This window comes from Euphorbia lathyris, chromosome 4, assembly GCF_963576675.1.
Source record: "Euphorbia lathyris chromosome 4, ddEupLath1.1, whole genome shotgun sequence".
In the NCBI taxonomy this organism is placed as follows: Eukaryota; Viridiplantae; Streptophyta; class Magnoliopsida; order Malpighiales; family Euphorbiaceae; genus Euphorbia; species Euphorbia lathyris.
In genome coordinates, this window is record NC_088913.1 from 10,025,682 (window position 1) to 10,097,770 (window position 72,089).

The window sequence follows — 72,089 nt, forward strand, 5'->3', positions numbered from 1 at the left end:
ATTCCTTTGAGAGTACCCCTAGTTGTGATCTATCTGAGTTAAGGAATACGGTGAGGGAGTGTAGGAACCGTCGTCCCCGTTTAGTTAAAATTCAGAACTCTTCCACCGCTGCAGCTCGAATTGCTCCGGCTATAGACCCTAGGACCTTTTCCAGTATGTAGGCTTCCCTTTCGACTCCGATTAGAAAGAACAAGCCTCGCACAGAGACCACTTCGTCTCGCATGAACGCCGCGGATCTTGCTGATTTGGCAGATCGATATCCATGGATTAAGAATTATGAGACTGAGTTGGTGGCTGCTCATCAGCGACCCGCCTGTCCCCTTAGGGGATTCCTTTCTGTGTACATGAGTCATGTGGAGAGAGGATTCCGCCTTCCTCTTCCCCGATGATGAGAGAAATTTTGGACTACTTTGGGATCACCGTTTGCCAGCTACATCCAAACGGTTAGTTGGACATAGCTTTAGATTTCTTTTTAGCTTCAAATTTGGGGGTAACCTGCACTCCTCGAGTCTTTCGATCTCTTCACAAGCCCTCAAAGCGCCAAATAGAATCTTTCATTACTTTCGTCAAATTCCAGGGTTATTCGCCCTTTAGCGATAAGATGTCAAACGTCCATTTTTGGGACGAAAAGTTTTTCTTTGTCAAAGTGGCGGAGGGCGAATCTCTGGGATTCCCGTTGAACTGGAACTATAAGCCCCAACACATGGCTGGAGATCTGCGCATACTGACTGATGCGGACGAGAAAGTGGTGGGTCTTATGAAGAGTGTTAAAACAGACTTCTGGACATACGTCGATGCTCTGGAATTCATGATGAATGACATTCCTTTAGTCCGTCGAGTGGGGACTGAGATTACTTACACGAAGTTTACTCAATTTGATGAAGGTACTTTTATTCTTTCCTTGAACCTTGATTATTTTGTTGTTCCCTTGTCAAGGGTTTGTCTAAGGCCAGTCGCGCTCTTGTAGAGAAGCGTAAAAAATAGAAGGAGTTAGAGGCCCAGAAAGATGCGCAGGTGGCGGATCCCAGTAAGAGCTCTAAGAAACACCCTTTAGTGGGAGCTGCGGATCCCCCCGTTAAGAAGAGGAGAATAGCCCCTGCTGGGGGAGAGAAATTACTAGTAGATGCCATGAAAGCTGGGAGGCCTAGGATGGATCAGGAGCAGGTATGTTTACTTTACCGTTTTCTTTTCCTTCTATTATAAATTCTGACTTGGGCTTTCTACTTCTTGCATAGGTGGTTAAGCCCGATTTGGGAGGATATTGGCTCACCAAGTATGGTGATAGAGGGTCCCTAGGGAACGAATCGGTTATCAATGACCTTGATGAAGCCCTCGGTCAGCTCCGTGAAGTAAAGGAGAGTCAAAACAAGTACTCGGGATTTGCCCATGCTAAGATGGGGAAAAAGGATCTCCTTCTGGTAAGCTTTATTTTCCTTATATTTCGTTTTTGGATGAAAGAGTGATCTCCTTTGATGAGATTTTGTTTTTAAATTGTCCTTTACTTTGCCATGCGTACACGCATAAGCGTGCTATGGAGGTGGATCTTCTTCAAGGGGTGGCGGATAAAACAACCATAAAAATATTGGAGAGAGAAGCTACCGTTGCCAGTGCAAACGATGCTGCCGCCATTGCCCTTAAGGACACAGAGATCCGCCGTCTAAAGGAGAAGATGGCGGAAGATGCTGAGAACCATAAGGCTGCCTTATTGAACTCGGAGATCATGGCAGGTAACCGGGCCTATTACTATGGCAAGCGGATCATGGCCTATGTTAGGGTCACCTACCCTGAAATTAACTTCGAGGATCCGGAATACGTGGTTCCTGAGGTTTAGGATTGCATTAGGTATGACAAGATACCGAACGTTAAAGATTACATCCGTGATCAAATTCGGAGGGAGCTGAATGGGTCGGGCGAAGAGGATAAGCCTGTTGTCGATCCTAAATTGGATGATCTCAACGAAGTATCCAAGGGGGCGATTGACATGACCAATGATCTGGTGATTGATTGTACATCTCCTCAGGCGAGAGTTGTTGTTACGGAGAATGAGGTTCCTCCGAAGGGCGCATCTTTAGAGAAAGATGCTAGGGAGGATGCCCATGTAGATGTTTAGTTTATTTGTGAATGTAACTAAGTACAATCGTTACTTTTTGATTAATCCCTTTTTGTTAACCATTAACTTATGCTTTATATCTTTCAGCAAATAAATCTCTAGGTTTTAGGATTTATTTTGCACGAGGTAGGTGGCCAGCCGTACCCCGAAGTGTAAGCCTTTTTGAAGGCTATGAAGCTTTTATTACTTTTGAGGATGTTAAGCTACCTTTAGGAGATCGATTTGCTTCCTATCTTTGAGGTGAATCGATCCGCCGCCAGGTCTTAAAACTCTTCTTTGGGAAGAGTATTTGAGAGTGTAAAGATCCCACGTCTGAGAAATGTTTTAACTCTGTCTCTAACGGTGATCAATTATTTCCTATCTTTAAGGTAAATTGATCCGCCACTGAGATTATCATTCTCCTATCTTTGAGGAGAAGGTAGTTATGCCATGATGACATAATTTCTACTATGGGAATGCGTTTGTTGCCTCCCCTTTTTTGAATCTGGAATATTTATATTACTGCAAGAAAATGCTTAAGAAAAAACTTGTAAGATGAAAATTCCTCTTTATTAAATGGCGATTCATCTTATTACAGCGAATTGGTCTTATGTGTGAGTCTCGTTAAAACCTTTAATAAGAAAAACCACATGGGACAAAACCTTACTAAAGGAAAAAGAGTACTCAAGACCTTGGTTACATTTTATTCTCTGGCGAAATATTTGTGGAGGTTCTGAATATGCCACGTACGTGGTAATGTGTTCCCCTCCATGTCTTGGATCTTAAAAGTGGCGGGTCCAATTTTGGTGATTATCTTGTATGGCCCCATCCAGGTGATTCCTAACTTCCCTTTGCCCTCCATGGATTGAATTTTATCCTCCTTCCGGAGTACTAGATCTCCTGGGTTTAGATCCACGAGCTTGGCGTGTCTGTCATGATAGTGATAACTAGCCGGATTTGATTTGATGATCCTCGTCGTAGTTACCTGCAAAACAAAACCGGAGACAGGATCTCCGGGAAAACTCTCCGACGATCAAGTCAGTTTTTTTGTGGAATTTAGTAGATCGATAATTGTATTGAGGAAAAAATGTGAACTTACCCCTCCCTTGGCTTTCTTATTTCTTTTATAAGTCTTTCTAGGTAACCGCCGAGGGCGGTTACTCTTTCTGTGCCACGTCCTCCACGTAGTCACAAACGTGGTCCCGTTTCTCTGAGTGGGTGGTTTAGTGCCTTGTTGGGATTTCGGGGCGGTTAGCCCTTTCCCTTATTAGGAGCCCATTTAATATTGAACCGTGGGCTTACGTTTGGGATGGGCCTGTGCTTATGATTCAGCTCAGTTGGTTTTCACGAATCATCACATGCCTCCCCTCTTGTTTAGCAAGAGCCCTTTAGGGTCTTTTCATATGTCTTAGACAACTCTCCATCTTCATCTGGGTATTCAAAATTCGAAAGTAGTTCGTTCGTTTTCTGTCATTTTCTCTCCGGCATCAAACTTTTTGCGTTTCTTCTTCTCTGCATTCTTTCTCACATGTAAGTTTCCCTTTCTGTAACTCGTAACTCGTTCAACCATTTTTTCTTTTATTTCTGTTTGTTTCCTTCACCGATATGTCGAACCCTGAACTTGATTTCGCACCCTTCGACGAAAATTACGATCGCGAGGTGTCTCACGAGGTTGATGAGATGGTTGATGAAGCTTCAACTAGCTCTCCTAGGTCTGATTCTCATCCTGCCGATTTTCTCCATCTGGCGAATACGACTGATGAGGGGCTAGGTTTCGACCCCAAGAAGTTGATTCCACCACCTGTCCCCACTCCCCGTTTATTACCGAAGAAGGATAGGTCAGGAAGCCTAGTTTGCCGCGAGACAATTGACGACTTGCGGGAGCAGTATCCTTGGCTTCAAGGCCTGGAAACAAGCATTCCCGGGGAAAATAGAGGACCCGGCGACTTCCCAAAGGGGTATTTTACCATTTTTGTCGCTCAAATTATCTGCGGTTTCACGTATCCACTGGCAGATGAGATTGCTTCCATCCTTGGAGGTTATGGAATCGCACCCGGGCAATTGCACCCCAATGGATGGGCCGACTTGACTCTGGACAAGTTTTTGGCGGATTGTCTGGAGGTTCCCCTCTCGCTCAAGATTTTCTCCAAGCTTCATCATTTCAAAAGTTCGGGGGAGTACTTTACTTTCATCCGATAGAGCGGTTACTACGGCTTTGATGAGAAGTCGAACAAAATCCGCGAGTGGGACAGGTCTTATTTCTTCATCAAGTTCCATGAAGGGAATCCGAACTTTCTTCGTTGCTGGGGCCGACCTAATGTAAAGAGTTTGAACTTTGGTTATCCAAGCAAGGAAGAATCCGCTATTGTAAAATTCTTGAAGAGTACTCCTCCTTTTGTATGGACATATGATCAGGCATTCCATATGCTAAGGAGCCGAGTAGCGATTGCCTACCGCGAGGAAGATCGCGTTGTTTATATCCCTTATCGCGTTTTCGTACAAGGTACTATTAGCTTATTTCCTAGTTGATGATTTCTCTTAACCCTTTGCAGGGGTGACCCTTTATCCCAACTCGCTGCAGATCGGGAAGCGAAAGCCTTGGCGAGGAGGAAGATGCAATTGGCGGGAACAACTTCTGTTGCAGGGGCGAATTCTCCTGTGGGGGCGACTCCTTCTGTTGAGGCGGCTTCCCCCACAATTGCTTCCGCTTCACAAGGCCCTGCTTCTGCTTCTGAGGACCTTCCCTTAAATAGGAAGCGGAAGAGTAATGCGGATACGGAGTCTTCTCGCCCCAGGAAGAAAAATACCTCCGTATCCTTGACTGTTGGTGGTACACCCATATCCACCCCATCCAAAGAAAAGGGCAGTACTCCATTTCACGAGGTATCATGATTTACTCACCCTTTTTGTGTTGTTTATTTTCCTTTATCAGTTATTTGCTGTTCTCCTGATCCCTCTCCTTATGTATTCGCAGCCAATTCCTGACATTAGCGGGTGGTGGACTAGGACCTTTGGTAAAGCCGTGAGCTTTTCCTGTAAGGACATTGTTTCTTCCATATGCAATGTCCTTGGGCGACTCCCCTCTGCTTCTCGCGTGCGCGAACAAGTACCGCTTCCAACTGCCATGGAGGGGATTGAGAAGCGTGCTATAGAGTTATATTGCTTTCTACTCATGTTCCATCCCTCAAATGCATGTCTCCTTTCGCTCTTTTTATTCACGTATCGTCCTATATGCAGATTATCAATTTCGCGGAGGGTGCCCTCTGCAGGGATGCTGAACGTGCTAGAGAGCTGGAAAGCCTTGGCACTGAATTGGTGACTCAGAAGTCGCTTTTTGATGATGTCCAAGGCAAAGTAAAGGTCCTTGAAGGTGCTTGTCAGAAGGCCATCAGCGAGAAGGAGGAAGCTCTCAAATCCCTCCAGGCTAAGTCCGATGAGCTTCAGAAGGTCATTGATGATCTGAATTCGTCCAAGGAAGCTTTGGAGATGCAAAAGAGGAGGGCCGAGGAGATCACAGCTGAAGATGGTGCTCGCATCTATTGGTATGGAGAGCGGATTCATGTGGCTTATGAGCATGGACATCTAGATCATGTACTTAATCGCCCCAAGGTTCCCATTCCGGAAAAGGATTTAGCTGAGAAATGGGACAAGCTGGAGGCCGAGGATGCCGATATGGATGAGGTACTTCTCCTAGATTGGCAGAGTTTTCATGACTCTCCAATTAGCTGTGAGATCCCAAATCAGAACGTAGAAGGAGGAGCACCACAAGATGTTTCTCACGTTAAACAAGAGGTACCTCGCTCTGATGCGGTTACTGATTTGATTGTTGGGGATTCGCTTGAAGCAGATCACCCCACAGGAGAAGATGAAGGAGCCTCTGAAGGCGAAGGGGGCAATAGAGGCGAAGGAGAAGAAACTGTAGTATAATTTTATTTATATCCGAACTGTTGTATGTAACAAACTGTCAGTATATATATCAACCGAGCGACTTTGCCGCCGCTTTTCATATATGTGCCATTGTTGTTTTATTCTTCGTCGCTTTATTGCCGGTTATTTTCGTATGCGACCCTTGCCTCTTGCCGACTTCATACTTGTAATTTTTCGTAGTTAGTTTTGTTTTCATTAGGGTGGCCAGACCCTTTTTGCAATTTTTTGAGTACTCATTTATTCGCTTAATTTTATGCACCATAAGGTTTTGCGAATGATGCGTAATCATGCATCTGCCTTTCTTTTGTAGGCAACACATTTATGTGTTTAAGGTTAACCATAAGGTTTTACGAATGATGCGTAATCATGCATCCGCCTTTCTTTTGTAGGCAACATACTTATGCGTTTGTATTAGCAGTTTGAAAAGGACCTGCATTCAGCCGTAGCATAATGAATAATTGTAACCAATGAACATCTTTATTGATAAAGAGAAAAAAAAAAAAAAGACTTCTTGTTACATGGGCACATAAACTGTGTGGGATCAAAGCCTCATTAAAACCTTTTATCAGAAAACCCAGTGGGAAAAAACTCATAAAAGGAAAAAGAGTACTCGTCATTTCCCTGAACTACTCGGCCTATTTATATAGGCGTAGATTCTCTAGATTCCAGGTGCGCGGGAGCTTTTTGCCGCTCATTTCTTCAATTTCAAAAGTTGATGGTCCCAACTTCTTGGATACCCTATAAGGTCCGATCCAGTTGACGCCTAATTTTCCTTTGCCTTCTCTGGACTGTATTTTATCTGCTTTTTTCAAGACCAAGTCGCTCTCATTGATTATCACCTTTCGCACCCTTCTGTCATGATACTTCTTGATTCTATTGCGATATACTGCCATTCGCATGTAAGCTTTTTCTCTTCGTTCTTCAACAAAATCTAATGCATCTCTAATGTTGATAGGATTTTGGGTGTCGCAGTAATAAATTACCCGATCCGTAGGCGAATGGATTTCAACAGGTAGGACGGCTTCGGCTCCATAAACCAGCGAGAAATATGTTTCGCCTGTTGCTGCCTTTACAGAAGTTCTGTATGCCCATAACATATGAGGTATCTCATCCGCCCAACCTGTTTTCTTATCACCTAGTCGCTTCTTGATTCCCTGAATCATGGCCCTGTTGGTAACCTCTGTCATACCATTCGATTGGGGATGATTTACGGAGGAAAAATGATTCCTGATCCCCATGCTTTCGCAATATGCTTTGAATTTGACACAGTTGAACTGGGTACCGTTGTCGGTTATAACCGTTTGTGGGATTCCAAACTGCATGATAATGTTCTCTCGTAAGAACTCGATCATTCGCTCAGGTGTTTGACCGGTTACTGCCTCTGCTTCTACCCATTTGCTGAAGTGGTCAACCGCGACTATCAAGTACTTTCTCTTCCTTGTTGTTTCTGGGAATGGCCCCACTATATCAATCCCCCATGTTGCGAATGGCCACGCCGTCATTATAGTTACTTGTTCGGCTCTTGGGACATGCTTTTCATTAGCATGGATTTGACAGCTGTGACATTCCGCTACCATTCTCTGGGAATCTTCCACCACCTTCGGCCAATAATATCCCATCAACTTGACTTTTCTTGCCAATGCCGCGGATGCTTCATGCATGCCACAAATTCCTTCATGGAGTTCTCTCAGCACGTAATCTCCTTCATTGCGGCTAATACATTTTAACCATGGACATGTATATGACTTCCTGTATAAAGTCCCATCCCGAATTGAGTATCTCGCTGACTACCCGATTAGCTTTCTGGCTAAACTTTTATCAACCGGCAAATCTCCATGTTCCAGATATTGGCGGATGGGCATCCGCCAATCTTCATCATCTTCTAGCTCTTCGATGACCATAATCTGATCGGCTTCGAATGCTGGTGACGACCTTACTTCCAAATTACATGCTTTTTTACTCCATGGGTCTCTACTCGCCGCTGCTTTTGCCAACTCATCCACCTTTGTGTTCTGGCCTCTTGGAACATGCACCATCTCCCAGACGATTCCTTTATGTGTTAACTCCTGCGTCAATCTACCGACAACCTGATGGTATTTGACCAGATCTTCCTGTTTCACCAGATAATTTTTTGTGATCTGATTTATCATGAGTTTAGAGTCGCTGTAGATTACCACTCTTTCTGGCATAAGCTTATTAAGCAACCTCAATCCGCATATCATTGCTTCATATTCCGCGGCATTGTTGGTAGTTTTGAATGTTAACTTTTCCGTATAGTACATGCGAATAACATCCGGTCCCTTGATGACGACTCCCAGTCCAGCTCCATCTGTGGATAATGCCCCATCTGTGAACATACTCCATTCTTCTTTTTGTGCTTTTGGACATTCGTCTTCATCCCACGTGAACTCATTCACGAAATCGGCAAGTACTTGACTTTTCAGAGCTGGTCTTCCTTCGTAACGAATATCGAACTCCCCCAAGCGAATTGACCATTCCATTAATCGCCCGGATGCGTCAGGTTTCTGCAGTACCTTTCGCATTGGAATACCAGTTCTCACAATGATAGTATGCGCCTGGAAGTATGGCTTCAACCTAGCCGCCGTGGTTATCACCGCGAGGGCCATTTTATCCAACCTCGAATATCGAAGTTCTGCATCCTTTAAGACTTTACTCACGTAGTACACCGGATATTGTTGCCCTTCTTCTTCCCGTACCATTACAGTGCATATCGCCGTGCTGGTGACGGATACATAAAGAAATAAATCTTCTCCATCCTCTGGCCTGCTCATTAAGGGCGGATAACATAGTAATCGCTTTATCCCCTCGAATGCTTCTTGACAATCTGGTGTCCATTCAAAGGACTTAGATTTTTTGATGGCATTGTAGAAAGGTAGACATCTCCTAGCTGAGCATGATATGAATCGCCCTAATACCACCAACCCCCCATTAAGTCTCTGTACTTCTCTTATGCTCCTTGGCGTCTTCATCTCCATCACTGCTTTAACCTTCTCAGGATTCGCCTCAACTCCTTTGCCACTAACAATGAAACCCAGGAACTTCCCTGCTCTCGCTCCAAATGTGCATTTCTCCGGGTTCAATTTGAGGCCATATTTGATCAGCACCTCCAGGATTTCTTTAATATCCTGCGGATGGTCTTGCATCTTCTTGCTTTTAATGATCATGTCGTCTACATAGATCGAGAAGTTCTCGCCTGATTTGTCTGAAAATATCTTGTTCATCATCCGTTGATATGTTGCTCCCGCATTTTTCAGTCCAAAGGGCATCACCTTGAAGCAATAAGTTGCCTGATGAGTTATGAATGACGTCTTGATCTCGTCCGCCTTCTCCATTGGTATCTGGTGGTAACTGGATTTCACATCGGTGAATGATAAAGCTTCAAATCCCGTAGTCCCATCTACCAATATGTCAATGTTAGGCAGCGGATACATATCCTTCGGACAAGCTTTATTCAAATCTTTGAAGTCTACGCACATTCTGTACGTCCCATTCGGCTTTTTGACTAGCACCACATTGGCTAGCCATTCCGGATAAGTGACCTCTCGAATTGCATCTGATTTGAGCAAATCCGCCACTGCTTTTTCAATCGCCTTCTGCCGCTCTGGAGCATGTCCTCTCTTTTTCTGTCGCACTGTGGTTGCACTTTTGTCCACATTCAAACGATGTGTTGCTATTTCTGGACTTATCCCCTTCAGTACTTCATCTGGAGCGGTGAATGCCGACTCGCATTGGATCAACACCTCGGCAATGGCTTTCTTCGTTTCCTCTGGAAGTCCTGCCGCTATCCTTACTTTCTTGTCATTTGAAATGGTGAATAGTTCTGTTTCTCCTAACGCTTCAGCCGGCAACTTCTCATCAACTTTATCTTCTTCATCTGGCTTTGTTTTAAGTGACAATGTATAAGCTTGTTGAGATATAAGTTGATCACCCTCAATAATGACTCGCCCTTGGTGTGTTGGCAAATGCAATGTCAAATGCTTCATTGAAATGAGCGACTCCGTTTCCGACAGGAACGGACGCCCCAGAATTATATTATAGGCCAATGGGAGATCAACAATTGCGAATTCCAGATCACCTCTCCATTTTAGATTCTTATCGCCCATTTCTGTCTCCAACACCACCTGTCCACTTGTTTGAGATGATTGACCTCCAAAACCAGTTACATCCATGAACGTATGTTCTACTCGCTCGTCGTTAATTCCCAACTGGTTGAATGCAGTTCGAGTAATAACATTGCAAGAACTGCCTGTATCAATAAGGACCCGCTTGACGTCCCATCCTTCAATGGCCACCGTAATCACCAACGCATCCGCATGCGGCTCCGTGATTCGCGCAAATGAATAATTGAGGGCATCCCCCCTACTCGTGTTGCTTGTTCGCTGTTTGCGGCGAGCCCTTTTTGTTGGCGGCTCATAGATCCCGCCTGCTATTACGTTAATCACTCCTTTTTTCTGCTTCTTTTCTGGCCTTGCTTCTATCTCACAAGGGAGTGTTGCTTTTTCATCAATTGTTTCTTTTCTAACGAATTGACTCAGTTTTCCTCTCTCAATCAGCTTTTCAATCTCCCTCTTCAATTCGTAGCAATCATTCGTGTCATGGCCGTTCAATCTGTGGAACCTGCAGTATTTGTTAGGATATCTCCCCAAACTAGTTCGACCTTTCGCCTCAGGAAACTGCACATCCTTCTTCAGGGGGTTTTTTTCAATCCAAAGTAACACCTCATGGCGAGTCGTGTTCAATGGTGTTTGATATCCCCCCCCCCTTGAAAGGAGTGATCGCCTTTCCGAACAAAATTACCCCTGGATTGGGTTTGATTTTGATGACGCCGATTGTCCGAAGTGGATCTAGCCGCATCTCTTTCTCACCGGGTCTGAGCTCTATGTTCCCTGTTAACATCATCCACTTCCATGAATTCCTTTGCTATCTTCATGAGTTCGGCCACTGTGCGTGGCTTGTTGCGTATGATTTCCTCCCGCATGCTCCAATCTGTGGTTCCATCCGCCATTATGTTGCGAATGCTCACGATATCTGGGTTCTGCAACCGCACCAGAATATCATTGAATGCTACAACAAATTCCCTTAGGGAATTATAATTTCTCTGTTTGATCTCTTTCAGCTGCCTATCCGTCACATCTGCCACTTTACAGCCCACGAACTTTGCACAGAAATCACGACTGTACTGAGTCCAGTTGTGAATGGATTCGGTTGGTAGAGATCGGAACCAATCGGATGCCGCTCCACCCAAAGTGGTCGAGAACAATCGACAAATTATGCTTTCGCTTGCTCCTGCAACATCCATTAACTCTCTATAGTTCCTGACATGCGCCTCAGGGTCTGAATTTGGATCCCCATAGTATTTAGGTATCGCCGGTGCTTTTATTCTGTGATCTGGAATAAATTCCCGCAACGATGGGGCAAAAGGCGAATCACTCTGCACCACTGCTCTCGCCCTAGGGGTGTACCCCATTCGCTCCATCATGTTTCGCAGTTGATCTTCCAATTCAGTATTGGGTTCCCGCCGAACTTCTTCCATCCGTTGCTGGTGAATTCTGGGTGATATCCACCTACCATACTGTGTCGACACTTGTTCTCGCTGTGGGTCCAACCGCTGTCCAGTTATAGGATCAAAATTCCAAGTGTGCTCTCGCCCAGACACATTCGCTCCAGATGTCATCAACTCTGAATGCATTCCTGACATCGGTTGGGATGTTTGCCAGGTCGGATGGACCGTCATATTAGGATCTTGGTGCGAGTAGTTGCCCGGATGGCTATGTGGTGTCATGCGACTACTCTGACCCACCCGATTCGTCTCTCGAGATGACTGCGGAAGCGTAGATACGGCAGGAATAGTCGATGGTTGTGTCGAAGTGACAACGGGTTCTTGTGGGGCAGCCGCTACAGCGGTATTGTGATCTGCGATTGCAGTTAATAAACTAATCATTCGATCTCCAGCCGCTTGGCTCATATTCGTAGCCAAGACCTGTCCTGCCATTTGCACAAACTCACTATTCGACATCTCCATCTCAGTTTGCACTTGGACCTCCAATAATGGACTCAACTGTCCTGAAGGATTCGTCGAGCTGGGTATCACAGGTTGTGTACTCGCAGGCTACGAACTCACAGTCCGTGGACCTCTTGAGTTCATACTAGTTGATCTGGTTGTAACTCCGGTTGTTCGTGATGGCTCTGACATGTTCTTAGTGTACCTTTAACCAGATGTTGGTAAAAAAGGTCCACGTTCACCGCACCAATTGATAACTTGCCGGATTTGATTTGATGATCCTCGTCGTAGTTACCTGCAAAACAAAACCGGAGACAGGATCTCCGGGAAAACTCTCCGACGATCAAGTCAGTTTTTGTGTGGAATTTAGTAGATCGATAATTGTATTGAGGAAAAAATGTGAACTTACCCCTCCCTTGGCTTTCTTATTTCTTTTATAAGTCTTTCTAGGTAACCGCCGAGGGCGGTTACTCTTTCTGTGCCACGTCCTCCACGTAGTCACAAACGTGGTCCCGTTTCTCTGAGTGGGTGGTTTAGTGCCTTGTTGGGATTTCGGGGCGGTTAGCCCTTTCCCTTATTAGGAGCCCATTTAATCTTGAACCGTGGGCTTACGTTTGGGATGGGCCTGTGCTTATGATTCAGCTCAGTTGGTTTTCACGAATCATCAGATAGGCTGTGGTCCTCTGTTTGTAGGCTGCCATCCGTGTCTACGCCTTCTCCCTTTTTGCTTCCAGTTGGTCAAGACTTTCCCTCAACCTTTGGTCATTCTTATCTTCGCAGTAAAATAAAATTCTGTCGCTAGGGACCTGAATCTCTATGAGGATCACAGCTTCTACACCATAGGAAAGGGCGAATGCAGATTCACCTGTTGCCGTTTGAGGAGTGGTTCTGTATGCCCATAGGACAGGACATTCATTAGCTGATCCGCCCACTTTTTTTTATGCTCCCTCATTCTCTTTTTAATACCTTTAACGATCGTTCGATTTGTAACTTCAGTCATTCTGTTGGATTGGGGGTAGTAAACAGAGGCGAACCTGTTCTGAATGCTCTGAACTCTCCATAATTGAACTGTGTCCCATTGTCAGTGATAATCGTATGTGGGACTCCAAATCTTCCAACGATATTGTCTCTGACAAACTCGACCATCCGCTCTGCACTTATGGAGGAAACAGCTTTGGCCTCTACCCACTTTGTAAAGTGGTCCACAACTACTACCACGTATTTCCTTTGTCTCTTAGTAGGGGGAAAAGGACCAACAATGTGGATTCCCCAAATGGCGAAAGGTCGTCCTTCGATAATGGGATTTTGTAGATGTTTAGCCATGTGGGATTCATTTGCGTGAACCTGGCAATTATGACAGGACTCTACTAGCTTCTGCTGTGGGCCAATAAAATGCCGCTAATCTGGACTTTTTCAAAATGGAGGCGGATGCTTCATGGGCTCCGCAAGAACCTTCATGCAATTCCTTGAGGATATGTTGTCCTTCTTCTGTTGCGACACACTTCAACCAGGGCTGTCCGAAGGACTTTCTGTACATGCAATCATTTACTATGGAGAAGTATGTTGCCTTTCTCAGCGTCTGTTGTCTAATAAGTTTGATTGACCCCCTGAACTTTCAAAGTGTCCCGATATCCTCCCAATTTGCATAAACTATTCAGTTAGCCCCTTGAGCTTGCATAAAATGTAATAAATTGATGACTAGGTTGTAAAAAAGTGAGCTAAATGTGGAAGATATATTGCACGAGTCTTAAAAAAAGTAAAATAATCAAAATCGGGGTATACGATTCTGATATTATAGAAGACAATTTATATAGTTGAGCAAGCAATAAATTCATTTTTAATCTATTTTTGAATTATTTAATAACATTCTAAGATGCATGGAACACACCTGTTGGTCCCTTGTAAGGTTGCAAATATAGTTCCAAGGGGGGGTTAGGAACTATTTTACCCTTTTTAAAAGATTAGGGCAGATTTCTTTTTCTTAAGAAAAGATTATATGACAGCGGTGCTGATCAATCGACAAGACTCTGGCTTAGTCAACTAGTGACTAGGTCAGTTTCGTTGCTTAGGTCAGGAAATAGCACTTAGAGTCTATTCCTGAACTAATTCGTTGGCAGCGGACAACTCAGCTTGACCACTTTTACTTGATCAGTTTTAGTTTGTTTTAAGCAAGCAATATAAATAAGGAGTTAAGGTTTAGAAATACTTCACTCAGCAGATTTATCCAGGTTCGGCTTCTTCTAAGCCTACGTCCTGTCCCCGGAACACTTCCGAGACTTGTAGAGAATTTTGCTTTGCTTCTTGCTTGCAGAACTTGTAGAGATTTGGACAGCGTAATGGCTTGATCAAGTTCTGTGTTTTGTGAAGCTTGTGATGGCACTATTTATAGAGACGTCTGGTCATTCGGTCATTTCGAATTTCGAAATAACCGTTGGAGGGAAATGGCTATGTGTCGTTGTCATCCTGACTTGCACAGTGCTCTCGGCCAATCACAATTGTGTATCTTCTGTCCTCGGTCAGCACAGCAGATGGTCTCTCCTTTTATGGTAAAGTCAACTGGACAGCATACTGTGTCGTCTGAACTTTGCCAAAAGAGGAAACACTTTGTCTCGAAGTTTTCCTTTGCCAGTCTGTTGTCTTGTACGCTTTGTCGAGACTACTTAGCAGCTTCATTGTGAAGTTGTTCCCGAAGGTCTTCTAGATCCTTCCGTTTGCTGAGTTGCGTTTTTGTCCAAAACGACAACGTCTTGACATACGCGGGCCGAGTGTACTGAGTTGTTTGACTTGGGCCTTGGCTTCCGTATTGGGCTTGGGCCTTCCAATCCTTATGACTTATAACATTTATACTCAACATTGAACAAACACATTAGTAGAATAAATCAAAGCATTTAAACTTAGTGTGTTTAGAATATGTATTCTAATTTATACTTAAACAATTTTGTCAAATCAAAATTATGTGGAAAGGTGTTTCAATAAACTCCCCCATTTTGATGTTGGCAAAACTATTCAGCAAGGAACTCAGTATGAGCTCCCCCATGATAGTTGACCTTATATCATTTAGCAAACTCCCCCGTAAGGGTTGCACTACTGACTTAGTTTTAATTGCAACATTTAAGAATTTAAATGAGTGAGTCTAAGGTCAGTTTTTAGGTGAAGGTCAGCTATATTACATATTCTATTTACTCAGTGTTAAGCGGAAGTTTTAGATATACAGAGCGCGCTGAGCAAATTATTGTTCAATGAGTTCTTTATCAGAATGTTTCATAAAATCATAGTATGATGTCAAACATGTTATCAGCATATCATTTAGTCAATAAATATTATAAGTGTTAAGCATAGCTGATATAAACGAAGATACATAATAACTCAGTACTTAATAGCATATATCATAACTCAGTATTTGAATAAGAAAAAGAAGTATGATATATTGATATAAGTCAGCAGTTACACAGCAAAAGAAATAAGATAGCACATATAGCACATATTACAAAAGTTAAGACCTAGCCTAACTATTTCTTTTTCTTGCCCTGTGACTGACTTCTCTCGTACTGACGTTGCTCATGCTGAGCTCTAGCAGCTTGCGCTTTCTCCCCCATTTTGTCAACTTCAGGGAGCTTAAACGCATCGGTTAAGATAGCGCGAGTCAGTTCTTGTGAAAGAACTTTGAGTTTGTCAGCACTTTCATTGACCCCATCAAAAATGGCAACGCCATCAGCTGATACTTCGACTGGTATATGAAGATCAGCAGCACTGAGCATATTTACACTGAAGGCTTGTGCTTTGGCTTGCCAAATGAGAGCTTTAGTGAGACCAGCAAAGACTTGGTGGAAGGTTTTCAAGACTGCTGAGTCATAATGATGACGCTGGATATTGTTATGACGGATGTGATTGAAGGATTGCTGTGCAAGAGATAGCAACTCATTTTGCTTCATCGCGTCAGTATCCATCTCTTGCTTGTTGAGATTAAGGAGCCGGATGGCCTCACCAATTTGCTCGACTGAGCATTGACTATAGGATACCATTTGCTCATTTGTCTTAAGTTGCTCAGTATGAAGCTGAGCAAAGAGCATCTTGAGTTCTGAGGAAGTGGCGTAGTCAGTGTTCACAGCAGACAACTTCTGAACTTGCTGATGGAGTGAGTTCAGATGTTGAATTGTTGACAGCTGTATCTCTGCCAACTTGGCAATTGAATCCTACTTAGCTTGCTGGGCTTGTAATGACAGGACGACATTCAGCAGATCCTTGAGTCCCTTGACTTTGTTGAGAAGTAGAGTGACTTGAGAGAGCTGAGTTGCATCAGGAATTGAAGATCCAGCAGCAGGCGAAGCGGAATGTTGAAGATCGTGGATGAGTGCTTGCACTGAGTCAAGGAGCTTTTTACCGGACTCTGTGGTATCCCGATGTACATCAGTATGACCAGAAGAAAGTGGGGTGAAAGGAGTACCCTGGTCAGTGACTGGATGACTTGGCTCAATCTGCACTTGAGTTGGAGGTAAGTTTGATTGATCAGCAGAGAGGTTGTTGATGATGGAAGTCATAACCCGAACACTGTCTGTGCTGACGGCAGAGGGATGAGGAGTCAGCATTATGCTTGAGGAAACAGCATGGGCAGTGCTTGGTTCAACCTGACTTGTAGAAGTGGTTGAAGTGTTATGCTCGGCATGTTCCTGTTGAGAAGAAACAGAGGCTTGTTTTTCCAACGGCGTTGTAGTAGAGGAAGTTGAGGGCCGTTTGAAAAATTTTAATTGGACGGTAGAAGGATCCTTTGTTGTCTTGGAGAGGACAAGTTCAGGAATGGATGGTGGTTGCACAGGAGGGTCACTGACTATTACCTCACTGGCCTTAACCAGTTTTTGCCTTCTATGTGGTGGAGTGGTATGATGAGCATGTTCTTTTGAGTGAGTAGGAGAAGGTTCCTTTTGCTCAGTCTGAATCTGGTCAGCTTGCTCTTCAACTTGTTCAACTCCTGCAGCCAACTCAGTGTCAGTCTGCACAGCTCCACCTGCTACCCCAGGGCCAGCGTCCTCAGCTTCAATTTCACTGGCATATTCTTCAGACTCCTCAGCGTCATTCTGACCGCTGGTTTCATCATCTTCTTCTTCTTCCTCAGTATTATCTCCATCAAGTTCTTCCTCAACTTGGGAGATGAAGTGGTCATCTAACTGGACCTCAGTTCCCTCAGCATCAGTACCTTGCATTGAGTGAAGTGAGAATCATCCGGTACAATAAAATCCGTCGGCATGACGTCGAGAGGGGCCAGTGTTGAAGACTTCTGCTTCTTCTGAGGGAGCTCAGCAGCTTCCTCAGTGTTAGGCTCATCTTGCCTGCTTCTCTTCTCAGCTGACTTTCCAGCTGACCTCTGCCTCTTTGCTGGAGACACAACATTAGGTGTCTCAGCAGATTTTCTCTTGCGAGAAGCTGGGGCCTTAGTTCTTCGCCCTTTCTTAGGCTCAGCTATAGTCTCCTCAGTCTGATCAGCTTGGCCAGCAGCAGCAGCAGCTTTTCCTTTCTTCAAAGCTGCCCATATTTTAGTGCCCTCAGCGAGGCAGCTGTGATTTCGGTTCCTCTGAAAGATTCCTCACCTTCGAGGTCAATCTTGTGGTCGATGGGGATCCTGGTAATGATTGATCCCAACCTCATTGTACCCGTGCTGCGTAGGAACCCAGCAACTAGGAAGATCGGCATGTTGATAGGGGTGTACGTCAGCATGTGCCATATGAAACACTGTTCAAAGTTCGTTGCTGAGGTCGTGCAGTTTATCTTAGGGTAAATGAAGTAGCTCAGCAGGTAGTGAGCCATCTTTTGGTGCTGTCCCATTGAAGATGCTAAGATCTCGCCTGAGTGACCCTCAGGTTTGCAGAAAGTATGGATATAGTCGGTCTTGTCCTGATCTCCAGACTTCCTCAGCCTTACTCCCTCAGTTTTAAGTTGGAGGAGATTTCCTATGTACAGAGGGTTGATGAAGATCGTCTTTCCTCTTACTTTAGTGCTTAGATAGTCAGGGGAGTCACTGGCAACCATGAGATTATGGTAAAACTCCCTTACCAGGTCAGGATACGTCTCATCTCTGACAGAGAACAACCCAATCCATTCGTTCTTTGCAATCCATTCGGCAAACGGTTGTTCATGTTGGACGAAGTGCTCAGAAACCCATCTGGAGGGCTCAACTTTCCATTCGAGGACACTTTCGAAGACTTTGGAGTAGGTCCGTATCTTCACAGCTTTCTCTTTTCCAGAGTTTTGATCAGTTTTACCCTTGCTAGAGGTGGAAGGGTTTCGTGAAGGTTCATCGGAGCTGGACTTATTTTGGCCGGCACCGGAGACGTTGAAGGATAGCTTAGTCATTCTTCTAAGATGGAAAGAATAGTGGTATTTGAGAGAGAGAAATTTGGGTAATTTCGTAGCCTTAAGAATTTGTTAAGCGTGAGGAGTAAAAGATGGGGAAATGCCCATAATTTATAGACGAGTTGAACGGTGTGGATCTTAACCAAATCCATGTGTCAGTTTTGCCTTGGGATCATGTACCGACAAGGATCCTGGCATTTATGACACATTACGGCGAATACGTCATCCTAGGTTATACGCGTGCTTGGAATTTATGCTAACGGATTAATCACTTAGTATTTAGAATGTCAAGCGTTTGATATTCTGAGTGGTCAGTGCATTATTTAAGGATGATTTTAAGTTCAAGTTCTAAACTAATTTACTCAGTGTGCAAGTTTACTCAGTATTGTATATTCAGTCAGTTTCAATGAGATACTCAGCAAACAATAAATCATTCAGCATGTAATTCACTCAGCATTCAATATTCATTTAGCTCAGGAATTTACTGAAGAGGATTAAACATACAAATTGCTTCTCTCAGTATGCTGAACTGCTCACGAGCCAGTGGCTTCGTGAAGATATTCGCCAGCTGTTCCTCCGTTGGGACAAAGGTCAGCTTGATCTCATCTTTGAGTACATGGTCTCTAATGAAGTGATGTCTGATGCTGACATGCTTCATTCGGCTGTGTTGAATTGGGTTCTTGGAAAGATCAATTGCACTTTTGTTGTCACATTTGACTTCAATTGTCTTCGTTTGAACACCATAATCTTCAAGTTGTTGCTTGATCCATAGGACTTGAGCAACACAGTGACCAGCAGTAATGTACTCAGCTTCAGTGGTAGACAATGCTACTGACGCCTGCTTTTTGCTGAACCAGGATACAAGGCAGCTTCCTAAGAAGTGGCATCCTCCAGAGGTGCTTTTACGTTCCAGCTTATCTCGTCCATAGTCAGCGTCAGTGTATCCGATGAGTGTAAAATCATGAGTATTTGGATACCACAAACCTGCGTTCACTGAGCTTTGCAAATATCTAAGGATTCTTTTTAGAGCAATGTAATGAGATTCCTTAGGGTTAGATTGATATCTAGCACAGTAGCATACTGAAAACTGAATGTCCGGTCTACTGGCTGTTAAGTAAAGTAGAGAGCCTATCATACCTTGATATAACTTGCTGTCTACTGACTTACCATTCTTATCAGCGCAGAGGACAGTGTTAGTGCCCATAGGAGTGGATATTGGCTTGCAATTTTCCAAGTCATATTTCTTTAAGATCTCCTTGGCATATTTGGCTTGACTGATGAAGATGCCATTCTTTCCTTATTTGATTTGAAGACCGAGGAAGAAGTTGAGTTCTCCCATCATAGACATTTCAAACTCAGTCTGCATTTGTTTGCTAAACTCCTTGCACATTGATTCGTTAGTTGCACCAAATATTATATCATCAACATAAATTTGGGCCAGCAGGGTATCTTTACCCTTTTTCTTAATGAATAAGGTTGTATCAGCTTTACCCCTGACATAATTTCTAGTCAGCCTCTCATACCAAGCAAGTGGTGCTTGCTTGAGGCCGTACAGAGCCTTTTTGAGTTTGTAAACATGGTTTGGGAACTTAGGGTCCTCAAAACCTGGAGGTTGATTTACATAAACCTCCTCGTTTATAACTCCATTAAGAAAAGCACTTTACATCCATTTGGAATAATTTAAAGTTCATGTAAGATGCATATGCACACAATATTCTAATTGCCTCTAGCCTTGCCACTGGGGCAAAGGTCTCACCGTAGTCTATACCTTCTTGCTGACTGTAGCCCTGAGCTACAAGCCTTGCTTTGTTCCTGACTACGTTTCCTTGTTCGTCCATCTTGTTCCTGAAGACCCATCTTGTTCCGATGGTCTTTTGACTCTTTGGATGAGGCACTAACTCCCATACATCATTTCTTCGAAATTGATCGATCTCCTCTTGCATTGCGTTCATCCATAATTCATCGTACTCAGCTTCAGCGAAATTCTTCGGTTCTTGTACTGAGACGAAAGCAACATTGCTGAGGTACTTCCTGAGTTGATTCCTCGTCATCAGGGTATTCCCAGAAGAATCAAGGATTGCACTTTCGGAGTGCCCTCTTGGAATCCTTATTTCTTTGGGTAGATTCATGTCTTGTGCTGTTCCTGTTTCAACAATCTCTGCAAAAGTAGATGGGTCAGTAAAAGTAATCTTAGGTTCACTCTTACTCTTGGTCAGCCTTTTCGTGAATGACTCAGTAGCTGGTTCTGAGTCAGCGATGGTTACTGAGTTTGGTTCATCTTCAGTCAGCGGCTGGTATCTACCTGCAGGGTCAATTTCATCGAACTCTACATGTATTGACTCTTCTAAAACTTGAGTTCGCTTATTAAAAACTCTGTATGCTTTGCTGTTTGTTGAGTAGCCCAAAAAGATAGCTTCATCAGCTTTTGAATCAAACTTTGCTAAGCTATCTTTGGTATTTAAAATGAAGCATCTACAGCCAAAGGCACGAAAGTATCCAATATTGGGCTTTCGTCCTTTCCAAAGTTCATAGGAGGTTTTCTTGAGTATAGGTCTAACTAGAGCCCTATTAAGAATGTAGCATGCTGTGTTAACAGCCTCTCCCCAAAAATACTTTGGAAGCCTATGCTCATCCAGCATTGTCCTTGCTATTTCAACAAGAGTTCTGTTCTTTCTTTCAACAACCCCATTTTGCTGAGGCGTTCTAGGAGCAGAGAAATTATGGTCAATGCCGCTGGCTTCACAGAATTCAACAAACTTTTGGTTTTTGAATTCTCCACTGTTATCACTACGGATATGAGCTAATTTTAGGTCTTTCTCATTTTCAATTTTTCTAACCAAGTTTGAAAATGTCTCAAAGGTCTCATCCTTACTGGTCAGTAGGATAACCCATGTGTACCGAGAGAAATCATCTACAATAACCAAGGAAAACCTTCTTCCACCCAGACTCAGCGGCTGGACTGGACCAAAGAGATCCAAGTGTAGCATTTCTAACGGACGCTTAGTTGAGACAATGTTTTTACTGTGAAAAGATTGCTTGGTTTGTTTTCCAGCTTGGCAAGCATGGCATAATTGATCTTTTTGAAATTTAAGTTCAGGCAGTCCCTCAACCAATTGCTTTCTTGCTAATTTGGCCAGGAGGTCCATGCTTACATGACCAAGTCTCCTGTGCCATAGCCAGGAATTTTCTTCCTTTGTTACTAAGCACACAGTTTTTGAAAACTTTTTCTTTAAGTCTAGCATAAAGACATTATCTATCCGAGGGGCAGTTAAAATTAACTCATTAGTTTTACCCTCGTATATTTTACATCCAGTAGCATCAAATATAACTTTTCTCCCATTGTCACATAGCTGAGCTACGCTGAGTAAGTTATATTTGAGTCCGCTGACGAGGGAGACAGATTCAATAGTAGGGTTACCTCCGATGGTTCCTGAGCCTACTATCTTACCCTTCTTGTTGTCTCCAAAACTTACACTCCCTCCTCGTTTACGTTCAAACATGATGAACTGAGTTTCATCACCCGTCATATGCCTTGAGCATGCGCTGTCAATATACCACATCTTTGACTTCTCAGCACATCTCAGGCTTACCTGCATTGTAACTAGTTACTTTTAGGTACCCAATTCTTTTTGGGTCCTGACTTGTTAGGTGCAACAGGTATAGCATCATATTTTATTTTATGGCGGCATACATGGACAGTATGGCCATTCTTTCCACAGAAGTCACAACTGACCTTCTGTTTAGGATTTTTTACTGACTTGTCAGCACCCCAGTGCTGAGCGTGCCAGCACACTTTAGTAGTGTGTCCTAACTTCCCACAAAAGTCACATTGGACTTCTCGCTGGGGATTTCGTCTCTGCTGAGTACCTTGGTACTGTGTACCTTGATACTGAGTTCTCAGCGGAAAATTGTTTTTGTTTGGAACCTTTAATTGGTTCTGAATGGTTGTGACATCCTTCCTCAGTTTCTTTGAAACTGACTGGACTTCAGAGACAGACTCATGAGTGATTTTCATATTTTCATGCAAAACTGAGTTGTCTTGAAGAAGGTATCTGAGGTCACTCAGTTTGACCTCTTCTACTTCATCACAGCGCCGGCTGAGTGAATTAATCTTCCTGTTACACTTTTTAACAAGTGTATAGAGATCACTCAGGGCATTACCCATTTCATTTCTGAGTTGAGAGAGTGAGATTACCTCATTAGATTGCTCTTCATTATCTGACTCATCAGATTGGTCAGCATGCTCAGAAATGCATGGCTCAGCAAGTTCGTCAGCCATAAAGCATATCTTCGCTGACTCGGTGGCCTCAGTTTCTGTTGATGAAGATTCATCACTGTCACTCCAAGTAGCCACCATTGCCTTTTTCCCACTTTTCTTGTCTTTCCTCAGCGTGGGGCATTTTGACTTAATATGGCCATCTTGGTGGCACTCAGAGCATGTAATGGGCTTTGAGCTGTCCTTTCTGTATTTGCTGTCGCTTGAGTTAGCCTTATACTTATCAAACTTTTTGTAAGGCTTTTTAGAATATTTGTCGTTCTTCCTGAACAGCCTCTTCATCTTTCTTGTGAACATAGCCATCTCCTCATCATCAGTTGAACTCCCGTCAGTGGAGTCAGCCTTCATGACAAGTGACTTCTGCTTCATGTCATCAGATTTTTCCTTCACCTCAAAGTTTTTCATGGATATCTCATGGGTCAGCAATGAACCGATGAGTTCGTCATATTTGTAGGTGGTTAAATCATGAGCTTCCTCAACTGCTGTCTTCTTTGCTTGCCAGTCTTTTGGAAGACTCCTGAGTATCTGTTTGACTTGTTCTTCCTCAGTGAAGATTTTCCCAAGTCCCTTGAGCTCATTAATGATGTTGGTGAACCTTGCGTTCATGTCTGAAATGCCCTCATCATTGTTCATCTCGAACAGCTCGTACAGTCTCATCTACTGATTCACCTTGGATTCTTTTACTTTGTTTGTTCCCTCGTAGGTGACTTCCAGCTTTTTCCAGATCTCTTGTGCCGACTCACAACCTGAGATTTTGTTATATTCTGCAGCATCGAGCGCACAGTGAAGCATATTGATAGCCGAAGCATGGTTTTGAAGCTTCTTAAGATCATCCTCTGTCCATTCAACCTCGGTGAGACCTACTCTTGGAACTTTTTCCAAGAATCTCGTTTCGGTCCACCCGACTTCTCTGAACGCACACCGAACGGAACCACGAGCTAATCCACGAAGCCTTACCTACACCTATGACTAGCCTTAAGACTCTCTACAACCACAAAGTAGTGGGATGATGTGGCATGGAAGTTGAGGGAATAAGTTAGGAGGTAGTTGGTGGTGGTTAGTGGAAGTTAGGAGGTAGTTGAGGGTGGTTAGTGGAAGTTAATTATGCGTCAAATTTTGTTGAAAAGCTGAGAGAAAATTAAGGAGAAGTGGGTTGATTAATTACACAAATTGCCCTTTTAAAATTCTATAAATAGACCCTCCATTCTTCATAATAATACACTCAGTCAACACAACAAAACTCATCCCTAAATGTCCTTTCCAATGCTATCTTTGTAAGTTCTTAGTTCTTAAATTCTTTGCTTTTGTTCTTCAAGTTTTAGTTTTAATTCCTTTTTATAGCTTGCTTTAGCTTTCATTCAAGTTCTAATAGCCTCTTTTCATGTTTTATCATTTCAATTTAGCATTCCTAAGCCTTTAGTTTGCTCAATTCCTTAGCTAGAATCATTTTGCAAATTAATTTTTCCAGATTCATCCAATTATCTTCAAAGCCCGATTTCGTCTATTTAAAGGCATTTATTGCCAAATATGTTCCTGACTTCCTGAAGTTCAATCTAGCCTTTTAATTTGCCCAATTCCGTGTTCGGAAACTCCATTTAGAAGCTAATCTTTGCAACTCAAATTCTTTAGACATTCTGTTTCCAGTTTTTCCAGATTCGTTCAGTGATTTTTAAAGCCCAATTTTGTCCATTTAAAGTTTGTTTTAGCCTTCGACCCCTCATAAAATTTTGTTCCTGACTTCCTGAATTTAAGTTTAGCCTTTTTATTCATTCAATTATGTGTTCTTAAGCATTCATACGATCCCTCCAAAGTTGGAGGACAAATCTGCCTCATTTTGCCTACCACAAGTCAGAGATTTTCTAGATCAATCCGCTCGTGCCAATCGAGTACGATGCTCCGAGAACCTCGAACCGACACCAAAATTCAACGTCCAGCCTAGATGGCTATTGTGGCTCTAACTTTGTCGTTGAATTCCAATTTATTATTATTTGCATTTCAATTCCTTGTATTTGATTTGTTTTTCCCCCATTCAATTGATTATCTTGTGTCAATCTCGCACTTTTAATTTATTTACTTTATCCATCTTTAATTTACTCACGGTAGCTTAAATAAAATCGATTTATCTAGCAAAGTTTCTATAACGGCGAGATGGACTTTTTCAATTCTTGCATTCCTCGCCAATCGCCTCGTTTAGATTTCAAGTTTTGGTGCACAAATTTCATAAACTTAACCATTTTAATTGATAAATAATCTTCTCTGGCACGCCCGCACCCTAACCACACGTGACAACGTTGAAAATTAGCATATTCGCAAAATATCGCTAACAATAATATTTTATTCTTTACCAAAATTTTATTCATTTAATTATATTTTTTGACAAAATTGATGACTTGTGGAGAATTTTGGATAAACTTCCGTCCCTGTGGGGGGGCGTCGTTGGGTTCGACGGAGGAAGCTCCGATGCCAAAGTCAGTATAAAGTATAGAAGAATAAACTGAATTGACAAAATAGAATGCCTAGGATAGTATGAATGTGTAGCTTGATAGCTTGGTGAGCAAGCTATTTATAGTTATAGGATTTATAACTTCCAGAAGCTAGAAGGTTTCCATTAATGCCTCATTAAATGGCAGTTATGGATCTCTCCTTAAATGTGGCCGTTAGCTCATTAATGATTCATTAATTGCCTTTAACGGGAATCAACTCAACCGTCCGTTGGGCGGATCAAGGTGTCTATGGCGAATCTCACATAGGTTTGACTATGAATCGTATGTGGTGGAGTCTAGGAGATCCGCCATTAGGATGAGTTGTTTGATACGCCATTGCTTCTCGGACCTCACCAATACGTGGCCGTTTTGGTAAATATCCTTTTGGATCCTATGGATAATATCCCGATGTTATCAAAAATATAAAAATAAACTTTATGGTTTAGTCGATTGGTAAGATAGTATTCCCCGTTTAAAAGTTTGCAAATAATAATCTGTATTTATATGAATTTTGCAGTTAAATAATATATGAGTTAATTTGGGCCAAACAACATCTGTGGTCTCGTTAAATTATGAAGTTAGACCTTAAATTTTGGATAATTTGCAAAGCCAATATTTTTTAATTGCTCATAATTTCTCTCTTTTTGGGTAAGTAGTCACGATAATAATTTTTACAAGGAATGAATTTATAAACCACAAAAAGCACATGCTCCTACTTGCAAACTTTTAAAACACATGGATTGTCTTTGTAAATCTGCCAAATCAGTTTTGTACTTTTCCCTACATTTTATATAGTGTTGTAATTAAGGCTTTAAATGAGTCGAGCCTCTCATAATCAGCTTGGTGGTCATATCGGTTATACTTGGTTCAATTTATAAACAAGTCGCTCGTGAACACGGTTTAGAGGCTCGATTCGTAAACGAACGAAACTTGAGCATGACAAAACTCGACTTGATAGCTCACAAGCAGGCTAAGTTACATGCTCGTTCACAAGTTCATAAGTAAACTCGATTATAATGTTCACAAACAACATTGATTTTAGAGTTTTTTTTTCTGAATCATCATCATCAGTCACTTCATATCTTCATCACATTCACTTCTCCTCCTCCCATACCTATTATCATTTTCGCCTCCCTCGCTTACAGTATTTTTTTATTTAATGACTAAAATGAGGTTTTTAATGTTTATTCATGTAAATTTGCATTATTTCATTTGCTAAACATTCTATTATTTTATTTATTATTTCGTTGTGAATAAAAGAAACAAACTGCTCATAATAAAGCTCGTGATTAAAATAAATGAGCAGCTCGCGAGCTAAACTCGTGGACAAGATAAATGAGCTGGCTCGTGAACAAAGGATCTTCTAAACGAGCCAAGTTGAAACACAAATTTGAGCTCAAAGCTCCACTCGAGCTCATAAACATTATGATGAGGCGAGCTTGAGCAAACCAAAACTCGGCTTGGATCGGCTCGATTACAACCCTAGTTGTAATGGAGCCGAGCTTTGGCATACCCATGTTAGGCTCATTAGAATATTGACAAGTTCGAGCTTAATCTTCTGTTTGTGAGCTGATCACAAACTTTTAACGAGATTGTTCACGAGCTTTGTTACCACTAGCTCGTTAGTTTTCTCATAATTTTATTCATGACTTTGTAATCGAGCTTACTCATGAGCTTTTGAGCCGATATTCGTCATGCACAAGCTCGTCTTGTTTAAAATTAAGTTGAAACTAGTCAAACTTTTAACAAAGCAATATATATTATCCATCTCCATTAAGATGAATCTTCTAGAGAAAACGATCATGGAATATCTGCCTCGTTGACACTCCTAATTACATCATAGTGCTTTAAACCTTAATTTCAAATACTTGAACTAGGGATGCGAACGAGCCGAATCGAGACAAAATAGGGTTAGGCTCGGCTCGGCTCGAGAAATTCAGAGATCAGGCTCGGCACGAGCTCGAACCTCGTCGAGCCTGGATTTTGGAGCTCGACTCGAGCTCGGTATAGGTTCGGTTCGAGCTCGATATAGGTTCGGTTTGAGCTCGAAGCTCGTCAGGGGGTTCGTTCAGCTTTGAAGGAATACCAAATTTAAACTCCAACAAACAAATAAAATATACAATGTACAATAAATTTAAACAAAGTAATAAGATTAAAAAAATATAGAATCTAAAAAATTTTAATTTAGGGTTAAGGTGCAAAAATACCCCTAACGTTTTGGGCCAGGAGCAATTTTACCCCTAATGTCTAAAATGGTGCAATTTTACCCATAACATTGGAAGCCATGAGCAATTTTACCCCTAACGTTAATAAATTGGGTCAAATTTGAGAACTAATTCATTAAACTGTCTTCTCGATCATGAATCTTGTCATCTACACTTCATACGTGTGTCATTTTATTAGTAACAAATCACAAACATTCGTTGGTATGTGAAAAAAAAATAAAAAAATATACTGTCTTTTTGTACGAATTAGAAAAAAAAATTAAAAAATTCATCGAATTTATAAATATTAATCTCAAATTCTGTTATTAAATTATAAAAAACATGAAATCGGTTTTTTCAGAACGAATTGTTAAGCAATTGGTGCAGAATAATGAACAAAAATATCTGTGTTTTATAATAGTGTCTGGAATTGACCCAATTTATCAACGTTAGGGGTAAAATTGCTCTTTGCTTCCAGCGTTAGGGGTAAAATTGCACCATTTTAGGCGTTATGGGTAAAATTGCTCCTGACCCAAAACGTTAGGGGTATTTTTGCACCTTAACCCTTTAATTTAATATGTAGTCTACAACCATATACTTTCAAATTGCGTTTTGGACAAAACATTTATGCGTGGTTCAAAATTACTAATTAAAAAAACTAATTAAAAATTACAAAATTAAAATGTATTTAAATTAAAAAATAAAAATTAATAATATTAATAAAAAAAACTCTTGAGCCTATTCACGAGCTTTCGAGCCGAACCCAAGGAAGCTCAACTCGTGCTTCTTAAAGCTCGAGCTGATCTCGAACTGAGCCTAATCGATTTGAACTTTGATCGAGCTTTGACCGAGCCGAACTCGAACAATTTGCGAACTAGGCAGGCTTGTTTGCACCCCTAACTTGAATGTTACTCGATAATATAAATGTAAGTCATGTACAATTGAATAAATTACTTTTGAGTCATTCTATTAGTGTGAATTGTCAAAATAGACCAAATAAAATTTAAAATGACATTATTACTCTTTAGTCCTTTCATTAATTTACATTTATAATTTTATGTAAATTTTATCTCCTAATCTTATGTTCTTTTTTTTTCGGTAGAAACAGGAAAAGAAAGAACAAAACAAAGAACAAACTAGCCTGGGATCAGCCTAGAAAAGTTAACCCCAATCCTATCCTCTAAAAGAAGAGAAGAAAGAAAGATAGGAGGATCAGAAAGGGTGGTAACACCTAACATCCCCTCATGCCCAGCTGCTGCCAAGCGATCCGTAATCCGGTTCTGTTCTCTGAAGATATGGCTGAACTCTAAGAACTCAAAGGATGAGCCAAGCCTTTTAATGGCTTTGATAAGGTTTTGGCTATTAAGACAAACAGCATGATTATCAGAAATCATATTAATGGCCTCCTTATTATCAGACTCCATAGAAAGCCTCTTAATACCCAGACTTCTGGCAAGCTTGACACCAGAGAGAATACCTCAAAGCTCCGCAGAAAAGGACGAGCCCAACCCTAGGTTTTGGGTGAACCTAGACATCCAGGTGCCCCCCGCGTCTCTAAGAACACCTCCGGCCACGACTCTTCCATTGTTGAGGCAGGAGCCATCCGTATTCAACTTCACCACCCCATCCTTTGGCCTACTCCTAATCTTATGTTCTCATCAATTTATTTTATATATTTTTATAATAATTTGAATCTTGAGTCCTTCTATCAGTGTGAACTGTCAAATTGAACCAAATAAATTTAAAATAATATTATTACTCTTTAGTCCTTTTATTAGCTTACATTTATAATTTTATGTAAATTTGATCTCCTAATCTTATCATCTCATCAATTATATGTTGTTAACTACTCATTTTGTTCCATAATATTTGTCTTTTAAGATTAAGACATAAAAATTGTAATTAATGTTAACTAAAAGACTTTATCACCCTTGTATTAACTGCATTCATTAATGTACATTGATTGAATCAAACGTCAAACATTATGGAACAAAAAAATTCTCTAAAAAGACAAATATTATGGAAGGGAGAGAGCAATTATTACTAATCCCAAGAATTTAAAAATACTAATACATTTTTCTTTTCAAATTCACTTAGATGAATCCGTACAATAAATGGAGTCCAACAAAATTCCTATATTCAATGTACAATAGGAAGATGATGGGAAATCATGATTAATTCAACATTATCTTCAATAAAACATTAAATATATTTTAAATTTCAAATTCCAATAACTAAAAATAAATAAAAGAAAATCTGATTCTACAAAGAACAATTATGATATTTTAATTGATTTTATCCATTATATCCCCAATTTTTCTAGTGATTTAGCAGTTCCTAATAGAAAACATATTGAAGGACAAAATACTTGCAACGTTGAGAAATATGAGCTATTATATATTCACTTATACCTAAAAAGCAAACAACAACAATTTATATATACAAGATGAGGAAAAGGACAAACCAAAAATTTGAGGTGTAGAGGTGCATGATGTTTGATGTAAAATACCATTTTAGGATTAAAAATATTTCAAATGAAGTTCACCATCATTAAAAATATATGGTGTTGAATGGGGTCACCATATGATGAAACTTAATGACTTAAAACATACCATGGATGTTGGACCTAATGTAGGATGGACCTTGATGATTATTTTTTTGTTGGCAAAAAGTATCACGAGGTCCCTGATTTTTGATTATTTGGTGCATTAAGCCATCGATCTTTCATTTAAACACATTGAGCCCATGATCTTTCATTGTTTGGTACATTAAGCCTTCGATCTTTTTTAGACACATTGCGCCCTTGATCTTTCATATATGAGTGTATTAGGCTCTTCCGTAAATCAATTCATATATGGGTGCATTAAGGGCATGTTTGATTCAACTATTAGCTAATAGATGTTGATATTGATGTTAGTTGTTTTCGGTTGTAGTAAGCTATTTGTTGTTGTTGTTGGCTATTTATTATTAGTTGTTTAATTATTAGTGTTTGGTAAAATTATACTGAACCGTTGCTGTTAGTATTTAAAATGTCTAATATGGATATGTTTTAAATTTATCAACAAATAAATTATAAAATAAAAAATGTATTATACAAATTATAAAAAGTTAACATGGTAACTAACCAAATGAAAAAAACTCTTTATTTTGAAGTGAAAACGCAAAAATGAGCATGAAAAATACAACAAAACATCCCAAAATTTAACTTCCAAACCAACACATAAAAAGTAGTAATAGAAAACATATTGAAGGGAAAAATAGTTGCAATGTTGAGAAATATGATCTCTTATATATTCACTTATTTCTCAAAAGCAAACAACAACAACTTATATATACAAGCTGAGGAAATGGACAAACCAAAAGTTTGAGGTGTATAGGTGCATGATGTTTGATGTAAAACCATTTTTTAGGATTAAAAACATTTCAAATGAAGTTGATCCAATGATGAAAACACACAAAATAAGACTTACTTTATTAAAAAAAAACAAAGTAAAGTAAGTATAGCCTCTATCTTACCATGATTAAAAATATATGGTGTTGAATGGGGTCACCATATGATGAAACTTAATGACTTCAAAAAATACGATGGATGTTGGACTTAATGTATAATGGACTTTGATGATTGTTTTTTTTAACTGACATGATTAACTAATTTGATTAGTGGATTATGTAATTTTGTTTAGTAAAATTTAGCCGATTACTAATAACTGTTTGTGTAAGATAAATAAGGACATTTATGTTTTATGGTTATATTTTATTTGGGCTTAAAAGATAGTAATTAGGGGTAAAAATACTTTTGAAAAAGATGGAGCAACAAACTAATTCAAAAGCTCATAAAACCAGTTTTTTAAGGCCTAATGCTCCTCCAACCCCCTTAACTTGTCCAAATTGGTCATTTTACCCCTCAACTCATCGAATGTTCTATTTACCTCTTTAACTCCGTAAAAGTGGTATTTTTCACTCCATCAACTTCTCCATTTACCCCTCCAACTCATAGAATGTTCTATTGACCTCCTTAACTCCATAAAAGTGGTATTTTTCACCCCTTACAATCTGTTATCGATGCCTGAATTGAAATCTTTTTTAAAACGTTAAACCTATATTGATGCTATTTTGTACATGGAACCTAAATTGATACTTCCCCAAACCATAGGCCTATTTTGGTACCTTATCCCTACATATAATGTCTTTAACTTATTTATATTAATGTTCTTGTTATTTATATATTTTATTCATTCTTTCTCTTTTGAACTTTTTTTGTTAGTTAAATTTTGATTATCTAATTATTGTAATACACACATGAATGATCAATGTAGTTATCAAACTAAAACAAAATAAAAAGTTGATATTAAAAAATTATATTTTCAAACTCATTTGAATAAGTACCATTAATTTTGCACTATAAAGAGGTAAGAAATACCACTTTTATAGAGTTAAACAGGATCATAAAGGGTGAGAAATACCACTTTTATGAAGTTAAAGGGGTAAACAAGATTATAAAGGGTGAGAAATACCACTTTTATGGAGTTAAGGGGGTGACATTCAATGAGTTGAGGAGGGGTAAAATGGACAATTTGGACGAGTTAAGGGGTGAGAAATACCGTTTTGATGGAGTTAGGGGTTAATAAAACATTTGAACGAGGATTGATGAGGTTGCCAAGATGTTCTAAAAATGCGATTATTGAGTTGCTACCCCCTAAGTAGATATTGAAGATCTTAGAGGTTTTGTGGTTCATTAGTTACTTGCTTTTATAAACTAAATTGAAGTTGATTTTGTTGACATTTGGTAATGATGTTAATGTTTTAATGACTATTTGGATGATGATTATGGTTTAATGATTTTAATTAGAGTTTATTTGAATTGAGTTATTAATATTATACTTTATCTTCATGTCATTTTTTGAATTAGTACTTTATACTGCTTAGGTAGAATGTTTAAATGTTTTGTAGGTGAACATTTTCATTTTTAATTTTGGTACTGAATGGTTAAATCAAATAAACTTTAAATATTATTTTAAAAATATTAAACTCAAAAGAAATCCTTGTATATCAGTCTGCTAATAGTAGGTAAAATATATGTTATTATTTTTTTCAATGTAAAATGCTACTTTCTGTTGTTCTGTTCCCACTACTATATATGGATATGCTGCTACAAATAAAATTCCGTCGCTAATGTCGTTATTCCTAGAATTTCTGACAAATGTGATGTTTGGCGATGGACATTTCGGTTCCTGATTTTAAAAACCATTTTGGCTTCTTACTAAATTTTTTCTCGTTGACACTCAAATATCTGGCTCTAGTTCTCCACTGGCTGTGAGGGGTTGTTTTGAGTATGTCATTGCAATTTCATTTAGGAGTCTGAAAGAAAAGTAGATTAGAAGTTGAGTAGACAGAAAGGAAGGCATATATGAGCTCAAATGTGATTATTGAAAGTTTGCTCACTATTGCCAATGCACTCCAGCGAGTTCTGTTCAGCAAACTCCCCACTATTGCCATGGTCCTCAACGATGAATTAACTCTTTGGCTTCGTTGCTACATTGAACTTTTTTCTGATTATCTATTCATAAGAGAATGAGTTCTATCAGTGGCGGAGCGTGAACTCAAAGTCTTGGGGGGAAGAGAGAGAGATTCGAACATAGGACCAATTGGATGTAGAGATTCCTTTAATTATCACTAAGGCCAACTATGCAACTTAGTTTTATGTCATATAATCACATTCTACATTATAAGTACTAATTTTAACTATTTTGAGGGCTGCTCGGGACTGAACCACTGTTCGTCAAGGGTGTACCCGAGGGTCGGGAGACCCTCCCCTACCCCTTAGCGCCCCTGAGTTTTATGGTGAGAAAGAAAATGACTAAAACATTATTAAACGCTTGACTTTGAGTTTTTTAAGTATTGAATCAATCTATTGTTTTTTTTTCCGACCAAGAACTCTTGAATTTTTAAGGTTTTTGAAGATTAAGTTGTTGATCTTTAATTTTCACTAACAACGAGCTATCTGTTGAGAATATGGCACGTGTTCAACTTGTACTCATAAACTCCAATTCTAGCGGGAAAATGGGTTGTTAGTCTAACAACTAATAGTGAGCTGTATTTTCATATTTCCGATCATACCCCTGATTGTTGATTATAAATACAGAGACTACAATAATAAAGAGCAGCGATTATTAGTTTCTTTCTTTTAGTTTCACATGGTATCAGAAAGAAAACTCTTGATTGATCGTATCTGGAGTGCGCTCAAAGAAGGAGAAATCAAAGTCTTACGTTGATACGGTGCGAAATTCTGCAAGTTTTTCCGAATCAGAAGATTCCGGCAACGCTGACAGTTCCGGCAGTGAAAACTTTGAGCAGTTTTCGGAACAATCTGGAGATCACGTATTACACAATTCAAGTTCAGATTATTCTCAAGACATAGAGATCACAGAAGCAAACAATACACAACAGGTAAACCCTAGCGCTGATAATCCTAGTCTAAACATAGTTTCTACTGTGTTGACAGGGAATAATTTCATTTCGTGGAAACGGTGTTGTTAGCCTTGAATGCAAAGTGTAAATTGAAATTTATACAATCCGATGGAAAACTTGCTGATGAGAAATCTGACGAGTTCTTGAAATGGAGAGAAACTGATGATTTAGTTTTTTTGTGGATTATGAATGGATTATCAAAGGAACTTGCTGATGTGTTTTTATTTGCAAAAACTTCTTATGGATTATGGAAAGAGATAGAACAGAGGTATGTTGAGAGTAATGGACCTCTAATTTTTCAATTACGCAAAGATATTTGTAGCATGACTCAAAGTAATCTGAGTTTGGTAGATTACTTTAACAAAATCAAAAGGAAGTGGGATGAATATGCAGAAATTCATCCATTACTTAGTTGTACTTGTGGATAATCCAGGAAACAAGCTCAGGATCAACTTGAAGAAGAACAATTAATGCAATTCTTGACAGGATTACATCCAGATTTCGAGAATGTTCGTGAACAAATACTCTTGATAGAGCCTCTACCACTGGTGAACAAATACTCTATGCTGATGCGAATTGAGAAGCAAAGATTTGTTGTCAAAGAAGTGAAAGATGAATTTGTCAATATGACAACTGGATCTGCACAATATCAGTCAAAGAATAATTCTGGAGGAAAATCTGGTGGAAAGAAATCTGGTCAAGGTCAAAAGGAAGATAAGTTTTGCCGGTATTGTAGGAAACCTGGACATGAGAAGGAAGAATGCTTCAAGTTAGTGGGATATCCTGACTGGTATAAGTGAAAGAAGAGCAACAATATCAAACAACAGGCTCATATGACTAGAGATCAGCAGTCTCCAATTGATGACTCAGATTCTGAGAATGACAAGCCAGAATCGATGCAAGTTATGGTGCAGAGAGAAGTACGGAAGGCTTTAAAAGGGAAGAATGTTGCGGAAAATAGCAACAAAAACCATGAGTTTTCTGCTTTTGCAGGCATGAGTGCAGCAGGTATTACATCTGAAAACTTAAATACCGATTTCGAATAAGCATGGGTTATTGATTCAGGAGCAACAACTCACATGACATTTGCTGATCATATAAGTATGGCAGATGCAAGTAGGAAAGTTTTTCTGCCTACAGGTGATGCACATAAGGTAGTAAAACAAGGAGATATCATATTTGGCAATGGTTTTGTATTGAAGAACGTATTACATATACCACATTTTAAATACAGTTTACTTTCAGTAAGCAAATTATTGAATGATGAAGGAATTAGGATTCAATTCTATGCTAAGCATTATGTTTTGCAGGACCAAGTCTGTAAGAGGACATTGGCAATTGGATTCCTGGAGAATGGATTATACTACCTTACTAGAAGATCTTTTAATAAAGATGTAATAAATAGTTTCAATGTCAAGTTTGATCATTGTATTTTGAATGTTCAAGAAGGTGTTGCAGATATGATGGCCATTTGGCATCAAAGGTTAGGTCATTTATCTGGGAATAGGATGAAGTATGTGCAAAATATACAAAGTCAGAGGGGAAATTCGGATGTTGACTTTGTACATTGTGATGTTTGCATACGTAGCAAAATGACCAGACAACCATTCTGTAATAGTACTTCAAAATGAATAAAATTATTTGATTTGGTTCACATGGATGTATGAGGACCGTATAAAGTTGTTTCTCTCACTAGTGAGATTTATATTGACTATTGTGGATGACTTCTCCAGGGTTATGTGGCTCGTTTTGTTCAAAAGTAAAGATCAAGTACCTGAGTTGATTAACAACTTCCTAAAAATGGTGCAGACAGACACAGTATGACACATTAATCAAATGTATCATGTCAGATAATGGTACTGAATTTGTTGGTCATGAGACTCAAAATGTTTTAAAAGAATGGGGGATTGTTCATCAGAGAACCTGTATAAATAGTCCACAACAGAATGGGATAGTTGAAAGGAGACATAGAAGTCTTACAACTATGGCAAGGGCTCTGTTAAAACAAGCAAGTTTGCCTCAAAGGTTTTAAGGGGAAGCAATGTTGCATGCTGCAACATTGATAAATGTTCATCCAACCAAAGTTCTAGGTCAGAAATCACCTCATCAAGTTCTATATGGGAAGATGCCAGATTATGATAAATTGAAGGTATTTGGTTCTACTGCATTTGCAGCCAATACAAGTGCACAAAAAGGAAAATTTGATGATAGAGCGGTAAAGTGTGTGTATTTAGGAGAATCCCCTGGACAGAAAGGCTGAAAATTGTTCAATATTCAAACACAGAAATTATGTGTTTCGAGAGATGTACGCTTTATTGAAAATGAGTTTCATTATTCATCTAACAAATTTCCTGTTTTAACAGATACAGAACAAAGATCCATCCTAATACACACAGTTATACCAAATTATGCAGAAGAGAGTATTATATCGACATACATAGAAAATGCAGTTCCAGATTTACATCAACCTCTTGAAGATCACACTAACAATCAAATAGTGTCAGTCAATTCACAGATGCAGAGTCTAGAGCAAGTGAAGTTCAAAGAGAGCTACACGATGATCTCAATGAACAAGAAGCTGCAGTGTCTAGAAACACACAAGAACCACAATTGAGAAGATCCACTAGACAATGCAAACCACCAACATGGATAACTGATTTTGTGTCCAACAATGCTAGTGAAGCTGAAAATTTAGAAGAAAAAGCAAAGAAGAAGATGCCAAGCTATACAATACACCATGGAGCCCTCTTGAGTAGCATTGCAAAAATCCCAGAACCAAACAGTTACTTAGTAGCTAGCAAGGATCCTAATTGGGTTAAAGCAATGGATCAAGAGTTGAAAGCACTTGAAAGCAATGGAACATGGGAGATGGCAAAGCTACCAAAAGGGAAGAAAGCAATTTCATCAATGTGGATCTTCAAAGTGAAATATAAAGCAAATGGAAGTCTGGAGAAATATAAAGCTAGGCTTGTAGCAAGGGGTTACAATCACAGGTGGGGGATAGACTATCATTATAGTTTTTCCTTAGCTGCAAAGGTGGTAACTGTGAGATTTTTACTTTCTATAGCAGTCCATTTTGGTTGGGAAATCTATCAAATAGATGTAAACAATGCATATTTGCATGGTTACATTGAAGAGGATCTCTATATGGAGCCACCTGAAGGATACAGTGCAAAGAAAGAGGAAGTTTACAGACTTGTGAAATCCATTTATGGACTCAAACAAGCTGGAAGGCAGTGGAACAAAGAGCTGACTTACACATTGATGAAATTGGGATTCAACAGATCTGTACATGACTACTGTATGTTTTATAAAACTGAAGGGAATGAATTCACAATGTTAGTTGTGTATGTGGATGATATCTTATTGATAGGATCGTCATTGAAAATTATTGAAGATGTAAAGCAAGAATTGCACAAGGCCTTTACCATCAAAGACTTGGGAATTGCTAAGTATTTTTTGGGAGTTGAATTATCAAGGTCAGAGGATGGGGTGGTGTTATCTCAACATAAGTACATCAATGATATGATCAAAGAAGCTGGATTAACAGAAGCAGAAGTTGCATATGCTCCTTTACCCGCAGGAGTGGACCTCACCGAAGATAGTCCTGTTATCGATAATTGTGATCGATATAGAAGAATCATTGGGAAGCTTCTTTACCTTGGCTTCACCAGGCCTGACATAAGTTATGCAACTCAACAGCTTAGTCAGTTTTTACAACAACCTACTAAAATTCAGTTCAATGCAGCAGTACATGTGTTGAGGTATTTAAAAGGAACAACAACTATATGGCTGTTTTATCCTACCAGATCAAACTTAAGTATTAAAGCTTTTTGCAAGAATGACTATGAAGAGCAGGATAAACAAAGCCAAATGAGAATGACTGCATTTAGTGATGCTGATTGGGCAAGGTGCAAGGACACAAGAAGGTCAGTTGGAGGTTATTGTGTATTTGTGGGTAATTGTCTTATTTCATGGAAGGTGAAGAAACAACCAACAGTGAGCAAATCTTCGGCTGAAGCAGAGTATAGGGCCATGGCAACCACTTCGTGCGAAGTAAAATGGATCACATACTTGCTGACAGAGTTAGGATTAGATATTGAAAAACCAATTCCTTTGTTTTGTGATAACAAAGCTGCAATTCGTATTGCAGAAAATCCGGTTTTCCATGAACGGACTAAACATTTGGACATTGATTGTCACAGAGTTAGGGAACATTTACAAAGTGGGCTCTTATGAAATCCATATATAGCTTCTGAAAACCAGCTAGCTGATGTCTTCACGAAGCCATTAACATTTGCTCAAATGTTACCTATGCTATCGAAGATGGGAATTGTAGAAATGGAACAAGTAAAAGATAGAAAAACAAGTATACATGTAAAGGATATTTCACACGTGAAGAGGGGGTGTTGAGAATATGGCACGTGTTCAACTTGTGCTCATAACAGACTCCAATTCTAGCGAGAAAATGGGTTGCTAGTCTAACAGCTAATAGTGAGCTGTATTTTCATATTTTCGATCATACCCCTGATTGTTGATTATAAATACAGAGACTACAATAATAAAGAGCAGCGACTATTAGTTTCTTTCTTTTAGTTTTACACTATCAATCTTAAGCTTGGTTAACCATTCAGACTGTTATTGAATGGCTCAATATGTGCAGAAGTTAAAAATTATGGGCTTAATCCTTTAACATGTTTGGTATTTATTTATTTATCTAATCATCTTATTATTATTTTTAAAAGATAATTAGTGTTTATTTATTTTCTAAATTTAGATTGTTAAAAATGAAATGAAAAATAAAACATTCTAAAAAATGACTTTCGGTTTGTAACTTTTAATAATACCATCTGAATTAATTGAATATAAAATATCTTGGAAACCAACACATAAAAAGGACTAATATAAAACATGAGCAAAATATTTGCAATTTGAGGAATCTGTTGTTGAATTGACTAAGTGAATTTGGTTTACCATCAGATATTGGAAATGTGAATCTAAACTGTACAATGATTTTGATCTCCATCATAAGATTTTAATCGGTCTAAAAATCTAATATATAAATAACCTTCTGAACTTGTCCAAATGTTGCAACTGTCCCCCTTTCCCCGAACATAACCCCTCAGACTTGTTCAATTGTAAAACAGAACCCCAAATTGAAGAAACACGTGAAATACAAAAGCTGCAACTCTCATGGAATGTTATAATCAGATCTTTGGACCCAAAAAAATCAGTATTTAAGTAAACAAATCCTCAATGCTTCAATTGGGGTAATATGGAGTGAAAAGATGTTTATGTGGAGAAATAGCTCCATTGAAGATTTCATGGCGTAATACGAATCTGGGTAAACGCTTTTACCATTGCTTCAAGTACGTGGTAAAAAAATCTCAATTTGGGGTTATGTTTTACAATTGGATTTGAGGGGTAAGTTGTTACAATTGAAAGTTGGGGAGCTAGTTGCAACATTCGGACAAGTTCATGGGGTTATTTGTGTATTAGACCAAGTCTAAATCTAATGGTTACCAACCAAATTCACTTATGAAAATTTTCACTAGTTTATAAATAAAAAATCTTTACAAGTCTTTAATCAATTACCAGGAGAAACACTCTCTCATATGTAGGGGTGCAGTCGAAACATAATTTGGTTAGGGGCAAAAGGTTAAAAATGGGAATCAAAAGGTTGAAGCTAGAGTTGGAGAATCAAGATCGAATAGTGATTTGCAAGATTGCCTTATTCATATTTTTTTGCACAAACATCGTTCTTTTTTGTACAAAGAAGGGGATAATCCTCGGGAAACAGCAAAGAAGGAACTAAAAACTCGGATTAGGACCGAACAAGTCGGGTAATAACACAACCCCTATCAGCAAGGAGAAGATCATGGACGCCAGACGAACCCCGGCCAGTGTTCGAACCCCGGCCAGTGTGACGATGCAGTTGATAGGCACTACGAACCGAGAACTAATCATTCCATGATGGATTCCAGACGAATTGATCTTCCTCAATACTCTCCAGGAATAACACGACTGATGCAATCCTTAGAAGCGCATCCTCAGAAAACTGATTTTGGAGGTGAGCCCAGTTCCAACCTCCCTCGGGTAACTAATAGAAATTGACAAGTGCATTGACCTCCTAGAATAACGCCAATAACATCTTCCTCCATCCCCTTGTCCCCTAACTAATTCTCATACCATAAGCGTGTTTTGTCCCCATGCGAGACTGCCACCCCAATTCCGCACCTGAATAGCTCAGCGGCTTTTATCATGCTCGCCCAGACTGGACTACATTTCAAGCCCTTGGATATAATGTCCATACCCTCCTTATTACAATGTCTCTTTTTCCGTAACCAATCTCCAACATAACTTAGCTAGCATCGCTAAATTTATATCCTTTGCCTTTTGGAGTCCAGCGCCTCCCTCCTTCTGAGGCTTACAAAGCCGATCCTAGTGAACTAGGTGGACTATGTTCACACCTTCCTCCCCACCCAAAATGAATTGGCGGTTAGCATAATCAATGCTATTTAAAACACTCACAAGCAGCCAATTTGTTTGCATTGTATAAACTGGGATAGCTGAGAATACAGCTTTAACAGGCGTCATTCAGCCACCCAAAGAGAGGTTCCTAGCTTTCCTACCTTTATAAGTCTCTTTGCTTCCCTTGTTATGCAGGACCGGCACCCCCAAGTGCACTCCCAGATCTCGAGTAACAAGGATACCAAGTTCGTCCCCTGCAGCTCTTTGGACTGCCTCAGTCATGTTAGTGGTAAAAAAAACTCGGGATTTGATAGAACTTAACCGTTGGCTAGACGCATCACAAAAACATTGCAGAATGTGCTTAATAAGACGCGCGGTATAAACATCATTTTAAATATCATCCTTTTGATTTTATTTATTTATATTACATTCTCTATATTAAAATTAGGTACCCACTAATAATTTGATTGTTACGTCAAATTTAAATGCAACAATTATTTCAAGAAGGGAATAAAATATCAAAATATTATAAAAGTTTCTAAACTTCAAAAAGAAACTAATTTCAATGAAACATATCTTATCAACATCACTCTACTACCTTATCAACATCACTCTACTACGAAGCTGATTATTTGATTCCAGTCGTAATAAAAGAAACAACTTTAATATCTAATGTATCATTCCGAATATAGCCAATATGATCCTAATGAAAAAAGCAGGCGAATCCTCTTGGGTGTGTGTAGACTTCACTAATCTTAATAATGCTTGCCCAAAGGATAACTATCCTCTTCCTTGCATTGACATCATGGTTGATGAAACCACCAGATATGAGGTATATTCTTTCACAGATGTCAAGTCCAGTTATCACCAGATTCGGATAGAACCATCAGGTTTGGATCAAAACTTTGTTCGTTACCCATCAAGCAACTTATTGATTCAAGGTAATGCCCTTTGGGTTAAAAAATGTAGAGGCCACTTATCAGAGAATGATGAATAAATTGTTTGAAGGAAAAGATGAGAATAACTTCTCAGTATACGTGGATGATATGATTATTAAAAGTATTTCTAAGAAAAAACATGCAAAAGATATCCGTGAAATCCTATGGGTCCTCCAACGGTACAATATGAAGCTGAAGCCTGAGAAATGCACATTTGGGGCAACTTCAGAAAAATTCTTGGGTTATGTCATCAAGCATAACATGGTAGGAGCAAATCCAAACAAAATAAAAGCAGTGTTAGTGATGAAAGCCCCGCAGAACATGAGAGAAGTCGAAAGGCAGAATGAGCGAATCATTGCCCTGGGAAGGTTTATATCCTGCTCAGCTAGACGATGCATACCCTTTTATGAAGTGATCAAGAAGCAGAAAACCTTTGATTGGGCACCAGATTGTCATTAAGCCTTTGAAGGCATAAAAACAGTTCCTTGCGGAACCACCATTGATGAGTAGGGCAATCCAGGGGGAGAACTTATACCTATATATCTCCATCACAAATAAGGCATGGTATGCACACTAATCATCCGAAGAGAAGAGGGTCATCCATTTCCCATTAATTATGTCAGTAAGGTGTTGAAAGACATTGAAACACGATATTCCAAGTTAGATAATATGGCTCTCGATGTCGTAACTACTTCCATTCGTCTCAGATCTTACTTCTAGGCACACACTATTATTGTACATATCATCATTCCAATGAAAAAAGGTACTAGAAAAGCCAAAGACATCAAGTAAATTAATGGAATGGTCCATACGGTTGGGGAGTTTGACATCAGCTAGTGAAATCAACTAAGTAAAAATATAATCAGCTAACAACTAGCATCTAATGTAATAATCTAATAACTAACAACTAACTGTTATTTGTCAAACAAGGTCATACACTAGTTTGTTAAAAACAATAAAAACACTTTGAAATCTTTATCCTAATATATGTGCAGAAATATTTAGGATTTTGACACTTTTTATCTTTATATATTAAGTTTGGTTCGGTTATCGGTTATACCGATATATTTTTTAGTAACTGAACTGATAACCGATTACCAAACTTAATCAAAATTAAAACCAAACCAAATCAGAATGTTAAAATAACTGAACCAAATTAAGACTTCGGTTTGATAATCGGTTACCGATTATTTTGCTCACCCCTAGTTCTGATGGATGACCCTAACGGTAATGGGTTGGGGATCCATATGGGGCGGAGATAGTTATTACCATCGCCAACCCATCCCCGAAAATGGGGATAATTTTTATTTCTCACCCGAGCCCTATAAAGTGGGTATTGAGGATTTTCCGACCCTATTGAGACGAGACCCTATGGATATGGGTATTACTCGCCCCATTGACAAGCCTATCCTGTTCTTTTGGTTCTCGTTTATATTTTTTCTTTCTCTTTAATAAAAAATTTTTTGTAGTGTTTTTAAGGGGTGTTTGCTAGTGTCATTCTATAAGTAAAATACTTTAGTTAATTTTTAAAAAATATTAATGACACTTGTCATGATTTTATTGGTCGCCACATCAACTACTCATGTACTGTGCTTCGCGTATCATATAATTTCTCTTCTAGCACACTGTCAACATGTAATATTTCATTGGTTGTCAACATGTAATATTTCATTTTCTACCATACAAGTAATACATATGTAATATTTCATTCTCTGCCATACAAGTAATACATACAAACCAATTTGCCGCGAAAATTCTTGGATAAATACACTATATAAAGGCCAATTAATTAAGCTAAAAAAAGTAATTTTAGTCAGTCATTAAATCAAATCTTAATTTCTGTGCAATCTTCTTAAATGATAGTATGTCCCTGTTTGGCAATTAGCTATTATTAGCTGTTAGCTGATCGCTGATTACATTAGCTGTTAGATGATTACATTTTTGGTTAATTGATTAGTTGATTCGACTAGCAGATTGTTTGAACTTGTTTGGTAAAATTTAGTTGTAAAATGACAAATAAGGACATGATAAAACATTTATTTGGGATTAAAGAATATTAAGTAGGGGTAATAACGTCCATAAAAAGAGATGGAACAATAAGCTAATTGAAAAAGCTCCCAAAATGAGCTTTTTGGATCCAATAAGCTTTTTAACAAACAGTGCCTATGTATATTAGAATAGTGGGAGGGAGTATTTGGTGGTTGGCTTTCTAAAATGCATGTTTGAAAGTTTTACGAGACTATCAATTTCAATTACTATTAATTTATTAATAAAAAAACCAAAACCAATAACTATAACAAATATGGTTCACTTTCTTTTTCTTTAATTACTTTAGTAAAATGACTTCGTTTTAGGTTAAAGGAAAACAATGTCATTCTTCATTAGGGAATTTTAAAAAAAATAAATAGATCGAAGGCGCAACCCCCCATCTTCATCATCATCGAAGAAGCTATGCCCCATTGGAACCAACCACCTCTCTCAGGGGTTTTCTAGCGGGCGGAGGGTTGATCAACCGTATGTGGCCCTCACTGGCTTTGCCCCTCTTGGTAAATAATTCTAATATACTAGTAAATTTCTATGGTTTTATAGTCCTTAAATTATTATTTCATCAATATTTTAGTCCTTATATTTGAGTGAATGGTAAAATTAAACTAAATAAACTTTAAAATATTGTACTAAATTATTTTGTCCTATAGGTTTTAATAATAAAACATCTAATTTTCCTCCTATTTTAACGTATTTTGTTTCCTACATAATCATAATCTCTTCAATATTATGTAATTTATTTATTAAGTTTTATATAATTATATTATTCATTAAAAAATGAATGAAAAATATTTTAATAATTAAAAAAGAGGATTACAAAAGTATTTATTTTATCTAATAAATTTTATGGATGAAATGAATAAAAAAATACATTTTCTAAAAAATAAAAAATTCATAATGTAGCAATCTATAATTTAATGGCATTACATTAAAGATTCATAAAAATGATAACAAAAATTTAATAGAATAAATAATATGAATTTAGACAAATATAGACAAATATATGAATTTCGAGAATATATATATAATGCATACGTCAGGCTTGTTTGGTTTATCTGTTGTGTTATTGTTTGTTGATTGGTATTGCCGCTAGAAAATGGATCATCTGCTTTCAAAAAATGCTAATTTTCATGTATAAAAAGCAAAATATGAGGTAAAAATGTAATAAACAAACATTAATTTATTATATTATTTTGATTAAATTTATTTATTTATATAACTAATAAGGGTAATTTATTACTTTCATATTAAAAAATAAATAAAAGGGTACTTTTGTTTCCCTAATATATGTTGAAATGGTAAGGATTCTATTTTTATTTTTTTTTTGAAGAAAAAGACCACTTGATTAATAAAAATAATGAGAAGCATCTCGAAGTAGAATGCCTCGAATGAATACAGGACTAGACTAATGAATAAAAAAAATTAGCATAGGAATGAGCGTTTCGTGCCAATGCATGAGCCGTCCCGTTCGCTAACCTTGACACAAACTTCACCGTGAAACTTAGCATGAGAATGTAGAAAATCACTAATATCTCTAACGACCTGACCAAACTCAGTAAGATCTCTATTTTGTGTTTGGATCACATCCAACACAACTTTAACATCGCTTTCTATTATCACTGAGTTATATCCTAAAGACACAACCCACCCCATGCTTTCCTTGATCGCCATTGCTTCCGCCATTTTCGCTGAAACTATTCTTGTCATGTGAGTGCTATACCCTTGGATGAAATTACCGATACAATCACGTAAGACAGCTCCTGCATCGATAGCATCATCATTTTGAAAAATCGCGGCATCTAACAGGGTTTAAATTGTAATTAGAAATATTGTAGGGGTTAGGGTTAACTTTTCCTAATCTCTTCCTTCCCTCTTCATTTCTTTTGCTCTTGCTGTAGACTGCTCATCTTCTTCAATTGCTGTCAATGATAGAATGATTTCACAATTTCTTTAAATCTTCATCTTGTTATGGTATCAGAGCACTTTCGTGCGTTAATCTATTCATCATCTTTTTGAATCGTTCTTTTTGAAGAAGTTTTTTTTTCTGGTTTCGATTGATTATCAGAATCTCATCTTTCATCTTTTTTGTGTGAGATTTCTTCCTTTTCCTTTATCGGAATCTCATTTTTCATCACACTATTCTTTTTCTCTATGGATTTCTATCTTGTTTCTTTTTCAAGATCAGAATGACTGGTCCAATTGCAGAAAATATAACTAATGTTACTCCAGGAGCAACAGATCTTTCACAAAACCCTGCTAGAGCATATTATCTACATGCTGGAGAGAATCCTGGTCTTGTTCTTGTTGCACAATTACTTACAGGAAACAACTATCATTCATGGAGTCGCGAGTTCAAACGAGCATTGCGTGCGGAGAATAAGCTGTCTTTCGTTGACGGTTCTCTTTCGATGCCAGCGGAAGGAGATGTTAATCGCCCTGCTTGGGATCGTTGTAACACTATGATTTTTTCATGGATTAGCAGATCTGTGGATTCGTCCATCGCTAAGAGCATTCACTGGTTTGACAATTATAGTGATGTTTGGAGTAATCTAAAGAAGCGTTTTTCACAGCGAAATTCAATCAAGATTTCAGATTAACAAGAACAGATGTATACTTTCTGTTGGTCCCGTGTGATTAGTTCCAAAGGGGGGTTAGGAACTAATATAACCTTTTCGAATTTAATTAAGCTGACTTAATATATTTTCTTGAGTTAGTTAATTCAGCTTTGGTCAGCTCAGCCGAGTATAGTGTAAGACAACTTTAGTCAGATGTTGAATAGAGCTATTTTACGTATGAGTTGGGAATTGACACTATTGTGCTCAGCTTCCAACTCAGCACTCTTATTTACTCAGTGTCAGTTTAAACAATTTATATGTTGAGTAAATATGACAAGCAACATATACAGATATATATATATATATATATTGAGAGAGAGTTAGAGATTACTCAGTATGACTTATCCTGGTTCGGCCTCCCCGCCTATGTCCAGTCCCCAGAGTCCCTCCGGGCTTTTTAAATCCAATACTGAGCTCTTTAAAGGTAGAGCACAAACCGTTTACAAGGCAGTTGAATATGCAAGAGTACATTCCTCTATTCGTCTACTCAACTCCTACTAAGTGCTATAATCAAACACCTAGATTTCTCTACCACTAAGCACTCGACACCGAGTTCTTAGCACAACACTCTTAATTTTACAATTGATACCAATTGTTCTTTTCGAATGAAGAACACTTTATATGATTACAGAAAATCAATCTAGCTTTTACACAAGAATAGAAATTTGGTGTAAGATCTCTTTTGGCTTTTGTGTGCTTTGTATGTATACTCTTTTTGTTCTTGTTGTGATCGGCTAATGATCCAAGAATGATCATGTCCTTATATAGTTGAGGTCTGAAGCATTAATGGTTTGAACTTTGGATTTGTCCATTGATCCAAACGGCTCCTTTTTGAGACATGTTCTGGTCAGCTTCAGTTTTGTAGGGCAATCATGTCGTCTGAATTCCGCAAGCGTCATGTTTGTCTTTTTCTTACAGATTTCATCTTCTTGTGCCAGTTCGTCTTTTAGCTAACGAACAGTTGACCCATTCATCTCGAAATTGGCTTTTGCGTAATTCCAAGGTTTCTATTATTGGTGCAGACAGTTGTCGGAGCTTGTCTTTTAACAAACGGATCATACATGCTGTCCTGAAGATCACTCAGCTTGATCTTGATAATCGTTGTTTGTGATTGTTTGCTAATTCATATACTGAGTTCTCTCTTACTCAGCTTCCATGGCCAGCTTCGTTCTTCAAGACATAGTTCCCAAGTAGACTTTTCTACTTTTGATACTGAGTTCCGTTCCACTCAGCTTTCTTGATTGGCTTGATCTTTAAGCTGCTGTTCTGAAGATACCTTATCTTCTTTCACGCTGAGTTCCACTCTACTCAGGTTGTGTTGTGATCTTGTGCTGACTTCGCCTTGTCTTACTTTTTATTTCTATTTGTATTTATATTTATACTCAATCATTGAACAAACAAATTAGTACAATTAAATCAAAGCACTTAAATTTAATTGTCCCTTAATCATGGATTAACTTAAATAAATTTGTCAAATCAAAATCATATGGAAAGGTGTTTCAACAAACTCCCCCATTTTGATGTTGGCAAAATATTTAATTGATGGAACTCAATATTGAGATTCCCCATGATTGAAATTCTTTTTATGCTTCTGAAATTACTCCCCCGTAAGGGTTGCATCTATTGACTTAACTTAACTCTAAACCTTCTAAGATTCAATTGAGTAAAATTAAGGCATGCTTATACTGACTTAGTTCAATTCTAGACCTTCCAATATCTAATTCAGATGAGCCTAGGTCAGCTTTTCAGAAGAGGTCAATGTGTGGAATATGTTTTGACTCAGTTTTGATACATGGTTGGTTTGATAACAGAGTTATGGGAAAACTGTATCAAGTCTGATGTTTACTGAGTTTATTCCTTTTTCTTTTGTTTGTTTGTTCAATTAAGACAGATCAGCATAAAACACAATTCGTAAGTAAGCATCGCATACGATTAATCAATTTGGAATAAGAGATGCATGATTCTATAGATAGTCAGGAAGACAACATACACAAAACAGATACAAGTCAAGAATGAAAGCTAGCAAACTATTTCTTCCTATTGACTTGGACATGGGCAGTATTGATTTTGCCTTTTCCCTTTTGCTGCTGACTACCAGACGCTTCTCCTGCGTGCTGAGTTCTATCAGCTTGTTCTTTCTCCCTCGTTTTGCCACCATCAGGCGGAGGAGGAACGAAAGTGTCGTTGAGAGCAGCACGAGTTAACCTCACTGAATAAGCCTTAAGCCTTTTCGTGCTTTCTCTTAGACCATCAAAACGGGTATACCATCGTCTAAGGTATCGCGGGGAATTCGGATAGAGGCACTGAACATGCTGAGTATATACTCCTGGGATTTCCCAATCCATGTGATTGTGTCAGTCAGCTGGGCATAGGCTTGATGGTACATTTTAAGAAGACCCGAATCATAAAACTGATGTTGAGCGTTTGTGTGGCGCACATGTTTGTAGGTGGCCCGAGAGTATTGCAACAGTTTGTTCGTTTTGAGTTGGTCAGTTTCCATTTCCTCCTTACTCAAGTTGAGTAGACGGACAACTTCGCTAATTTGTTCGACCGAACATTGAGAAGTTGAGGAGATTAGCTCGCGAGTGCCGGTCAGCTCAGAGTTCAACTTGGTAAAATAGTGATTAACAGAGGTAGCATAGCCCGTGTTGACTGCAGAAAGAGCATTAATTTGGCCTTGAAGGGAATTCATGTGATTCACCATCATTAACTGCAGTTCGGCCAGCTTGACGATGGATTCTTGCTTGGGTTGCTATGTTTGGACCATTGCCATTACACTTACCAGATCTTTGAGACCCTTGATCTCATTGAGGAGCTGAGTGATAGATGAGATATGTGGTGACTCGACATTAGCAGACCCAGCAGCATCGGCATGAGAAGTATTCAAATCCTGAAGAATAGTTTGAGCGGAGTCAATAATGCGACGTCAGACTCAGTAGCATGAAGATAGGCATATGTTGTTTCAGGAATTGACTCAGTTGCCGGAATTCAAGTGGAACCAGAGGGGCCAGCATGGTCAACAGCTGGGATTTTATTTAGGTCAGCTGCAGGAACTGACTTATCAACATTCTGCGAGATGGAGTGGAAGGAGGTGGATCAGTAGAGATATTATTCTGCTCAATGTTGGTTTGAGTTGGTGCAGGAGGAGTCAACTCAGTTTGAGCAGGATTTTCCTTTGCATGCTTTTCATGTTGAGCAGCTTGGACTTCGAGCTCTTGCACGACAGAGATTGGATTAATCATCCAGAAGGTCAATAATCGGCGACTTCTGAGTCTTTTTTTTAAGTCTTCTCAATTTCTTAGCCTTTGGAGGAGAGGGGTCAGCTCGAATAGAATCGAGAGAGTCAGAAGGTGAATTATTTACCCCTAGGTCAGCATGTCCCTTTGCTGTTGGCTCAGCTTGTTCTTCTGCCAGCTCAGTATTAATTCCCTCATGTTGCTCAACATTTGCTGTCTCCCCAGCATCAAACTGACCTCTAGGATTGCCCAACTCTTCTTCCTCTTAGTCAGCATGGATTTTCTCAAGATCAATTTCTTGACTTTTGGCGAAATGTGAATCATCAGAGATCATGAAACCAAGAGGGGCAGCATCAATATGACTTAACTCCGAAGATTTCTTTTTCCTTTTCTGCAATCACTACAACAAATCATTACTTGGGCCACAGTTAGAATCGTGGCACAAGTATAGTATTTCCGTGGCAATACTATTTAGCCACAGAAATTCAAGGTAGGTACTCTCGTGGCGCAAGTGAGCGTGGCTAGATAGTTGCCACGGAAAAATAATGGTTGTGGCATAAATGAGTTTTTACGCCACAGGGAAATCCATGGCTAATCATATCCCGTTGCCACGGGTAAAATTGTGGCAAGCACAAAATACTGGTGGCAAGACATATCAACCCATGATAATCAACCCCACTTAGTCACGAACATAACCGTGGCGAATATCGAATAACTTGTGGCTAGAAACCGTGCACAACCACGAGTAACATTGTTCCAAGCTTGATCAAATTTCTTCAAATATTATAATAATTTAAAATATTCTTTTAAATTAGTTTAATTAAAAATAAAATAAAACAAGATATATGTAATCAGAAGTATTTTATTAATGAAACTTTTAATGAGTACATCAATTTAATTTAAACAAATAATGGATTTGTACATTAACATATCTAACTATCCTGGATGTTTTAGGGCTTCAAATATCACATGTCTGTGAGCCTAAATTTTTTTACTTCACATGTAGTTTTCAAACACGGAGACAGAGTTCCTTGTAAATTATTTTGACCAAGCTCTTTAATCAGTGCAAGTTGTATCCTGAAAAATACAGAAAAACTTGAAAGGTAAGTATCACACAATTAACACCAAATTTTCATAGAGATATAAAAAGAAAAAAAAAACAGTTCAGATTATCGTTTCAATATAGAGTAGAAAAAAATAGTTAGCACAGCTTGTGCTAGAAAATGTCACATAGATAATTAGTATAACATGAAGATGAACTTAGGTTGTCTAATTAAGTATCTAGTCAATCTTAAAAATGGTATAGAATCTAGTTTTATAAGCAGCATAGACTAATAACCACATGTAATTGGCAACATAGCATATAAGCATAATGACTAAATTTCAGAACAAATATAACATGTATGAAGATTAAACACATGTTTTAACTGAATCAATAACAAGTAACAACTCAACAAACAAGTTTGTGTTAGTTATAAATATATTATAATGATCAAAAGTATATAAATCATTGAAAACAAGTATAATGATATTCAGAGATGAAAAAAGCTTAAAAAGTAATTAGAATTATGAATACATTTTTTTTAATATTGATCAAGCTGCTTAATATTGAAAAATAATTTACTCATTTTATTAAAGAAAAAAACTCATCAAGGAATTGGCAGAATTAACAAAGCTGAGAATCAGTTATGTATAGTTGAATTGGATGCATTATATTATCATTGAAAACAAAAGTGAAAAGCTGCCATCTTTTCTCTTCCTATAAAATCCTCTCCAAAACATATTCTATTTCACTAAAGTTAGTTGGATTCTATGGCATATATGTTCACATTCATATACATTATACATCAGTATAGAATCAAATTTTAACTAACTTTATAAAGACTCCCAGGATCCAAAAATAACAAATGAAGGGTTAAATTCCATAATAAGTAAGACTGATATTTGTCCTTTATATGCACTCTCTACCAAACAAGAGATTATCCTTGTCTATTGTCGATTGTCATGCAAAGTAAATTGATCATCATAAGCATAGCTCAATCAAAACAGATGGTCTAAAATTCAACTTACATGTCCAGTTTTCATTTGTTGCAAATCTGCCAGTGTCTTTTGCCTGGATTGCAATGGAAAAAGAGAAGCCCAAAATCAAACATATGAAACTATATATATATATAAAACATAAGAATTGGAAATTATTTGTGATATCATATTCACGTAATTGCAACCTCAGATGCTTTTGGAGCAGGACATCTAAGTATCATATCTCTGCATTTCACCATCGATTGAACGAACCCCAACATAAATTTGAAACACACTTAATCATCACTAAGCCTTTAGCTAAACCAAATAAACACATTTCAAGGTTGAAAATACACGTACATTGTATTAACAATCATGGCTAGCTAGCATTTTTACTTTATTAGTCTCTTTTATATTCTTGAAAATTATTTAACAGTAATTACACACTCAAAAGTATAGGGTACCAAAATAGGCTTATGTTTTTTGGAGAAGTAAATTTAGGCTCTAAGTGCAAAATAGCACTGATATAGGCTTAACGTTTAAAAAAGTATCAATTTAGATCTCAAGAACGGATTGCACACGTCATTTCTATTACTCCGTTAAGTTTTGATTTTTCCCACCATGTATAATTGACAAAACTTCAAGGAGTAATATCAACATCGTGTCTTGTTCCGTTATCGAGACCTAAATTGGTACCTTTTTTAAACGTTGAGCCTATATCTGTGCTATTTTGTACGTGGAACCTAAATTGATACTTCCCTAAAAACCATAGAACTATTTTGGTACCTTATCCCCACTCATAATTACTGGTACCACTCTAAAATAAAGCTTAACAATAATACAAACTAACAGATGTAAAGTTCACAAACAGATATGAATGAGACTTAATTTTGAATTCTAAATGACAATAAAAATCAGTACGTTTTTGTTGTTCCCAGAAATATTCATTTGAATATTGCCTGATCAAGCGATGGAACATATTCTTTCCGGTAGTCAGTTGCTCAAATCCTTAGAATTGATTGAAAGTTTTTCTGAGTCTGATAAGCTGATTATTGTTTCCAAATCTTTAATCAACTGTGATGGGATTTCATGGCTGGTTATTGCTTCTGAATCTTTGAAAAGATTGGTTATAGGACACTTTTCTGATGTTGTAATTTCATGTCCAATGCTTGAAAAACTGATTATTCTTTGTAGTGTGGGACGAGTTAGAAATGCTAAATTACTGAATTTGTCATCTTCACTTTGTGCTACTATTGATTTTTATGATCCGGGGTTTTACGATCTGGAGCTTAAAAGTTGGATTAAAGACATTCTTCAGCAGCTTCAACATATCAAAGAGCTAATACTTGGGAGATCCTTTATCAAGGTAACTTTTAAAAAGAATAAAAAAACATTGCATCCTTTTTTTTATATGAACAGGTGTAATATTTTTAATTTTAAAAATTAATTATTGTAATATATTTTATCCTGAATTTTCTTTTCCACATTATGCTTTCAGGTTCTATCATATTTGGCTTACATGAGAGATCTGTTTTTACCGGTGTTAAACATCAAAAGCTTGACTTTGGATTATCCTACTATGATGAATGCCAAATTTGGAATTGCATGCGTACTTAGTAGTTCACATGTGCTCGAGAAATTAGTTATTAATGTATCACACTATAATCGGGTAATTTTTTTAACCTTTTAAATGTCAAATTTAATTCAATAATCATTGTGGAATAAATGGTTTAACTATTCTACGAGTTTCCTCAATTTTATGTTTATAAAGAAAATGGAACGATGGAAAATGTCACTAGTTTTCCATATATTAAGTACCTTGTCCTAACCTTTTCTTCTCTTTTATCTCTAGGAATATTGTAATTTCCTTCAGCTGACGAATTTTGGAGACAACTACTGGAATTTCAATAGGAATGTCTTTTATTGTTTGTCATCACATCTAAAGACTATTAAGATCACTGGCTGTCCAGATAAGGATTTGTTAATCTTTGTTGAATTTCTACTCAAGAATGCAAAAGTGTTAGAAAAGATGGTGTTAGAATTAGAAGATCATGTAACCACTTTTGAGCTCAAAGCATTAGAAAAACGATTGATGAGGTTGCGAAGATGTTCTAAAAATACCATTATTGAGGTTATACTCAGAAAGTAAATATTGAAGATTTTAGAGGTTTTTGTGGTTCATTAGTAACTTGCTTTTATAAACTAAATTGGACTTGATTTTGTTGACATTTGGTAATGATGTTAATGTTTTAATGACTGTTTGGATGTTGATTGTTAAACTTTTTGTTCATGTCTAAATGGTTTGTAGGTGAGCATTCATTTTTAATTTTGTACTGAATGGTTAAATCAAATATACTTTAGATATTATTTTAAAAATATTAAACTCTTAAGAAAACCTTGTATACAACTAACTATATAAGTCTGATTTCTTGTTCTGTTCCCATTACTATATATGGATATGTTGCTACAAGTAAAATTCCGTCTTTAATGTTGTTATTCCAATTTAGTATGTCATTGCAATTTCAACTAGAAGTCTGAAAGAAAGTAGATTAGAAGTTGAGTAGACAGAAAGGAAAGCATATATGATTATTGACAGTTTGATTTCTGGGACACCAATTCCTCGGTCGCCAATGCACTCCGGCGAGTTATATTCGGCAAAGTCCCCACTATTGCCATCGTCCTCAACCATGAATTCATTGCTAAATTGAACTTTTTTTTCTGATTATCTATTCACAGGAGAATGAGTGCTACGGTGAGAAAGAAGATGACTAAAACATTATTTATTTATGGGTAATTAATTTATTAGTCCCTATATTTTGACAAAATAAATTATTTAGTCCCTATATTTTTAAAAACACATGGTAAGCTCCCTAACCTTTTTCTCAGTGAACTGTTTAGTCATTCTGTCTGTTGGTTAGATTTTTTACCGTTTATGACTTTGGAAATTACTAAATTACCCTTTATTATTTACCTTCAAACTTTAGAAGAGGAAATCCAATTTAGAAGAAGAAGCTATTTGCATGGAGAACAAGAAAAAGAAAAGACTCAATGCTTAGGAAACGATTAAGAAGAAAAAAAAAGAACACTCAAAGTTGATTTCAGATGCATTAGAATTTAAAGAAAAGGAAAAGAACGCAAATCCAAATTGACTAACAAAATCTTCATAAGAGTCTAACGGCAGAGACTAAACAGTTCACCGAGAAACACATTAGGGACTAAACAGTTTATCGAGAAAAAAGTTAGGAATGTTATCATGTGTTTTTGAAAATATAGGGACTAAATAGTGTGTTTTGTCAAAATATTGGAACTAATAAATTAATTACCCTTCATTTATTTCGGACTAAGAGCTCTTGAATTTGTGCAGTTTCTAAGATTAAGTTATTTGTAATCTTTAATTTTCACAAACAACGAGCTATCAGTGTTGGCTTCGTTAATCATTCAAACTGTTATTGAATGGCCCAATACGTGCAAAACTTAAAAATTATGGATTTAATCTTTTATCGTGTTTGGTATTTATTTATCTAATCATCTTATTATCATTATTAAAAGATAACAAATAATTAATGTTTATTTATTTTCTAAATTTAGGTTACATACATGTCTAGATATTAAAAAATAAAAAATTCTTAAAAATGACTTTCGGTTTGTACTTTTTACTAATACCATCTGAATTAATTGAATATAAAGTTTATCTTGGAAACCAACACATAAAAAGGAGTAATAGAAAACATACTGAAGAGCAAAATATTTGCAATGCTATGTTATTAAATCTAGGGTTAATACATCATTTGCGAACTTATTCAAAAAAATTTGATTTGTCTCTTGAACTTTCAAAGTGTACACATTGAATTTGCATAAAATGTTTAGTTAGCCCCCTTAGCTTGTGTAAAAGGTAATCAATTGACTACTCAATTACAAAGAAGTAACTTAAATGCAGAAGATGTATTCCACGTGTCTTAAAAAAGTAAAACAATCAAGATGGGGGTATGCCGTTGTAATATTAGAGAATACAATGTTTATAGTTGAGCAAGTAATAACTTTATTTTTAATCTATTCTTGAATTATGTAATAACATTCTAGGACACGTGGAATACATCTTTGACATTTAAGTTACTTTTTTTGCAATCGAGTGATCAATTGAATAAATTCTAAGTAAGTTTAGGGGGGCTAACTGAACATTTTATGCAAGTTCAGGGGGCTATCGAGACACATTGAAAGTTCAGGCACCAATCAAGCTTTTTGGACAAGTTCAAAGAGCAAATGATGTATTAAGCCTTAAATCTATATCATGAAAAAATTAAATCAATTGTCACCTGTATATATCACGTGTCAAAAATTGTGTCATTTGTCAAAAAAAAAATTTAACAAATCGATTAATTTTTCATCCAAAACGGGTTAAATATCACTTAATGAAATATTTCAAAGGGAAAAATGTTACCAAACGATACATATACGGAAAATGATAAAATTTTGGATACCACATAAGCTAAATATGAGTTTAAGGTAATGTTCTTCATTACTTAATTTTAGTAACAATCAGTTCAGTTCAGTTTCAGCATTCAGTTTCAGCATTAAGTCATTTATCATTATTTATTATAATTTATATATAATTTATTAGGCTTAATACCTTTCGAGCACCCCAAGTTGTCACAATCCTACAACTGACCCCGAACTTAGACTTGTGACAACTAACCCCCTCAAGTTGTCACGAGTTTTCCATATATTAAGTATCTTGTCCTGCCCTTTTCTTCTCTTTTATCTCTAGAAATATTGTAATTTCCTTCAGTTGCGATTTTGGAGAAAACTACTGGAATTTCAATGGGAATGTCTTTGATTGCTTGTATCACATCTAAAGACTATTAAGATCACTGGATGTCCAGATAAGGATTTGTTAATCTTTGTTGAATTTCTACTCAAGAATGCAAAGGTGTTAGAGAAGATGGTGTTAGAATTCGAAGATCATTTAACAACTTTTGAGCTCGAAGCATTTGAACAAAGATTGATGAGGTTGTCAAGATGTTTTAAAAATATCATTACTGAGGTTCTACTCCGCAAGTAAATATTGAAGATTTTAGAGGTTTTTTTCGTTTATTAGTAACTTGCTTTTATAAAATAAATTGAACTTGATTTTGTTGACTTTTGGTAATGATGTTAATGTTTTAATGGCTGTTTGGATGTTGATTATTTGGATGATGATTATGGTTTAATCATTTTAATTGGCATTGTTAGACTTTATTTGAATTGAGTTATTAATATTATACTTTATTTTCATGTCATTTTTTGAATTAGTATTCTATGCTGCTGAGGTAAAATGTTTAAATGGTTTGTAGGTGAGCATTCATTTCTAATTTGGTACCAACATTGATGCCTCCTTGATCTCGGGTAGAGCTGGTTGTGGTGTGGTTTTTCGAAATAGTCAGGGGCATCCTCTTAGGTCATTTGCCTTCCCCCTTGATTGTGCTTTGGTACACATGGCGAAATTGCAAGCCGCTATTTTTGAAGTTTCGATTGCGAGGTCACGTGGATGGACTCGTCTCTGGATTGAAAGTGACTCGACTTACGTTATTCGAATTTTTCGTGCCGGTGCGCAGATCATTCCCAGGACATTGCGTGTGGATTGGTTAAATTGTTTAGATTCAATGACGCATATTCAGGTGGTTGTCTCCCATGTGTTCCGTGAGGGAAATCAAGTGGCGGACGCGCTTGCTAATTACGGACGTCTGGCCTCAGGTTTACAAATGTGAAATACCCTTCCAGACTTCTGCTCCCTTCTTGCTAGAGAGTATTACTCCAGGAGTACTCTAAAATTACTCATTCCTCCGTCGCCAATGCACTCGGACGAGTTATACTCGGCAAAGTCTCCACTAGTGCCATTGTCCTCAACTATGGATTCATATTTTGCTCCTTGGCTTCATTGCTAAATTGAACTTTTTTCTCATTATCTATTTATAGGAGAATGAGTGCTATGATGAGAAAGAAGATGACTAAAACATTATTAAACCCTTGACTTTTGAGGGTTTTAAATACTGAGTCAATCTTTTGTTTTTTTTTTCTCCTTGGCTTCATTGCTAAATTGAACTTTTAAGGTCTTGAAGATTGTTAAATTGAACTTTTAAGGTCTTGAAGATTAAGTCATTAATCTTTAATTTTTACAAACAACGAGCTATCAGTCTTTGGCTTGGTTAACCATTGAAACTGTTATTGAATAGCCCAATACGTGCAAAAGTTAAAAATTATGGACTTAATCCTTTTATCATGTTTGGTATTTATTTATCTAATCATTTATTATTATTTTTAAAAGATAACAAATAATTCATTACCAAAAAAAGATAACAAATAATTAATGTTTATTTTTTTTCTAAATTTAGATTATATATATCTAGAGATTGAAAAATTGAGACGAAAAATAAAAGAATCTTAAAAATGACTTTCGGTTTGTAACTTTTAATAATACCATCTTAATTAATTGAATATAAAATTTGTCTTGGAAACCAACATATAAAAAGGAGTAATAGAAAACGTACTGAGCAAAATATTTGCAATGCTGAGAAATATCAAGCTTAAGGAAGAAAAAGAATGGCAAGAGAAAATACGATGTGTTATTAAATCTAGATTTAATACATCACTTGCTCCTTGAACTTACATAAAAAGTTTGATTGGTCCCTTCAACTTTCAAAGTGTGTCGATAGCCCACTGAATTTGCATAAAATGTTCAGTTAGCCTCTTGAACTTATGTAAAAGGTAATCAATTGATCACTCGATTGTAAAAAATTACTTAAAGACAGAAAATATATTCCACGTGTCAATCGGGGATATGCGGTTATAATATTAGAGAATACAAGGCTTATAGTTGAGCAAGTAATAACTTTAATTATTATTTACTCATATATAAATACACATATTAAAAAAATTGAGACCCCCCGTAGGCCATGGGGACCTTGTACATTGGTATTTCACTGACTTGTATCTTTTAATTTATTTTACTTAAGATTATAATGCTATGATTGATACAGATTAATCATGAACTTGTTGATTTTAATCGTAAATCAATGAAAGAATTTCTTCTCAAGCTATACTTCAAGGAGTTAATCCCAAGAAAGGTAAAATCTTGCCACAATGGAGGATTAAATATTTTGATTTCATAAAAAGTTGTTCATCTTTACAAATAACGAGGTTTAACAAACACAAAGAAGAGACAGGGGTAAGGAGGGGACAAGTGGCTAAGTGGCATTTAAGAAATAGGGTTACATGGCAAGATGGCAAATAAGTGAGGACATAAACAGTAATTAAGAGGGTCACAAAATTCTGGCACCTCCTCTTGTCCTCCATCCAACCTTGCTGAGTAAGTCATCCCACATGACGTGTCGCTGTGTGACACCCCGTGTGGCCTTCAATCCCCCACAACCCAACCTCACCCATGTTGCACCAAGCACCCCTCCTAAGCTCACACGCTATGTGCTAATAGGGCGCACGCCGTGCAAATAGAGCTTTTCAATACTAGGACTCAGCCAGCTTGCCACACAGCGTGTCCCTGGTGACACGTGGTGTGGAAATAAACCTCACAAATCTTCTACAACTCGAGTCTTACACGGTGTGTGAGGCACCTTCCCTCCTTGCCTTCGTATTGTGTTGGAGATGTTAGCATCAATGAACAAATTGTTATTTATAGGGAAAGGAGTTGGGTCACACACCCGATAGACTCAGCTTTTATGATGGTACTCAGAAGAAAAAAGATGGAACTTATTTGGATCAAAGTACTAAACATTTCCTGGTAATCTCCATCATTTGTTATTATTAATTTATAGGATATGGCTTTACACTTCAACCTGAACGAAGGCTTGATTCAAGTGCATCTATAAGTGAATTAAATGAGCAGGTATCTGAATATGTTTTTAGCAAGGAACATAAGGGTTTAGGATTGAGGCCAACTCCAAAAAGTTATTTTGGATCTACGTCTTATGATGTCGGAGCAAGATGGAATTCATCAAGTCAATTACATAATGTGGAATCACTTAAAGTGAAGTCGAATGACATCACTTCTAAGTTTAGTGATTTGTCCACTAGGCATGAGGAAGTTTGTAACAAATATGACGATTTGGCTCTTAGACATGTGGTAGTATATGAAAAATATGAAGATTTGGTTACTAAACATGAGATAGTCTCCAACAAATTGACTGACGTGGATGTTTTTCTATCTTAAAAATTTCCTAGACAAAGGATGCCTAATACTTAAGAAACTGATTATTAGGTAGTGATATGTGTATCCCATATGATAATGATATGTGTTCTGTTATTATTATATTATTTATTTATTTATTTTATCTTTCTTTTCAATGGGTTTGTGGTGCTAGCATTAGAGAGAATATGACTTTATTTTATCAAGAGTTCGTGCATAAATTATCAAATTCAAACCATGATCCCTACTTTAGTTCAAATAGGTATGTCCTTAATTACTTTAATACTAATTTGTTGGCTTTTAATGTGGAATTTGTAATGTTCTTTTTACATTTATATAACTTGTTGTGACGTTGACATCAGTAACTTTTACAAGTCTTGCATGTTGTGGTCATTTGAGTCCTCTAACCTACATGTAAAGGCATTAGTTGGTAAACTTAACCATAGTACTTGTATTCTCATAATCCGGAATCTCACAATTTTATATTATCTTAGGTTGAGTTGAGGTATGATTTTGATGGAAATGAAAATAGATAAGTCCTTAATATGATAAAATGACTCATATAATTTAGCCTGTCTGGGTTTGATGGATATCATACATAATAGCACAATGACTCATATGATTAACTAAACTTTTTCTTATGGATATTTGAACATGGTGCTTGATATTCTGACTTAAGATGAAAATTATGCTGTTTCACGAACTGAATGCCAAAAAGGAGAAAACCGTGAAAATAGAGGAAGTAGGAACTTAGTATTTGCAATAGAGAATGATGAGGAAATCTTACACTATTTTCAAAGTGGTTACTGAACTTATATGATTGCCTCAAAATGTTCACTTACCTTTAATTTGTCTCAATAAAATTAGCTAACTTTTGAGTTTGTCTCAAATAGGCCACTCCCACGGTTACATAAGTCAACTCAAATCTATGACTCTAACGACACGTGGCATCCATGTATGCGCCACCTATCCATTATATTTATAAAAAAAACAAAATTTACTTATGCTGATGTGTTAGCTGTTGCGGAAACGACTAGCAAATTGAAAGCTAAAGCATAAAACAAATAGAGAAAACACCGGAATTTAACGAGGTTCGGCCAATATTGCCTACGTCCCCGGACACTACTAAATATTATTGCAAATGAGCAATTACAATAGAGAAAGGAGGAGAAAACAACAAAGCCTTAGAAATTAGAGGAGACTTGTTGTGGGGTGCCTTAAGCCTAAAACCCAAGCCCAAATATATAGTGTTCCAAACTCCCCCCAAAAGTATAACTTTCCAATGTGGGACTTTGAACAACTAGTATACTCTATCCTTCTTCTTCCCTTTAGGCTAATATTATGACATTCTTAAAAGAGAGCCATTTTTTCTACAATCTCCACCTTGGCGATCTTCTAAGAAACATCAACCAAACTATCTCTCCATCCTTTCCTATACTCAGTAGTGTCTTCAAATTTCAACTTCAAGTAGAGATAACATTAATCAAGTCCAAACAATGTTGAAACTTGATTGATGTTACCACCTTCGTTGCCATATCTGCGGGATTATCAGCAGTCGGAATCTTTTGGAGTTGTATTTGACCCGCTTCAAGAATTTTCCTTACAAAATGATAACGAACATCGATATGCTTCGTCCTTGCATGATAGACTTGGTTCTTTGCTAAATAAATAGCACTTTGAGTGTCACAATGCACTTTGACATGCTTCTGTCCGATTCCCAACTCTTTTAGCAACCCTTGAAGCCAAATTGCCTCCTTAACAGCTTCTGTAACTGCCATGTACTCTGCCTCTGTCGTAGACAAAGCAACTATCGACTGTAAGGTAGACCTCCAACTAACTGGTGCCTTCGCTATGGTAAACAAATAACCAGTAGTTGATCGCCGATTATCCAAATCACTGGCATAGTCTGAATCACAATATCCCACTATGCATTCACTGACTTTCACATCCCGCTCAAACACCAAACCAACATCCACAGTATGTTGGATATATCGTAGAATCCATTTCACAGCTTGCCAATGTCCTTTGCCAGGATTATGCATATACCTACTCACAACTCCAACTGCTTATGAAATGTCGGGCCTTGTACACACCATCGCATACATCAAGCTACCAACTGCATTCGCATATGGAACATTTGACATATGTTCTCGTTCTTCATCACTTTCTGGAGATAGAATTGCACTAAGTTTGAAATGAGGAGCAAGTGGAGTACTGACTGATTTTGTCTTCTCATCCATGCCAAAATGTCTTAGTAATTTCTTTAGATATTGCTTTTGAGTCAAACAAAGTCTCCCCAATTTCCTATCTCTGCTTATCTCCATACCGAGAATCTTCTTGGCCTCACCTAAATCTTTCATTTCGAATTCTTGATTTAGTTGAGCCTTCAATTTTTCTATCTCTTCTTTATTTTTTGACGCAATCAACATATCATCGACATAAGGGAGAAGATAAACAAATGATCCATCTTGTAGTTTGCGTAAATATACACAGTGATCATACTTGCTTCTAGTGTACTTCTGCCCCATCATGAACTTATCAAATCTCTTGTACCACTGCCTTGGAGATTGCTTCAATCCATACAATGATTTGCTCAACTTGCACAGTAGGTTTTCCTTACCAGGAACCTTGTATCCCTCTGGCTGAGTCATGTAGATTTCCTCCTCCAAGTCCCCATGTAAAAACACAGTCTTTACATCCAATTGAACTAGTTCCAAATCAAACTGTGCTACCAAAACCAACAATATTCTTATGGAGGTGTGTTTTACAACTGGAGAAAATACTTCATTATAATCAATTCCCTCCTTCTGAGCGTAGCCTTTAGCCACCAACCTTGCCTTGTAGCGAATACTAGACTTGTCAGGAAATCCCTCCTTTATTGCAAATACCCATTTGCATCCAATTGCCTTCTTTCCCTTTGGTAGACTTGCTAGCTTCCATGTCTGATTCTTTTCAAGGGACTGCATCTCCTCATCCATAGCATTTCTCCATCTTTCATCTTCTGAACTTTGTATAGCTTCAGAATAAGAGGTAGGGATTTCTTCAACTGAAGATGCACAAGCCACTGTATCATCCTAGCGAGCAGGCTTTTTTCTATTTTTATGTGGCTTTCTCAATGAAGTTGGCATCTCTTGTTGTGGCGGTTCTTGTGCTGGAACCTCACATTCTTCATATGATCCTTCTACAGTACGACTATCGGATTCCGTTGCTGGATCAATTTTTCTACCTCCTTCAAACTCCACCTGTTTGGAAGTATCCTCCACCTGCTGTGGAGTACCATCTGCTTGCATATCTTCTACCTTCTTCAATATGGTGGATTCATCAAAGGTAACATCTCTGCTAAAGATTATCTTCTTGGACTCACGGCACCATAAGCGATATCCTTTGACTCTAGAGGAAATGCCCATAAATATCGCTTGTTTTGCTCTCGGATCCAACTTTGATTCCTTAACGTGGTAGTATGCAGTGGAACCAAACACACATAAGGAATTATAATCTTTAGCTGGTTTTCCATGCCACACCTCTAAAGGTGTCTTGCCGTTGATAGCAGATGATGGTAACCGATTAATAAGATGGCTAGCATATGTTACAGCCTCAGCCCAGAACTGTCTGCCCAAACCAGCATTGGACAACATACATCGAACTTTCTCTAGTAGAGTTCGATTCATCCGTTCTGCCACCCCATTCTGTTGTGGTGTATTTCTTATTGTGAAGTGTCGGACAATTCCTTCATCTTGACAAACTTTCATGAAAGGGTCACTTTTGTACTCTCCACCATTATCTGATCGGAGACATTTGATCTTCCTTCCTGTCTGAGTCTCCATCATCTTTTTCCACATGAGAAAAATTCCCAACACTTCATCCTTCGACTTCATAGTGTACACCCACACTCTTCTAGAGAAGTCGTCAACAAAGGTAACATAATAGGATTTACCCCCCAACGAAATTGTTTTGGAAGGTCCCCATACATCTGAGTGAACATAGTCCAAAATACCCTTGGTATTATGGATTGTAGTGCCAAACTTCACTCTCGTCTGCTTCCCTTTGATACAATGCTGACAAAGATCTAACTTGCAGGTCTGAACTCCATTCAATAACCCTTGACTCGCCAAAGCTTTCAAGGATTTTTCGCCTGCATGCCCCAACCGCATATGCCACAATCTGGTTGCTTCTAGCTCTTTATCATCACTGGAAACCACCGCTGCTGCTCCAGTAATTGTGCTACCATCATAATAGTACAAGTTGTTGATCCTTTGAACGCCCTTTATTACCACAAGTGCGCCAGAGATGACCTTCATGGAATCTTCTTTGATAACAATAGTGAAACCCTTTTTGCTCAAGACTCCCACTGAAATAAGATTCTTCGTCAAGCTCGGCACGTATTTGACATCTGTCAAAGTTCTGGTTGCACCATCATGATTCCTCAACTGAATTGAACCAATTCCAGCTGTCTTACAGGGACTGTCATTTGCTGTGTGAACAACTCCACCATCTATTTCCTTGAAGTCAAAGAACCACTCTCGATTATGACACATATGGTGGCTACAACCCGTGTCTAGAATCCATGCTTGCAACCCACTTGATGATGCCATGGTAGCCAATGAAAAGTCTGAGTTATCATCATACTCGGCAACATTTGAATCTGCAACAACCTTCCCTTTACCAGATTTGTTCTTCAGCTTGGGACAATCTTTCTTCCAGTGCCCTTTCTCTCGGTAAAAGGCACATTCATCTTTGCCAACTCTAGATTTTGACCTCTCCTTCTTGCCTTTACTCTTCTTATAGGAACGGCCTCTCATGACTAGTGCTTCTGCTGCACCACTGCTACTTTCTTTCTTATCTTTCTTTCTTAATTCATAGCTATACAATGCAGCACACACTTCCTTAAGAGACACCTCAGCTTTTCCATGAAGTAAAGTCGTTTCAAGAAATTCAAACTCCTCAGGAAGCGACCCCAACAACATCAATGCCAAATCTTCATCTCCAAAAGTCACGTCCAAGTTCATCAAGTCGGCAACAAGCTTATTGAAACTCGTGATATGGTCATTCATCGTCGTACCAGGAACATATGAGAACCTAAACAACCTTTTCTTCATATGAAGCTTATTTTGACTGCTTTTCCTCAAGAACTTGTCCTCCAATGCCTTCCACAAAACACTTGCAGAAGTTTCCTTACTGAATGCATATTTCTGCTCTCTAGAAAGGCATGATCGAATTGTACCACACGCCAAACGGTTTATTGTTTTCCAATCCTTCTCATCAACATCTTCTGGTTTCTCTCCTTCAAGGGCAATATCTAGACCTTGTTGAAACAAGGCATCCAAAACTTCGCTTTGCCAAATGCCAAAATGACCAGTACCATCAAAGATCTCCACAGCAATTCTGCTGTTTGACACGCCTATTCTTGACAGAATAGATGTCTTTACCGATGTGAGACCCTGTGATGTTTTATCAGTCGTCATCTCAGCTCAAATTGAAAAATCACCAATAATAACTTGCCTTAAGTAACTTCACCAGAAAAATTCCCAGGCCACTGGTGGAGTCACAAACGGTCTCACTTAAGTACTAGCTTTCTTAGGCGATTATTGCCCTTTTGACAGAATTTTCCTAAGCACTCAAGATGATATATTATTTAAGATTTTTCCAAATGAGTGTTTTAAACACTACCTTTCAATTTGCTAAATTGTCAACGAAACAAAAAAAAAAACTTTTCTGATGTGCCGACCGATCAGCCTAGCTGCGGCGCACAGAGCATACTAAGTTTTTAAACCAACGGAACCCCGAGAAAAGAAACTTTTCTGATGTGCCGGCCGATCAGTCTAACTGCGGCGCACAGAGCATACTAAGTTTCTAAACCAAGGCTCTGATACCAATTGTTGCGGAAACGACTAGCAAATTGTAAGCTAAAGCATAAAACAAATAGAGAAAACACCGGAATTTAACGAGGTTCGGCCAATATTGCCTACGTCCCCAGACACTACTAAATATTATTGCAAATGAGCAATTACAATAGAGAAAGGAGGAGAAAACAACAAAGCCTTAGAAATTAGAGAAGACTTGTTGTGGGGTGCCTTAAGCCTAAAACCCAAGCCCAAATATATAGTGTTCCAAACTCCCCCCAAAAGTATAACTTTCCAATGTGGGACTTTGAACAACTAGTATACTCTATCCTTCTTCTTCCCTTTAGGCTAACATTATGACATTCTTAAAAGAGAGCCATTTTTTCTACATTAGCATTACATTAATCTGATGCTTTTTTAACCATTAAATCGATGGAGTGACCTAATTAAGACAAAATTCAAAGTTATATAAATTTATTGAGATAAATTGAAGTTTAGTAAATATTTTGAGACAACCATGTAAGTTTAGTTAGCAATGGTGCATTTAACCTGCGGTTACAACCCCTCACAAGTCTGTCGCTACAGTTTACGTTACCTCTTCGACAACAATTTTCATCGCTAATTATAATTTGTAGCTCCGGTCTTTTTTGGCAACAACTTTGTGGTGGTTGGCAAAGCCACCCCTATACCTTACCCACGAAAAAAACTGCCTCTGTAGACTGATTTTTTTGTAGTGGAACTTCGTAGAACATAACTCGCCGGAGTGCATTGGCGATGGAGAAATTGGGTTCCCGGAACTCAAACTTGCAATTATCATCTTTGAGCTCATATATGCCTTACTTTATTTCAGACTCCCAGTTGAAATTGCAATGACACACTCAAAACATCCCCTCACAATCAGTTGCCAAAAAATGACATTAAGAAAAAGTATAATAACTCAATTCAAGTAAACCATTATCATCATCCAAATAGTCATTAAAACTACAAAATGTCACAATCAGCTTCAATTTAGCTTGTAAAAGCAAGTAATGAAACACACAAAAAAACTACAAAATCTTCCTTATTTGGTTGGGCAGCAACAGCTCAATAACTACATTTTCAGAACATCTTGGCAAGCTCATCAATTTTTGTTCGAATACTTGGAGATGAACAGTCGTTAAACTAAATTCAAATTTGACCAACATCTTTTCCAGCATCCTTGCATTCTTGAGTAGAAATTTAACAAAGCATAATACAACCTTATCCGGGCGGCCAATGATCTTAATGATTTTTAGATGCGATAACAAACAATCAAAGGCAGTATCATTTAAACTCCAGTAATCTTCACCAAAATCATTCAGCTTGAGGTAATATTTATAATATTCCTAGAGATTAGAAAATAATTGTTAGGATCAGGGTACTTAATATATGGAAAATTTTATTCATAAACATAAAATTGAGAAAATTCATGAAATAATTCAATCATTAGAAAAATTTAAAATAATTATTGGATTAAATTTGACATTTAGAATAGAAGGTTCCAAAAATTACCCGATTATAGTGCGGCACATTAATTACTAATTTCTCAAGCATATGTGAACTTTGAAGTACACATGCAATTCCAAATTTGGGGTTCATCGAATTAGGATAATCCAATGTCAAACATTTGACATTTAGCACCCGTAAAAACAGATCTCCCATGGAAGCTAAATTTGACAGAACCTGAAAACACAGGGTGGAAAAGAAAATTCAGGAAAAAATATATTGGAGAGGAATTAATTCATTTTAAAATATTACAACTATTTCTATAAAAACGGATAAAATGTTTTTTTGTTCTTTATAAGTTACCTTGATAAAGGAACTCCCAAGTTTTAGCTCTTCTATATCTTGAAGTTGCTGAAGAATGTCTTTAATCCAACCTTTATGATCTGAAATTTCATCCTCCTCCCACTCCTCCAGACGGTAAAACTCGGGACCGTAAAAATCAAGAGTAGCACAAAGTAAAGATGAAGGATTCAGTAATTTGGCAGTTCTAACTCGTCCCAAATTACTAAGAATACTCAGTTTCTCAAGCTTTGGGCATGAAATTACAACATCAGAAAAGTGTCCTATAACCAATCTTTTCAAAGATTCAGAAACAATAACCAACCGTGAAATCCCATCAAAGTTGATTAATTCAAATGATTTGAGTAACAAACTACCGGATACAAAATTTTCAATCACTCGAGTAACCAGCTTTGAATCACATGTAGTCACAATATCAAGATTCAAAGATAATTCCTCAAGGTTTGGACATGAAATTTCAAAATCAGAAACAAAACAACAACTGTGCAAAGGCTTTTGACAACAGCAAAATCTTTTCAAAGATTTAGAAACAATAATCAGCTTATCAAACTTAGAAAGAATGTCAATCAATTGTAACGATTTGAGCAACGGACTGCCAGAAAGAATATGTTCCATGGCTTGATCATGCAACTTACAAGAAACCATAGCCAATTCTGTGAGGCATTCCCAATTTACCATTCCATTAGGCATAAAAGTACAATTTCGGGTTGTTAATTTAACAAGTGAAGCATTGTAGAAAAGGAATTCTGGCAACGTGTATAGTCCAACTGAAGTCAAGGATAAGTCCTCCACATATTTTCTTGTTTCAAAATGGATTTTAGCATCAATCTGAGGATCCTTGTCATGGCTACAAGGATGATAGAGGTGGAATTTTTTGATCTTGGAGCCGTCGTGGAGATTTAAGGTATTGGCAATGATTTTAAGGGAGTTTTCACAAGATATACCAGTGTAATGGAAGATGAGAACTGGAACACGAGTCCATTGATTCTGCCACCGTTTTGATTGAATTCCAGTCTGAATGGCTTCTTTCGTTGACGGTAAAAAGGAAAGGATGTGGTGAATGAGACAATCCGGCAAATCACTGATTCGATCTTGATTCTCATCCTCCACCTTCACACTTTTGCTTCCCATTTTGTGACTCAGAAGATGTAACTGAACCTATGATGTTGTGGAAGAAGATGGAATCAGGCCATACAATGTATGTGTCTCTTTGAGTCCCCTGAAATTTGAAAGTTCTTTGATTTTAGGCATTAATTGTGCCTCTTCTCTTCGAGCTCTGTGTAGTTTCTAATGGTTGCTAGGCATTAATTGTATTATTATTTTTATGTTATCATCAAACCCAAACGTTTTTTCTTTTAATAAATTGGAATTATTAACTCAATTGTATCTATTTTGTTTAGGGTTAATTTCATATAAGTGCCATGTGGTTTCACTTTTTTGCAGATAGATTCTTGTGCTTTGTTTTTTAGCAAATAAAGGAATGTACTTTTCTCCCTTTGTGGAATTGAGGAAAAGACACAAACGGAGTCAGAATCGATGACGTGTCTAATAGCAGAAATGGCAAAACTGCCATTAGACACATCATCGATTCTGACTCCATTTGTGTCTCTTCCTCAATTCCGCAAACGGAGAAATGTACAATCTTTTATTTGCTCAAAAACAAAACACAAGAACCTATGTGCAAAAAAGTGAAACCACAGTGCACTTATATGAAATTAACCCTTTTGTTTATTGGCTTAGAGCATCTCCAAAACTCTAACTTAAGAGCCAACTTAAGATGATGTTGGAGATGCTCTTAATACATCAAAAGCCTTCTCAAATTGTCCAAAAATGAATATGTACCTTGATAGCCTGAGACGTAGGCTATATATAGCTAGAAAGTTGTAACTTTTAGTAACTAGAAAGTCTCCATTAATGTTCCATTAATGGCGGTTACAAGTTACCTTTAAGCCGGTGGTTAGTTAATTGATAGCTCATTAATGGTCTTTATGGCCGGGTCAGCCCAGCCGTTCTAATGGCGAATGAGTGTTCAAGGAGATTCGCCTCATAGGTTCGCTGGCGGGTCACTTTTGATGGGACCTTGGTGATCCGCTAGTCGGATCTCTTTGTAGGATCAATACGCGGCGTTCTTTAGGTGAATATCCCTTTTGGTCCTCGGGATAATATCTCAATGTTATCATAGTCGTATGGAGGGTTTGAGAAGGAAATCACGGTTTGAAAATTGTTTTACAATGAATTGTAGGGGACGAAGTGGAGGGCTCGCAATGTTATGGAATAACAGGGTTGGAGCAGCAATTGAAGGGTACTCGGATCACCACATAGAATTGAGAATTGCAAATGACGTTGAGGGTCAGTAGAGGTTCATTGGTTTCTATGGTCTCGCAGATAGAAGCAGGCACAACGAATCATGGGATCTCCTACGGTTGTTACACTCCTCCTTTAGCCTACCTTGGGTAGTGGTATGAGATTTCAACTATATTATGCATCAAGACGAAAAAGTGGGTGGTGCAGCCTACCCAAATTACCTTATGACAGATTTTGCTAGGAGCATTGAGGATTGTAATTTGATTGAACTTGAGATGGATGGGAGTCGTTTCACATGGGAACGAGGCAGGGGCACGGAAGTGTGGATTCGAGAAAACTTGATAGAGCTTTTGCTAGTGCTGAATGGCTTGAACGATTCCAAAATTACAAAGTGAAAAACGTTGTGGCCGGGTACTCAGATCATCTGCCGGTGATTCTGCAGCTGAAAATTCAAGCCAAAAGAGCAGGGACCCGTCGCTTTCGGTATGAAACGGCGTGGACTCTTGAGGAAGGCTTTGACCAACTAGTTCGTGATAATTGGAGGAAGAATTCACAGCTCCCTGTAACGGCTAAACTGGAATCCTGTGCGAAGGAGATGTCGATGTGGAGCGCAGGGTTCAAAATGAACTTTAAAAGGCAGATTGAGAGTGTGAAAGCAGTAATGTCAATGCTGTAGGAAAAAGAAGATAGATCATCGATTGCTCAGTATCAGGCAGCACAGAGGCGGCTAACGCTGGTTCTGGAGCAAGAGGTGATTTTCTGGCAACAAAGAGCCAAAGCCTTCTAGATAAGAGATGGGGATCAGAACACTAAATTTTTTCACGTCTGCGTGAAAGTGAGGAGGAGGCAGAATACGGTTAGTAGCCTACTGAATGACGAAGGTATTCTCATATCCGAGCAGCGGGAACTCCGCAACGATGTCTGTGAATTATTTTCTCCCTCATTTGGTGCCCAAAATAATACGATTGATGTTGTTGACCGAGTGGTAACAGAAGGGATGAATGATAATCTAATGGCCAATTTCACAATTGAATAGTTCAAAAATGCTACCTTCTCAATGCACCAGGACAAATCCCCAAGTCTAGATGGATTGAACCCGGGATTCTATCAGCATTTCTGGGATAGTATCGGTCATGATATTTTTAACATCTACTCAGGGTGGCTAAGGAGTGGTGAGTTCCCTGCAAGTTTGAATGATACGGTGGTAGTACTGATTCCAAAATGTGATAATCCCATGATCATGAAGGATTTAAGGCCTATCTCGCTTTGCAATGTGCTTTATAAGATAATTGCAAAGGTGCTGGAAAAAAGGCTAAAAACTATCCTTCCTGATATTATAAGTGAAAATCAGTCAGCTTTTGTCCCTGGAAGGTCTATTATTGACAACGTGCAAATTTCCTTCAAATCACTTCACTATATGCAGAGGCATACCAGAGGTTCTGAAGGAGAAGTAGCATTGAAAATCGACATCAGTAAGGCTTATGACAGAGTCGACTGGAATTTTTTATGGTCAGTAATGGAGAGAATGGGTTTTCATGCGAATTGGATAGCCTGGATGCGGTTGTGTGTAGAAACCGTGTCATACCATGTGTCAGTTAATGGTGACCTGGTTGGCCCCATTTCACCAGGAAGGGGGTTAAGACAGGGAGACCCATTATCACCGTATCTGTTTCTGCTCTGCGCTGAAGTGCTCTCTAAATTAATAACGAAAGCGGAATCAGAAAACCAAATTAGAGGCTGTCAAATCTATAGAGGAGCACCCTCAATAACACATCTTTTCTTTGTTGATGATAGTTTTATCTTCTTTGGAGCAAAGACTGAGCAGGTTGAGACAATCATGGAAATATTGGGCGCATACGAAGCTGCTTCAGGACAGGCTATTAATCTGAATAAATCTGGTATCTTCTACAGCAAAAATGTTAAGTAGGATATTCGACAAATTATTGGAGATATCACCCAGGTTACAACTCCTCTTGATACCAGAAGATACCTTGGTCTCCCCTCTCTAATTGGAAGATCAAAGTATAACCTCTTTAGCTTTCTGATTGACAGACTCAGAAAGCGTTTTGGAAGTTAGGGTTTCCGGTTCTTGTCAAATGCGGGAAAGGCGGTGATGCTAAAATCTGTTGCACAGGCATTGCCTACATTCTGTATGAGCACCTTCCTTCTCCCAAAGAGGATTTGTGAGGAACTCCAACCGATGATGAATAGTTTTTGGTGGGGTTCGAAAGCCGATGGAAAACGAAGTATCCATTGGTTCCGCTGGTCAAAATTATGCGATGGAATGAACCAGGGAGGGATGGGTTTTCGAGATCTAAGGTTGTTTAATTTAGCATTGCTTGGGAAACAGGGATGGAAGTTGATTCAGTTTGCCCATTTGATGATAAGCAGGTTGTTCAAAGCCAAATATTATCCTAATGGGTCTTTTCTATCCTCCAAATTATGCAATAATCCTTGTTTTGTTTGGAGGAGCGTTTGGGGATCACTTGATCTTCTCCATCTTGGTTTAAGGTGGAGAATTGGAGATGGCAGCAGTATTAGTGTATGGAAAGATCCCTGGGTTCCCAATATCCCAAATTTCAAAATTAATTCTTACTCAATACCTGGATTGGAAGACATGGTGGTAGCTGATCTGTTTATTCCAGGAACGCTCATTTGGGATAGGAATCGCATCTTTGGCTGCTTTAGTGAGCTTGAAGCGGAAAAAATCTGTGAGCTAACAGCACTGATTCGGTTTGGAGAAGATGCACTAACCTGACTGCTTTAATGATAATTTGGCTCGCATTACCGCCACTCCGATAAGTCA